The sequence below is a fragment of the Thamnophis sirtalis genome, unplaced genomic scaffold (assembly GCF_051295495.1).
Source record: "Thamnophis sirtalis isolate CommonGarterSnake01/CBP01778 unplaced genomic scaffold, rThaSir2_p1.2 scaffold_3, whole genome shotgun sequence".
Classification (NCBI taxonomy): Eukaryota; Metazoa; Chordata; class Lepidosauria; order Squamata; family Natricidae; genus Thamnophis; species Thamnophis sirtalis.
Genome location: NW_028261383.1, coordinates 170,730,966 through 170,789,202, shown reverse-complemented (window position 1 = coordinate 170,789,202; position 58,237 = coordinate 170,730,966). Strand labels below are relative to the sequence as shown.

General features: G+C 44.6%; 2 protein-coding genes across 2 annotated transcripts; one reads left to right on the top strand and one right to left on the bottom strand.

Moving 5' to 3' along the window:
- Nucleotides 1-5,895: 5,895 nt before the first annotated feature.
- On the top strand, nt 5,896-18,264 carry FOXP3 (forkhead box P3). The gene is made up of 8 exons (XM_087708286.1): nt 5,896-6,015; nt 7,995-8,103; nt 8,736-8,862; nt 13,186-13,264; nt 14,031-14,205; nt 14,966-15,042; nt 15,838-15,936; nt 18,025-18,264. The coding sequence occupies exons 1-8, from the start codon at nt 5,896-5,898 to the stop codon at nt 18,262-18,264; spliced, it is 1,026 nt and encodes a 341-aa protein (XP_087564412.1).
- A 641-nt stretch (nt 18,265-18,905) lies between these two features.
- On the bottom strand, nt 18,906-53,692 carry CCDC22 (CCC complex scaffolding subunit CCDC22). Its single transcript, XM_087710919.1, has 18 exons — nt 53,632-53,692; nt 47,248-47,327; nt 43,907-44,084; nt 42,828-42,960; nt 42,625-42,731; nt 41,231-41,315; nt 38,565-38,734; nt 35,275-35,481; nt 34,990-35,046; nt 33,948-34,067; nt 32,837-32,956; nt 30,973-31,089; nt 30,761-30,862; nt 29,434-29,541; nt 23,285-23,380; nt 23,140-23,199; nt 20,953-21,027; nt 18,906-19,317 (listed from the first exon to the last, which is right to left on the bottom strand). The coding sequence occupies exons 2-18, from the start codon at nt 47,295-47,297 to the stop codon at nt 19,204-19,206; spliced, it is 1,899 nt and encodes a 632-aa protein (XP_087567045.1). The 5' UTR covers nt 47,298-47,327; nt 53,632-53,692; the 3' UTR covers nt 18,906-19,203.
- Nucleotides 53,693-58,237: the final 4,545 nt, after the last annotated feature.

Below are 58,237 nucleotides of genomic sequence, written 5' to 3'. Positions count from 1 at the left end.
TGGCTTAATCTATAAATTTAATGGTCAGTGAGTTGTAATTTCTGGATCATGCTTTGATTATAAGGTAAACAGCATTGCATATGATACAACAATGCAGAATTAGTTGTTCAATTTCCCATGAACAGAACTTCCTCAAAATTTAAAAAAAAATTAGTGGTTTTATTGAAATCTCATGTACAAAATGGTTGTACCACAGAATTTCAACGTATTATTTAATGTCAGCTTGGAAGGATTGTCTAATTCTATTATATAATAATTAACATGGACATCATGCATATAAGTATATTTTTAATGGGGACATTTTTACAGCTTTGGAATTAAAAGAGTTTGAAAAACAGATGGTTAAAATGGATTTTCATGGACCTTCCAAGGCTTTCTGCTGCCATTTATCCAAGAAAATCAGAAGGGAAAGTTCATTTAAGGATTGTCATTCTCACAAAATCCAGGTCTCTCTTTGTCTCTTTTTGTAACAACATTCAACCTTTAGCAGATAACTTCCAGCCTATTAATTTTAGGGCAGCCATTCAAACATGTCTTTCAAAAAGAGAAGCCAAGAAGTGGGACTCTTATAAATAACAGTTTTTTTTGTTTTATTCTTCAGGTATCCACATTTTTGTAATTGCAATTATAACGGATTTGTTGTTTATTGTGGTGTTATAGCCTTTTTACTGTAAGAGGGAAATGTAAATTGCTTAGAATCCCTTTGACTGAGTGTCATACACAATCTAGTAAATAAATTTAACAATGTTTATAGATAATCCTGATCTGTAAAAACTGCAGACCCTGTTCCATGAGGTGAATTTGAGAACACATGGTGTAAAATTAGGCATTTCTGGCTCATCCATTTGCCCAGAGGGGAATTTTTAACCCCATAGAAGGTGTTCAATACTTGGTTTGACGTACAGGAAAGTTTTTATGTATGGTATCAACCGCTTGTGACATACATTTTCGGGGAATGTGGACCAGCGGTTTGCAACTCATTGTGTGAAACGATTTTCTTCTCATTTCTTCAAAATAAGCGTAGGGTTTGGGTTTGCAAAGCATGCTGATGATGAGTTCAAAATTTCAGGAGGCAAATGAGTATTACTTAGGATGAAATAGGATGAGGCCAGGAACAGAAATACTATATTACAAGTTTGGGATTATAGGAGGGGATAGATTTTTACATTTTGATGACTCCTTTTCGCTTCCGCTGTGCAATACTTTCCACTGATAACAAATGCGCTACATGTTTTTTCATGTAGTCCTTAGAAAGTATGAAAGTCACAACTAAGTAAATTCCAAATCGTCACCTGCCAAGCAAATATTCAAAAGAGACACTTCTTGAAACAAACTAATTTAATAGACTTTTTTTAATCATTGCATTTGTTTCTGAACCAGTTCTAGGATCTACTATAGTTCCCTACTATAGTTTACTACTGAGATACTAACAAAGGCTTTTTGGTAATTTCAGTAATTTTTTTTTTTTTAGATTGAGAAGCAAAACATAATTCATAAAATAATAGTAAACCTAGAAAGATGAATATACATGTTATGGCCTATTTCTGCTTGAGGCATATGGAACTACATATAGGAGAGGATTATAGTATAATGTATTTAGTATGACCTGATTCTTCTACATTTGATTGATTATGTGCATTAAGTCAGTGATGACTCTTAAGTGATGTATTGATAGATTTTATCCATGAATACTTTATTACTTTGAAGTTATTTTTTCCTCCTTCCCTATTTACCTTTGTGTAAACCCACTGTGGTAGATCTGATTATTGAGGGAGAGCTGTCTTTCCCATGATAATTTCTTTTTCAAGAACATTATATATTCATTTTTCTAAAGGATTTGTTTCCTACCAATAAACGTCACATATTTTTGGAAACTGTATGTATTTAAGCATGGCACGACAAAACCGCGCTGGTCAAAAGCACGGCGATAAAATCGCGGCGCTAAAGCCGCGACGTCATCACCGCGCATCATCACCGGCGCTTTAAAACGGCGCCGCGGCAGAAAGCCAACTTCAATTAAGGTAAGCGTTAGGATTAGGTTTAGGGGTTTGTTTTAGGGTTTGTTTTAGGGTTAGGTTTAGGGTTAGGTTTAGGGTTAGGGTTAGGGTTAGGGTTAGTTTAGGGTTAGGTTTAGGGTTAGGTTTAGGGTTAGGTTTAGGTTTACGGTTAGGTTTAGGGTTAGGTTTAGGGTTAGGTTTAGGGTACTGAGTGCTTGGGAATGCGCGATTTTGCCCTCCGTGATTATGTCATCGCGGTAGGGTCGCGTTTTTTCCTAGCGCTTAGAACGGCGCGAATTAGTCTTCACGCTTATGTCTCCGCGCAGAAGGGCTTCACGGATTTGTGGTGGAACCGTATTTAGGTGCAATAATTTTTTTTAGAAAGTTTATTTCATTCAGAAATTCTGCAGGTATACATTCAGGAGATATGCCTGTGAACAATTTGTATTTTCAAATATCTATATTGTATGCATAGAAGGGGTTTATTTTAATGATTGATGTTTATTATTTCAAAAGAGGTTTTATGATATGTTAAAAATGAATGCTGCACCTTTTTAGCTCTATTTTATCACCTGGCAAAACACTTTCATATGCCAATGACCATCAATTCCCTGAGGTTAACATATATTTGGATTACTGAGAAAAAAAATATTTTTTTTGTAGCAAATTTGCGAGATTGGGGAAAATGTGCAAACATAAGTTATAAGCAAATATGCACACTCATTTATAAAATCCAAGTAGAGCAAGCTTCTCAATGAATACACATGGATGTTTAAAGCACATGTCATATATACAAGCCATCTTTTCTTTTTGGACTTCACACTTTCCTGCCACACTTTCTACTGTGGAAAAATGGGAGGGGGATTATATGGAGTTGGGTGATATGTAGCCATAATAACATTCTTCTTAGAAAGTCAAGGTCATCTTTCTCTCTGCACCTGGCCGGAACTGGATGGGTGGAATCTGTCTTCATGGCAGTGGAAGATTGGATCATGATGTGATGAACATATGGGTGTTGGGGCAGGATCTTCAACTTCCAACTGGGTGGGAAAACCAGGAAGCTCTCAGATTCGGGTTTTCCCAGATGTGCCAACATGACATTTCTAATAACGTGGAACTTTGAGGAAACAAAAGCCTCAGAGTTTTATTTCGTTGGGTTTTTTTTCCTTGTAATAAATTAGGATTTCATCTATTTCGGGGTTTTTTGAGGTTTGATAATAGCAAAAACAAGTAGCACGGTTTCCTAAGAAATTGCAAATTTGGCTGAAATTTATATTGCACAGCTGGTTTAAAATAGGGAAAGTAATGATTCTACAGTTAAATTATTTTCGAAAGATTGAGACTGTTTAACAAAACAGTGCACATACAAACTAGAATAAAACTACAACTTTTAGGATGCCTCGCAGTCTCCTATATTAAGCTAAGCTGCCATTTCCTTCGTGGAAAAGGAGACACAGCAAACAGGATAAACTGCCTACAACTCCCAGAAGGCTATGCAGAAAAGAGCCACAGCTTCTTTGACGCGACCCCTTTCTGGAAAAATAAAATTATACTATACTTTTATATGCCTCCCTCTCACTATCAAGTGACTCTGAGCAGCTTGCACAATTAAGTTGTACAGTATAGTGTTGTGGCCCGGCAGGAGCCATTGGAGCTGCCACCAGACTCTGACAGCAAGGGGTCTTATGAGTCAGCCCTGGAGGAGGTGGAGGACCCTGGACAGAGTTCCGACTCCGAGAAGGGCGTGGAGAGACTGGTTGGCCACCAGGTGGCCCCTGAGCCTTGGATCAGTGGGGAGGAGACAGGAATGAGTGATCCAGAAAATACCTGTGAGTTGTTCCAGGATGCACGCCGTCAAAGGGTTACACGGCATCAAGAACAACTGCGTAATCACCAGAGGTGATTACGCTCAGCTGATGCTCATTAAGATCCTCTCCTGATTATAAAAGAGACTGCTTGGGCCACGCCCTTTTGCAGAAGTCAACGTTCACGATTCAGAGAAGCCAACTTGGAGAATTGGTTTGCTGTGAGAGTTTGTTTGCATTGCTGCCTAGGTTTGTAGGACTTGCTGCCAGGATGCTTATCTCTTTGTTTATTTTGGGCTTGCAGCCAACGAGAGTCTGGACTGATTAAAAGTATTTAGGAAAAGAAAGGAAGGAGGGAAGGAAGAAAGGAAGGAGGGAAGGTATGTGAGAAGGAGGGAGGGATGGAGAGAGGAAAGGGAGGGGGAAGGAAAGGAGAAAAGGAGAAAAGAAAGGAGGGAAGGAAGGAGGGAAGGAGGCAAGGGGGGAGGGAAGAAAGGGGAGTGGAAAAGAAGAAACGAGGGAAGGAAAGAGGGAGGGAGGGAAGAAGATTCCTAACCTTTGATGTCTATAACGATTTTGATATTATGGGAATATCTCGAAACGTAGTCAAATGTAAAGCAAAACAGTGGTGGATGTTGTATTGTCTTTTACAAGTTATTGATTGTTGTATTTTTCTTTTACTAATAAAAATAAATACATTATTTTTTTTTTAAAAAGTATTCTTCTTTACGTTTGTGTTTTGGCTTTCGTTCCTGGACGGAGAAGGGGGGGCGGCGGTCAAAACAGTAATCCTTTTAAGGCAATAGGAAACTCTGCTTTCTAGTTTGAGGAGAGTTTTAGAATGTATGTAGATTCTCACTCACTCACTCACTCGACGCCTCTTCACCCAACGTGGGTATAGGCGACTTCCATGGAAAGTTATGGCGATCCATGGAAGCTGTTTCGGCTGCATATACCCAAGGGGACGCCAGTCCCAAGGGTCGACAGAGCCCGATTGGTGGGAACAGGGGGCACCACGTGAAGGCCGGGTTGTCGTTTGATAGTTGAGAGGCTATATTTGGCGCATCAACTATCCTTGCCCCCCTATGTAGATTCTAGATTGTATGTAGAAAGTAGACTATAATGGAATTACCCTCTGTTTTTGCAAATATTTCAGGTAATACCGTAAGACTTTCTTGGGAATAACAATACTGGAATTGAGAGGTTGTGAAGCCATCACACATGTTGAAAGTATATGTATATTATTTTTAGAAAAATGGAAATAACATTTGCCCTTCTCTTTGTTTCTCTGCTAGAATAGCAAAAAGTGTGTTTTTCAAATTTTTATGTCAGAAAGAGAGAGAGGAAGAGTCCAACGCAGTTACTGACATTGCTTTTCTCCCCCAGCACTTTTAAGACTTGGGTCTTGACCATATAGGGGCTGCCCTTGAAGAGCATTCGGCGACTTCAGCTAGTCCAGAATGCGGCCGCGCGAGCGATTGTGGGTGCACCTCGCTTCACCCACGTTACACCTATCCTCCGCGAGCTGCACTGGCTGCCTGTCGATCTCCGGGTGCGCTTCAAGGTGCTACTTATCACCTATAAAGCCCTTCATGGTAGTGGGCCTGGGTATTTGAGAGACCGCCTACTGCCAATTACCTCCACTAGACCGATACGATCGCATCGATTAGGCCTCCTCCGAATTCCATCTACTAGCCAGTGCAAACTGGCAACTACCCGGAGGAGAGCCTTCTTGGTGGCTGCTCCGACCCTCTGGAACGAACTCCCCGTGGAGATTCGGACCCTCACCACCCTCCAATCCTTCCGCGCCGCTTTGAAGATCTGGCTGTCCCGGCTGGCCTGGGGTTAAGATTCCAACCCCACCCGAATTGTGTGAGTGTTGTGCTCTCTTCTAATATGTTGTATTGTTTCCATATTGGAATACTGTTTGTCTTCCCCCCCCCTCCCTTTTTGAATTGTGAGCCGCCCTGAGTCCCCCCAGGGAAAAGGGCGGCATACAAATAAAGGAAATTTAAAAATATATATATAGAAAAAAGATGGTTGAAGCGTACGTTAATTTAATTAAATTTTATTCCAGATATCACCAATTCTCAATGCCTGGTCCCAAAGCACCCTGTTCGCAAAGTTCCAAGATAGTATTTCAACCTAGCCTGAGAATAACTAACCAGAATCGACCATCTGTGGTGATACGGGCTGCATCATATAAGCAACCAGTAAGTCATTGTATGTGACAGTGAAGGTGGGCCTGTCATGTAGCTGGTGCATCCATTTCTGTTGTTTTGCTATTTTGCTTTCATACAAGGTTTTTGTGGAAGTGGTTTGGCCATGCCTGCTTCCTAGAGCTGAGGGAGACCGTCCAGTGGTGGGATTCAGCCGATTTGAACCGGTTCACTAGAATCGGTTGTTAACTGTTTGGTCAGTTCGCCGAACCGGCTGAAGCTTCACCCCATTTGGGCCTGGAGGCCTCCCTGGCTTGTTACAGGCTGAAATGGAGCCTCTGTGAGCCTGATCCAGGTCTCCTAGGCCCCAATCAGGCCTCTGGAGCCCTTTTCTGGCCTTTTACAGGCCAAAATGGAGTCTCCATGGGCTCACTTATTCCTCCCCAGCCCAACGGGGCCGGGCGTCCATCACATGCATGCACGCAGCATGCACGCAGCACGAGCGTGCTTACTTACTACCTGCGACACTCCAACTGCTCAGTGGAGTGTCGTGCAGGTAGCGTACACTCTGTGCGCGTAAGACCCAATCAGCTCAAATACAGATAAGGAAGGTGGGTGGGCCCTCCAGAGCAGAGTACCAGCAGGCACTGGTACACCTGTACCGGAGTGTACCGGTCGTATCCCACCACTGATAGGCAGGCTCTATTATTTTTGTAACTGGAGGATTCCCTGCATAATGAGAGTGAGGAAGTCCTGCCTTAGCACCACACAAGTCCCATGTCATACCCATCCCGCCTACTCCCACCCAGTCACATGACCACCCAGCCGGTCATTAAGGCATAGAACCAGTTGTTAAATTATTTGAATTTAATTCACTGATTAAATTCCACTGAAATCCACATTCTCCAGAGATAGTAGCTTGATCTTGGGTATGCATGTAATTTATCAAAAATGTTTTTAATACTACCTTTCTTGGCAGTATTCATTTTCTAATAAAGGAGATATGATTATAAAAGCACCAGTTGTTTACACACTGGACATAAATATATGTACAACGTTAGCTTACCAGATAATAGAAGATCAAGAGATAACTTTGTGTTTCTACTTCTTTGCAGTTCTAGCTCATTAGCAAGTCACAAAATTTTCCGCACAATCCACTGAACTGCTGTACAAACTAATGGGTTACCTATATGCTCATTAGCCTTTAGAGTGACATGTGAACTAATTCTATACTTTTGGGGCCATCAAGTGGCAGATATTTGCCTTGTAAAATGTTGAGAATCATAGAGCTGTCTGGACCCAGCAGTAAAGGGCATAGTTTAAAAATGTGTGCTGAACATGTGTCCTGGATATAAGGAGAAAGGTTAAGAACGGTTCTGCTTTATCCTCATTGGACATCCTTCACAAATCGGTTCCACCACAAAACCGTGTTCGACTAATCCGCGCTCGACGAAACCGCGTAGCTGACGTCATCAAAAGCGCGACAATGCTAAACCTAAAATTAACCCCTAAACCTAAACCTAACCCCCCTAAACCTAATCCTAAATCTAACCCTAAACCTAACCCTTAACCTAACCCTAAACCTAACCCTTAACCTAACCCTAAACCTAATCCTAACCCTTAACCTAACCCTAAACCTAACCCTAACCCTTAACCTAACCCTAAACCTAACCCTAACCCTTAACCTAACCCTAAACCTAACCCTAAACCTAAACCTAACCCTAAACCTAAACCTAACCCTAAACCTAACCCTAAACCTAACCCTTACCTTAAGTTGAATCGGCTTGCTTTCAAAACGCTATTTAAAGCGCCCTTCTTTCTCCATGCTCACTCTTGTCGCCCTGTTGATGACATCAGCGACGCGGTTTAATCAGGCGCGGCTTAGTCGAGCGCGGTTTTGTCGTGCCACATCACAAATCCAGATGTGTTGGGGCTCGGACTATGAGTTAGGTAGGCTTAGAAACGCTTCAAGATTTGGGGCTTGGCGTTCCAGTATTCAGTTTTTACTCCACACATTTTTTTACTCTCCGCAGAACACCCATGTGGATAGGAGTCAGCAGCTGCAATTCCCCCTGCCACTTTCTGGCTCAGTCTTGCCACCAAATCTTCAGCCGGCAAGCTCAAACCATGACTTAACATCTCGTAAGTAGAAGCTGGGAAAACGGCACCTGTAGCAGGGGTGGGTTTCTCGCCCCGTTCCAACCAGTTCGGTTGGAATGGGGCCGGCGGCGTCCTCGTGCACGCGCGCAGTGCACGCATGCGTACTAGCATCTGTGCGATGCTCCAGCTGCTCCTGGAGGATCGCGCAGGCGCTGTATGCGTCCTGCACATGCGTGGAAGCGCAGAACTCGTCAAAACCGGGTAAGAAACGCGGGAGGGCGGGTGGAGCCTTCGGCATTCCCGGAAGTTACTTACTTCCGGGTTCGCCGACCAACCGGTTCGCAGGGACCGCCGCGAACTGCCTGAAACCCACCCCTGACCTGTAGCCTGGAGCTTCTTCCCTGCCAAGGTGGCGCAGTGGTTAAATGCAGCACTGCAGGCTACTGCTAGATCAGCAGGTCAGCGGTTCAAATCTCACCGGCTCAGGGTTGACTCAGCCTTCCATCCTTCCGAGGTGGGTAAAATGAGGACCCAGATTGTTGGGGGCAATATGCTGACTCTCTGTAAACCGCTTAGAGAGGCCTGAAAGGCCTATGAAGCGGTATATAAGTCTACTGCTATTGCTATTGCTATTGCTATTGCCTTCCTCCTCTTCCTAACCAGTTTTGTTTTAGGGATTAACACTGGGAAAAAGGACTGGGCTCACCAGTCTGCTCTTACTACATCTGCCATCAGAGAAAACGCCCAAGGAAAGCAGCTTCGCACAGATGCCACCTCTTGCCTGCACCAGTACCAGGAAAGGTGAGGCAGTCCATCTTCATTACCTCTGCCTACTTCTTCCACCAAAAGCATCCCTCCCAGATATCTCTGCAAATATTAAAGCGGAAGCTTTGCTGTTTCCCATTGCAATTTGTTCCTCTGCTGCGCTTCTCGGTGTTCAGAAAGTTTTGCTAATCCTTTGAATAGCAGAAGATGAATGCTACAGATGGAATTATAGGCTGACTCGTCCAACAAGGTGAGATGATTCCTGGGGAATCAAGCTGGCTGGATGCACCATTTGAGTTGCTCCATATGTTCTGGGAAAAAAGGGGTAGCGGTTAGGGCATCAAGTCAGAAACTGGGAGACCATGAGTTCCGGTCTTGCCTTACACACAAAACCAGTTGGGAGACTTCAGGCAAGTCACACTTTCTCAGTTCTAGGGCATAGACAATGGCAAACCACTTCCAAAAAACCTTGCTAAGAAAGCTGCATGGATTAGTACAGGCAATGGCCAGGAGTCAAAACTGAAAGGCTCATTGTCACTACTCGATATTCAGTTGTTGGTCTACTTGCTTCTGTACAGGGAAATTGATCTCTCTGTGGTGATTTTATCTTGTCCTCTGGCAGGGAAAAAAAAGTGTTTGACCATGTCTGCATTCAGCTTACTTACGGTAATAGGGGTTCACCGACAAAAGGGCGAACGACTAAACCACTGTGACAAAACCGCGTGTTCTAAAGCGCTCTGACGAATGAGTGCTGAATCGTGCCGACAACAGCGCGGTGACAGAAGCGCGCTGTAAAACTGAACCTAACCCTAATCCTAACCCTAACCCTAACCCTAACCCTAAACCTAACCTAAACCTAACCCTAACCCTAACCCTAACCTTGGCAGAATCTGATGGGAGAAGAATGGAATAGCAATAGCAATAGCAGTTAGACTTATATACCGCTTCCTAGGGCTTTCAGCCCTCTCTAAGCGGTTTACAGAGTCAGCATATTGCCCCCAACAACAATCCGGGTCCTCATTTTACCCACCTTGGAAGGATGAAAGGCTGAGTCAACCTTGAGCCGGTGAGATTTGAACAGCCGAACTGCAGAACTGCAGTCAGCTGAAGTAGCCTGCAGTGCTACATTTAACCACTGCGCCACCTCGGCTCTTGAAAATGTTGCACATATAGGCTAGACAGCTGCATGAAAAAGTTTTCCAATTATACACAAATTTTTCCCTGTATAGATAACCTGATTTGGAGAGCTGAGTTTACGGCTTCATGTATGCTCATTCATTAGTAACGTGGCAATACGTGGGCCCCATACCACAAATACAACGAAGGCATGCTTGTTTTAAAAAGTTGCTGGGGATGAATTCTAAAACATTTTTAGTACGCTAACCAGCCAGTATGGTTGAACAAATGAATTTATGTTGAGACAACCTGAGATAAGAGATACTGATGTCTGAGAACTAACTGGGCGGTATAGGGCTGTTATTTGCTAGCTTCTGCCCTAGTTAAGAGCCGAGGTGGCGCAGTGGTTAGAGTGCAGTACTGCAGGCCACTTCAGCTGACTGTTATCTGCAGTTCAGCGGTTCAAATCTCACCGGCTCAAGGTTGACTCAGCCTTCCATCCTTCCAAGGTGGGTGAAATGAGGACCCAGACTTTGGGGGCGATATGCTGACTCTGTAAACCGCTTAGAGAGGGCTGAAAGCCCTATGAAGCGGTATATAAGTCTAACTGCTATTGCTATTGCTATTCCATTCTTCTCCCATCAGATTCTGCCAACCTGGTGTGGCCCCTCTCCTCTGCTCATGGACAAAGACAGTCTTTTAAATATAAGAGTTGCCCTTAGGATGCACATTATGGGCTGTTTAGAGATTGACCAAAATAATAACTCAAATTGTGCTGTGAAGGGACATTCTCCTTGGCTTGGGTGGCTTTTCACTTTGCTCTGTGTCCAGATAGGCTCAATTCCTCAACTGACACATTCAGCCAGGTCCCTCTTTCAGCCAAGGAAATATTGCTACCATGGTGCCCCACCACCACCAAAGCTCCACTACCAGAACCTCCAAGTATTAACCTCTAATTTGACGGTCAAGGACAGAACATTAGGAACTAGCAACATTGATTACTCTACAGATAGTTCTCGATGTACAACACTTCATTTAGAGTCTATTCAAAGTTACAATGGTACTGAAGAGAGACATGACAGTTTTTCATAGTTAACGACTATTGCAGCATCTCCATAGTCGTGATCAGTGGTGGGTTTCAAAAATTGTTCAAACCTACTCTGTGGGTGTGGCCTCCTTTGTGGGAGTGGCTTGCCACCCATGTGACTGGATGGGAGTGGCTTGTTGCCCATGTGACCAGATATGAAGATGCTGACGACACTTGTCAGAACCACCTTAAATTACCCACACACAGCACTGGCATGCATAAGAATAGGATGTAAACTTGTTTTTTAAAAGGCATCTTTGGTTTGCGTTAAAACAACTTCAACCCACGCAATGTTCTGATTGCACCACAAACGCAGTAGTCATCCTTACCTTTCACAGAGGCACTGAGGTTTATAAATATGAGCATGATAGTGTAGAATAATCATATCCCAGGACCAGTGGTGGGTTTCAAAAAAGTTTGGAACCTCTTCTGTAGGTGTGGCCTGCTTTCCGGGTCCACTGGTGGAACCTCTTCTAACCGGTTCGGTAGATTTGATGAACCGGTTTTACCGAATAGGTGCGAACTGGTAGGAACCCACCTTTGGTCGTGATCCAAATTCAGATGCTTGGCAATTGACGTATTTATGATGCGTCCCAGTGTCATGTGATCACCTTTTGCGACCTTCTGACAAGCAAAGGTAATGGGGAAGCCAGATTCCCTTAACAATCATGTTACTAACTTAACAACCATAATGATTCTTTTAACCACTGTGGCAAGAAAGGCCATAAATATAGAGCAAAATTCACTCAACAGTTGTCTCACTTAGCAACAAAAATTCTGGGCTCAATTGTGGTCATAAGTTGAGGACTACCTGTAGTATCAATTTTAAGTGCACAGAGTGGCTATTTTTATAATGCATTTTCTTTCTGCAATCTAATCTGAACAGTACCAAAAGCAATTCTTAACAGCTGCTGACAATCTTACTGTTCTATTAGAATTTCACACCTCTGCATTTCTGCTCTACGATTTTAATAGCTACACAGATTTGCAGCACATAAATTTAATTGGGAAAGACAAAAGAAAGCTTCTGTTTCCAACCTCAAATTATGTTCTTTTAGTTAAGATTCCACCTCTAAATCATAATTGCAACCTGTAGTGAAGGTTAAGACCCAGAGCTCTAATCCAAGTTCCGATGAACCATCCCCACAAAATGAGAATGCAACTCTTTCAGACTTGTTTCTGGATTTCTCAGCTTTTTCTTGAAATGTCTTGCACTATCAACTTTGAAAGGAAGGCCTATGATTGGTGATGACTCTGGCAATTCCTGTTTCTGTATTCAGTGGATGGAAGGAGGATTCTAGGCTGAATGCAATCATTTACACCAGTGGTGGGTTTCAAAAATTTTTCGAATCTACTCTGTGGGTGTGGCCTCTTTTGTGGGAGTGGCTTGTTGACCATGTGACCGGATGGGAGTGGCTTGCCGCCCATGTGACCGGATATGAAGATGCCGACGACACTTGTCAGAACCACCTCAAATTACCTCACACACAGCACTGGCATGCATAAGAATAGGATGTAAACTTGTTTTTTAAAAGGCATCTTTGGTTTGCGTTAAAACAACTTCAACACGCGCAATGTTCTGATTGCACCACAAACGCAGTAGTCATCCTTACCTTTCACAGAGGCCCTGAGTTTTATAAATAGGAGCATGATAGTGTAGAATAATCATATCCAAGGACCAGTGGTGGGTTTCAAAAAAGTTTGGAACCTCTTCTGTAGGTGTGGCCTGCTTTCCGGGTCCACTGGTGGAACCTCTTCTAACCGGTCCGGTAGATTTGACGAATCGGTTCTACCAAATAGGTGCGAACTGGTAGGAACCCACCTCTGATTTACACCCACCAAGCAAAACAAAATGTTGCCCTACTGCTTCTTCAGGATTCTGTCTTGAAGTTGGCCCTGATTAGAAGCAACCATAGAAGTTTCAGTTTCACATGCCTGGATGAACGCAATCAAGCTGTCTATATTCTGCACAAAGTAGTTATTACGCTGCTCCATCTTGCCCAATGTGCACGGGTAACTCAACAGTGAAATACCACCAGAGAATGACCATTAAAAAAAACCCAAACCCTTGAGGGTCAGTGATCAATATGGTCTGAAAAAAGTGGTAGTTGGGTGATATGACTAAAATGGTCTGTGGTGGTTGTTGTTGTTTGCAGAGTCACATACAGGGGATGCAGAGCAGATAATACTGAGTGGCAAATTCAAGAGGAGTTGGTGCGCAAATTAGAAGATCAGGTGAGTGCGATCTTGAAAGAAAGGGACATGCTTAAAGGAAATCACATTCCTCTGACTAATCTAACTGCACCTAGCCTACACCATCTTCCATAATTCTTAGTTATGGCGATAGCAATAGCAATAGCAGTTAGACTTATATACCGCTTCATAGGGCTTTCAGCCCTCTCTAAGCGGTTTACAGAGTCAGCATATTGCCCCCAACAACAATCCAGGTCCTTATTTTACCCACCTCGGAAGGATGGAAGATTGAGTCAACCCTGAGCCGGTGAGATTTGAACAGCCGAACTGCTGAACTGCAGTCAGCTGAAGTAGCCTGCAGTGCTGCATTTAACCACTGCGCCACCTCGGCTTTGCTAGTTGGGGGATTCTGGGAGATAAAGCCCATAAAACTGAAGTACCCAAGATGATCTAAATCAAATTGAATTCTCCAAGTTATGTCACTTCCATAACCAAACACAAATAACAATTAATTTTAATTCAAATTCTTTTAAAAAATGTGTCATTGTTAATTTTAATTGGGTTTGGGGATATCCTATTTAATTTCTTTTTAACTTTTGTAGTATGTTTTTCTTTTAATGTTGTACGCCGCCCTGAGTCCTTGGGAGAAGGGCGGCATATAAATCGAATAAACCTCAAACCTCTTCCAACAACCGGTTCTCTGAACTGCTTAGAAAGTTAACCATCGGTTCTCACGAATAGGTGCGAACTGGCTGAATCCCACCACTGAAACTGACCTTAGTTTCCCCGTCTTTGTTCTGTGATGCAGCTGGCACAAGAAAAGCAGAAACTGGCTGTTATGAGGGCAGAGCTAGCATTGACCTCCCATTCACAGCTTCCATATGGGTCAGGGCTGATCTTCTCACCGCAGACCAAAGGGCCAAGGAGTGAACTTGTGAATGGGATCTGTGTTTCCAATCACCATGGGTTCTACAGCAATTCAGGTGAGAAGTGCGTTGTGGGAGACTGGAGGCAGGATTCCATTTTCTAAATTTCAAATGTTAAGATTACAGATGTTTGCTATTTGTCCAGAACAGGGTGGACAGTTGCAAAAACCCACCTGGGATGCATAAGGCTGAAGAGACAGCATTAAAAAAAAAGCAGAATGGTGTAGGTAGATCCATTTTGATTGGAACAGCTGGACCTACATTCTAAGTTCTGCTTCAGAATTCTAGTTTCAAACCGGAATGTAATCTAGGTTTTTACTTTAAACAAATCAGAACAATTTAATTGCTTAATATAGAGCAGTGGTTCCCAAACTTGGCAACTTTAAGACTTGTGGACTTCAACTCCCAGAATTCTCCAGCCAGCAGAGCTCTGCTGGCTGGAGAATTCTGGGAGTTGAAGTCCACAAGTCTTAAAGTTGCCAAGTTTGGGAACCACTGATATAGAGGAAGTGCCACTTAAAAGCTTCAGTCCATTGATAAACAAGTTTCTGTGCTTTATGAGACTGCTCAGCACAATGGTTAGAGCCAATAGGAAGCTAACCAGCTTCTGGATGTACCTATACAGTAGTGAATTTTTATTTGCTGTACTTGAAGACTTGCTACAAATTGTTGGTCAGCTTTTACATCTATAGAAGCAGTATCAGGTTTCTAATATTTAGAAAGAAAATGCCTTCACGAAAGCAGAAAGGAAATAGGACCGGAAGACTCCAGAAAGCAGAAGATTGATTGCCTGACTAACTACTTTTTGTCACCACAGTGAAAAACCCCAGCATGGACTATTACCGGCATACCACAACCCGCCCACCCTTCACATATGCTGCCCTGATTTGTTGGGTAAGTTATTGCAAAATATGCTAACTTCACACAAATAGCAAGAGATTATTTTAAAACGGGATGCATACTTTTGCAAACTCATTCTCCTCCAATCCTACTTTCTTAGAGTACTGAACGCACTTGCAAATGATGCTATGTTTCCTATGCTCTTGCCATACACATTTTCTCTTCTTAGCTACAGCAGTATCCCACATCCACAAATACCTATTCTCTGTATTTAAAAAGTCACATTTTACCAATAGCTATTTTTGTAAGCAGCAACTTCCAATGTCCTACAGAACGGTTCCACCACAATACCGCGAAGCCCTTATCCGCGGAGACATAAGCGTGAAGGGCTAATCCGCGCTGTTCGAAGCGCTAAGGAAAAACGCGACCCTACCGCAATGAAATAATCGCGGAGGGCAAATCCACGCCTTCCGAAGCACTCAGTACCCTAAACCTAACCCTAACCCTAACCCTAAAGCAAACCCCTAAACCTAATCCTAACCCTTACCTTAATTTAAATCGGCTTTCTGCCGCGGCGCCATTTTAAAGCGCCCTTCTGTTGCCGCGCTGTTGTTGCAGCGGTGATGACGTCGCGGCTTTATCGACGCGATTTTATCACCGCTATTTTGACGAGCGCGGTTTTGTCGTGCCACGCTACAGAACTGCAAAACTCTCTTTAAATAGGTTGTTTGGGGATGGTAAAAATAACATTGGGGCAAAGAAGCTGCTGGTTTCCCTTTGCACACAGACACACCAATATCCCTTTCAATAAACAGACACACTATGAAGTACTGATGCTATGATTTGCAGGCCATCCTAGAATCTCCCAAGAAACAACTCAACCTGAGTGAAATTTACCGTTGGTTCAACAATTTTGGCTACTTCAGACACAACACTCCTACCTGGAAGGTGAGTTGAACTCAGGTTTGAACTCAAAAGAGGAAAGATAAAACTGAAGTTTGTGGGAAAAGAGGTGCTTCCATATGAAATTGGCAAGAAAAACCAAAGGAACAGAAAAGAGAAAGAAATAGGTGCATTACAGCTAAGAAGATCCGTGTGAATTTACACATTACAGTGAATTTACACATTACAGCTAAGAAGATGTGTGTGAACTTCAGAATTTGGAAATAAGTCCCTCCTAAAGTATTTCAGTTTAAAATGTAAATGAATCACAGAAACACATCTGGTTACGATCAGAGTAAGTCACCTAGGCAAGATGGGCAGCATACAAGTGTAATAAATAAGTAAATAAATAATAGAGTTGGAAAATGAATATAAAAACATGAAAGAATAATACCCCCAAATTGGGCAAGACTATACAGAAAAAACTTCAGAAATACTGAAGGTAATTGAGTCCACTCTGTGTAAGAGTGAAAGATCTCATTTGCATGTAGATGGTGCTAGAAACCAAAGTCTTAAGACATCCCTGGAAAGCAAACCTATGTTTTGCTTAGCAATCCAAATGGAACATACTGGGATCGGGAGACCAGTGATCTGATTTGATAAGAGCAGCTGCTGTTATAGAATGTTACCTAGCTCTGTAATAGCAGTGATGTGCGGTGAGGTTTATGGCTGGTGAGGCAGTCCTCTCCCCCGACACCCCACTGACTAAAGCACTTTCTTTTTCCCCGCCTGAGCTCGCGCCAGCCCGCCTGAGCTCTGCCGCGAGCTCAGGCGGGCGAAAGAAAGTGCTTTAGTGAGTGGGGTGTCGCGGGAGAGGAGAGAATGCCTGAGCATTGCATTTATTAAAGAAAAAAAGGAAATTTGAAGGAAAAGAGGGAGCATGAGGTGGGGGGGCATCAGAAACGGAGAAAGAGGAGGAAGAGTGAGCGCGACGCTGCAGCTTTAAATAGAACGACAGAAATGAAGCCTCTAAAAAATGCGCCCTCTACTATGAGGCGGGAGAACTGCGTGCCTCAACTACCTCGGGATTTTTCAGGCTTTTAACCCTCGCTTAACTCTGCTCGAGCGCCTAAAGTCAGACTAGATGAGGCATGCAGTTCTCCTGCCTCATGGTAGAGGGCGCTTTTTTAGAGGCTTTTTTAAACAGGCAGTCATTCACCGCGTGGCAGCAGCTAGCTAGCCTAACCTCAGCACTCGCCTTTTCCCGTTTACATTTTTTTTCCTTTTCATGATTGACAGTGGTGAGGCTGTGCCTCCCCTGACTGCACGTCACTGTGTAATAGTCCCTAAACATATTCTTGCTAACAATTTATAGAAGATTTGCTTTAAAAAATAACTTCAGAACAGGCCAAATTTAAGAGGTTGAAAAACAAATAAAGGAGCATTAAGACCAGACTGTAAAAATAGCCTTGGCATATCTGCCCGTTGAAAGCATGAGAAAGGTGAGAGATTTTGGAAGGCAACCTGAATGAAGACGGGCTACCAAGAATGCAAATTTACACCGTGTACGGGCTCTGGGAAGTCGGGGGGGGGGGGAGGAAGGGAGATGGGGTCTTAGGGGGGAGGGGGGAGGGGGGAAATATAGTATGTGCTAGATTTTAAAGTAACACGATTGCACTTGTATACTGTTGCTCTTTAATTCTAGTGTAAAAATAGGACAAGCTGAATATATTGATAGATAGTAGAAATACACCGAAGGGAGGAGTAGAGGGACAGAAGAAAGAGGGGGAGAGAGGGTGGGAGAGAGGATTGGAGGCAGGGTGAGAAGGAAGGGAGGGAGTGTATCGGGAGAGAGGAGTGGTAGAGGGGGAGGGGAAGTAGGGTAGAGGGGAATGATGGAGGGAAGAAGGGAAGTTGGAGGGGGGCGAAAGAAAGGGTGTATGGAGGGTCTAAGAGGTACATTGGGTTTTTATTTTGGGGGGTACTTCTGATAAGAGGAATGGCTGTGTTTATTGTTTAATGTTATATGGCCCCGGTTATGCACAGTATATATGTGACTGTATGAAATGAAAATGGAAAATAAAACACATTTACACAGGTAAAAAAAAAAAAAGAATGCAAATTTAACTATTGCTGCCTTTTTTCAATCCGCAGAATGCTATTCGACACAACCTGAGCTTGCACAAATGCTTTGTGCGAGTGGAGAACGTCAAGGGAGCTGTTTGGACAGTGGATGAACTTGAGTACCAGAAGAAAAGAAGCCAGCGTTGTGCTACTTATCCATACCCGGTTCTGTTCAACCAAGGAGTAGGGGGTTCTGTTGCACCATTGGAATCCACTGCCCAGCCAAGAACACGTCTCTCCACCTTTCTGGTTTCCCAGGAGCCCCTGTGAGATGAGCTGACTCTCTCCCATCAGACACAAAGTCAGCAGTGTTCAAGATCCTGTTTCCAAGCTATGGATGGAGAAGCATCGAATTTGGAGGCAGAACATCTGGAAGCAGAGGCAGCCCGTGGCACGACAAAACCGCGGTCCACTAAAGCGCGGCCGATTAAAGCGCGTACCTGACGTCATCAGCAGCGCGACAAATAAAATTAAAAATAAATTAAATTAAAATTAAAATAAAATTAAAGCAAGCCGATTCACATAAAGGTAAGGGTTAGGTTTAGGGTTAGGTTAAGGGTTAGGGTTAGGTTTAGGGTTACATTAAGCGTTAGGGTTAGGTTTAGGGTTAGGTTAAGGGTTAGCGTTAGGTTTAGCGTTAGGTTAAGGGTTAGGTTTAGGGTTAGGTTTAGGGTTAGGCTTAGGGGTAGGTTTAGGGTTAGGTTTGGGGGGGGTTAGTTTAGATTTACACGTTAATTTTAAGTTTACTGCTCACAGCGTGCTGTTTTCGTCACGCTGTGATGACGTCACGTACGCGCTTTCGTCGAGTGCGCTTTAGTCTACCGCGGTTTTGTGGTGGAACCGAGGCAGCCTACACTGGCCACGCGCTGCAGTGTTCTGTTAATTCATAGCAGCATTCCTAGTATTCTGAATAAAGAAAACAGAAAAAGGGGAATTTTATTGGGTTTTTAGAAGAAAAGGAACAAGGGCCTTGTTTGAAATAATAAATGGAGGAAAGAATGTCCCCACTGCATATCTGTTTCTCCAGGGTTCACGTTGTGCCCGAAATGTGCTGCACTTGGACTGGTTTTTGCAATCTAGGCAGAGCCTGGAAGAATGAAACCCGCTCACTCTCCCCACTTTTTTTGGCTAGAGGCACAGGAGAGTCTTCATGAAACGAGCTTGGTTGGGCCCTTGAACCATCTAGAACTGTGTATCAAGATGGGATCTTCATGTCTCTCGGGAACGGCTGAGCAGTGATATATTTTCCTGCTTTATGGCCCGATAATCTCCAAGGATCCTCTCCAAATTGCTCAGGGTTTTCTTGCTGGTTTCACTCTCAATCTGGAAAGGGGAAACAAACAAATGGGGGGGGGGCATTATTTTAGACGGGAGGCACCCCTGCACACTCTGCAATCCATCATGCTGAATTAATCCGTCAAAAAATGGGGAAAAAAAGAAATGGAGAATAATGGCATTCGCTTCCCAAATTATCACTTTCACACCAGCACACCCCTTTTCTAAAATTAAACTTTTATCCTTAATTATTACAGCTTTTAACTGTAAAAGGGATATCTGGAAAAGATTTCAAACCATTTTCCCAATAGGAGGTGGGAAACCTTTTAGTTGATGGGGGAACTTCATTTAAACTTTATTTTTATGGCGTGATTATCTTCAGCTATCAAGCGCTGCCATAACAGAGTGGTTAAATATCCAGTGATAACACCAGCATTTCCAAACTATTGAGAGGGCTGTTTTTGTAGGTTTTGGTCATCTTATAGCCCAAAGGTGATTTCCATAACTTTTCAATATAACTTTGATATCAGCATCAAAAACCTTTTGGTAGTTTGCCATCAAAATTCAGTGGTCAGAATTTGTGTGTGTGTGTGTGTGTGTGTGTGTGTGTGTGTGTGTGTTAAAGGATACTGTGATTTGCTCACACATGTCTTGGAAGGTCTGTTTGATACTGCCAGGCTAATCACGTATCTAAAATTGCAAATGCTTATCAGGAAAAAAAAAATTTCTACTTCTGCTTTTCTAATCAAGAGTTAACAAAATTATTTTAAAAAACTGATTTTGATTTTATTCCTAGGATTGCGGGTTTTTTGTTTTGTTTTTTGTTTTGCTAGATCAGGTTATGTTAAGAACCCACACCAAAACCTTACATTTGAGGTTCCCAAACTGTGCCCCGTGGCATCCCCAGGCCACAAAGCAAACTCACAGGGCACTGTGTGAGATGTTTTACTACTTAATACATGGACCTATTCATGAATTTGCTGTGATGCCCCGGGGCACTGCAGCCCCCAATTCGGAACTGCTAAGGATGCCATGAACCAAAAAATGTCTGAGACTGCCTATTCTAGACAAACATCAAAAGAATTAATAGGGATTGTTGTATAACACTGCACAAGAAACTTTATTACTCAAGAAGCAGACAATATACACCACAAGATATATGACCCGATTCCTAGGGTCATAATCTTATTCCTGCTTAATGGAGAGAAAAGAGAAACTGAGCAGGCATTCATGGTCGTACTTCAGGTCTAGAGGGATTCTGGCTTTTTAATAGCTGTCTCTATAACAAGAGACTGGGCTTTTCATTAAAAATAAACAAAGGATACTTAACGTTATTCCCAATTTCAGCTGAATATATTAGGGGATTGCAGAATCAGAAAGCAACACAAATTATTACCAACCTCCATCATATTTTATACAGAGTTTAGAAAGACTTTCACACATATTCTCTCACAAAGCAACGAGGAAGGAGGGAGAGAGCATCACGAGAAAGCTATCAGAAAGACAGAGGGGCAGGTATCTCTATGCAGAAATGCAACTGTTCAAGAGCTATTTTATTTCAAGGAATGAAATGAACAGCTGGCAATGGGCTGAAACTAACAAATTTCAAATGCATACAAATAGTGATAGCTGTGAAAGCCATAATTGTTCCCATCTGCCACCTGTATTTCAAGTCAGACTCACCTGCTCCTCAAGATCTCGGATTTCTCGCAAGATGGTACCCGTGTCCTCAATCGTCTGGATCAGTTGACTGCAATTCTAAGGGAGAGGCAGAAATGGCAGCTTCAGTGGGGAAGGGTCCCAAGGAGGTACACTGCAGTGTGGGCCATCTTGGGTATATAACAAAGGTAGGATTACATTTACAAGGGCACTTATGTGAAGTACCCTAATAAGATTATATACCCACATCACATACCTGCACTCATACCATGATTTTGTTGTGTCTCGTAGGCCTATCTTTCAAGTTGTCCAGAAATATGACTGATGCAAAGCATCCCCGCTGGGATGCTAAGCCATGTAAAAATTCCAATATATCAGTCCTGAAATATCCAGTTGTGAAGTATTTACTGGGCTCAAATCAAGATCCTGGTTTTAAGCCTTAATACTTGTAGCTAGACTACGCTGGAGACTGCTTGCCTCATTGTTCAACCCTCCCAGGTGGGCAGTTCAGGCTCACTTGTATGGTCCATCGTGGCACGACAAAACCGCGCTCCACTAAAGCGCGCCCGATTAAACCGCGTCACTGACGTCATCAGCAGGGCGACAACAGCAACCACGGAGAAAAAAGGGCGCTTTAAATAGCGCTTTGAAAGCAAGCCGATTCAAGTTAAGGTAAGGGTTAGGTTTAGGGTTAGGTTAAGGGTTAGGTTAAGGGTTAGGATTAGGTTTAGGGTTAGGTTTAGGTTTAGGTTAGGTTAAGGGTTAGGGTTAGGGTTAGGTTAAGGGTTAGGGTTAGGTTAAGGGTTAGGGTTAGGTTAAGGGTTAGGGTTAGGTTTAGGGTTAGGTTAAGTGTTAGGGTTAGGTTTAGCGTTAGGTTTAGGGTTAGGTTTAGGGGGGTTAGGTTTAGGTTTAGGGGTTAATTTTAGCTTTAGCTTTCACAGCGTGCTTTTTTCGTCGCGCTGTGATGACGTCAGCTACGCGGTTTCGTCAAGCGCGCTTTAGTTGAACACGATTTTGTGGTGGAACCATGGTCCATAGCCAAGACCCCTCTTCTGCATTAACTTTAAATAGTGGCAGGGCTTTCCTGGAGGAATGGCATGGGCATGGCTACCTGTGATCCTTGGCTTATTTTCAAGTGCCTTTTACAAGCAAGCCATCTCTAAAAGATATCAGACCCTTCCCTAGCAGCAGGGGTGGGTTCCTGCCAGTTCTATGAGCCGAGGTGGCGGAGTGGTTAGGGTGCAGTACTGCAGGCCACTTCAGCTGACTGCTATCTGCAGTTCAGCGGTTCTAATCTCACCGGCTCAAGGTTAACTCAGCCTTCCATCCTTCCGAGGTGGGTGAAATGAGGACCCAGACTGTGGGGGCGATATGCTGACTCTGTAAACCGCTTAGAGAGGGCTGAAAGCCCTATGAAGCGGTATATAAGTCTAACTGCTATTGCTATTGCTATTCTAACCTCTTCTATAGAAGAGGTTCCACAAATCTATAGTGCTTAGAACTGGTTCCATCTACCCCCACCCCCCGTCCGCACATCAAGATGAAGAGTGAGAGGAGGAATTCTGGGAGTTGAAGTCCACAAGTCTTAAAGCTGTCAAGTTTGAACTCCCCTGGGATTTTTTTTTCTAAAGGTTTAGGGGTGCAAGGGTCTCGTAACTTGACAGCTTTAAGACTTGCATGCTTCAAATGCCAGAGTTTCTGAGCCAACATTTTTGATTGCTAAGCAAGAGCGCTGTTAAGTGAATTTCAGCACATTTTACAAGTTGGCCACGTCTACCCAATCACATGGCTGGCAAGCCACTCCCACCCGGTCACATGGCCAGCAAGCCACTCCCACCCAGTCACATGGCTGGCAAGCCACTCCCACAAAGCAGGCCACACCTACAGAAGAGGTTCTAAAAAAATTTTAAACCCACCACTGCCTCGCAGCCTCCTAGAGGAAAACTGAAGAGGGAGATTGAAAGATAACAGGGAAGGGAAAAGAAAAAGAAGGGTATCAGAGTAGAAAGGTACCTCTACTCATTATGCACATTGTTCCCACTTTGTGTCCCGCAACAGATTATGCCATATCTTTGGGAAACAGCCCTTAAAAAGCCGCTGCTGTTCTCTTGCAGGAATTTCTCTTCTCTAAGTTCTAAAAATCCATCTATTTCTCTCTTGCGCACATCCATAAACATCTGCTGTGTGTTATTGCGATAGGAAACCTCTCACCTCATGCAAAGCTGCCAAATACTTATAGGCCTTCCTCACAGCCTCATCCCGCTTGGCATCCTGTGGAAAGAGACAAGGGGAAGACGTTAGCTTCTTCAATCTGCCCCTTCAGTGTTTTTCCCCTCTTCTGATCCCCAGCCATTACCTTAAAAACCAACTCATCAGTGACAGCGAAAGTCCGGTCCAGCTTCCCAGCAAGGCTATTAATTTCCTTTTGGAGCTCCTTGGTGTCATGTAAGATCTTGGGAAAGAAAAACAAATAGCCGCACACATAAAACAACAGCAAAGCCTTTGCAAATGAGAATTTAGCAGAGTTCATAATTGCCAATAAGAAATCATTGAACAACGCTAAAATAATAGCAGCAATTATTGTTGTAAATGTGTTTTTATTTTCCATTTCATTTTCGTACAGTCACATATATACTGTGCATAACCGGGGCCATATAACATTAAACAATAAACACAGCCATTCCTCTTGTCAACAATACCCCCCAAAATAGAAACCCAATGTACCTCTTCGACCCTCCATACACCCTTTCTTTCACCCCCCTCCAACTTTCCATCTTCCCTCCATCATTCCCCATTACCCTACTTCCCCTCCCCCTCTACCACTCCTCTCTCCCGATACACTCCCTCCCTTCCTTCTCACCCTCCCTCCAGTCCTCTCTCCCACCCTCGCTACCCCTCTTTCTTCTATCCCTCTACTCCTCCCTTCGGTGTATTTCTACAATCTATTAATATATTCAGCTTGTCCTATTTTTACAGTGGAATTAAAGAGCAACAGTATACAAGTGCCGTCATGGCCGTCACGTTACTTTAAAATCTAGCACATACTATATATCCCCCCTCCCCCCTAACACCCCACCTCCCTTTCCCCCCCCCGACTTCCCAGAGCCCGTAAACGGTATAGATTTTTAACAAACACAGTCTAAAATATATTGAGACAAAGGAAATAAAAAAAAAAGAAGTTAATAACATCTCTGCATTGAACTCAGCTTCTTCCTGTTACACTAACTTTGAGCAGTTTAGATTATTCCTAATCTTAAGCATAGGCTATCTGTAATTTCTTAGACCCATATTTGTTTTGTATACAGTCAATCCATTTTTTCCAGTCTCATTTACAATTATTGTAAACACCGTTAAGTGAAGAACCTCCCTAATAATCAAAACTCAGTGACGAGACAAATAGCCTTTGTCCAATATAGACAGGCACAAGTTGAGGGCCCTGTTGAGAAGAGAGGGACCATTACTGAAAGAGACTGATGAAGCTTGCTCAGTGCCACCATTTTTGATTGATGCTATGTGTTTGGTTAGGCAGAAATGGTAACAAGAGTTCAAAGATACTGGCACAATAGCAATAGCAGTTAGACTTATATACCGCTTCATAGGGCTTTCAGCCCTCTCTAAGCGGTTTACAGAGTCAGCATATCGCCCCCACAATCTGGGTCCTCATTTGACCCACCTCGGAAGGATGGAAGGCTGAGTCAACCCTGAGCCGGTGAGATTTGAACCGCTGAACTACCGAACTAGCAGTCAGCTGAAGTGGCCTGCAGTACTGCACTCTACCCACTGCGCCACCTCGGCTCAAGAAGAGTCCAGACTTCCAGGAAGATAGGCGATTTATTTATTGCACTTAAAATTCTATTTTTGCTCTGAGAATGCATCAGTGGGGAATCTCCCCTCATTTTACATAGTGGGCAGATGGCCTTGAGGGACAGGAAGAAGAGCTGGGACCAAGATAACGGTTAGATAAAATACTGAGACCAGGGCAGGAATGTAACCTTAGTAAACAAACGAGACTCTAGTTTTCACAAAGCCAGAGAGGGAGGTGGAAGTGCATTTAGATTTGCACAATTCTATTGCTTGTGATGGAATATAATCTCGATTCTCCAGGAGGAAGGGAGGGCATTGCAGAGGAGCAAAAGACAGTGAAGTTTAGATAGTTTGGCTGGAAGGAAGAGAGTTAATTCCCTAGAAGTTCTCAGGTTATATCTTTAATGATGCAAGTAGTTTGCTTGAGTTTGGCAAGATTTTTATCTATAGGTGAGGGGCAGGAAATGGTTAGAAGAAGCTCAGTGTGGTTTTTCAAGCGGGGGGAGGTGTTGGAGTCTGATATTACTACAGTTTTACAATTAAAAAATAGCATGGCGCTGCATGGCATTAGATTCCTCGCCTGATTTATCCTAACGTTTTACCATTCACCTGGGCTCTTTTGGGACGTGAGAATGTGATCAGACCCAAATCACCAAAAGAGAGGATACTTACACCTGGCACTCTAAAAGGTTCTATACTTTTTTGCCAATGGTAGTGACTGAGTAATTGTAAAATCGACAAAGGGATTTTCATACATTCCTCTTGGAACCCAGCCAGGTGAAATGACAGATAATCAGAAAACTATCACACTCACTGGACTCAACCAAAGTGAAGGAGAGTCAGACCACAATGAGCTTTTGCACAGAAGGAATTGGAAACCACCTGTGCATTATAGCTGGGCGTTATCCTTGTATGCATACGCCTGCTTCTTTATCTGTTACCTTTGAGGGAGGCAGATATGCTTTATACAACACTGTTACTCACTTTAGTGGTGGGTTTAAAATTTTTTTAGAACCTCTTCTGTAGGTGTGGCCTGCTTTGTGGGAGTGTCTTGCCAGCCATGTGACCGGGTGGGAGTGGCTTGCTGGCCATGTGATTGGGTGGACGTGGCCAACTTGTAAAATGTGCTGAAATTCACTTAACAACGCTCTTGCTTAGCAATAAAAAAATGTTGGCTCAGGAACTCTGGCATTTGAAGCATGCAAGTCTTAAAGCTGTCAAGTTACAAGAGACTTGCACCCCAACCCTTTAGGAAAAAAAACCCAGGGGAGTTCAAACTTGACAGCTTTAAGACTTGTGGACTTCAACTCCCAGAATTCCTCCTCTCGCTCTTCATCTTGATGATGTGCGGACGGGGGAGTGGGGTGTACATGGAACCAGTTCTAAACAGCACTATAGATTTGTGGAACCTCTTCTATAGAAGAGGTGAGAATAGCAATAGCAATAGCAGTTAGACTTATATACCGCTTCATAGGGCTTTCAGCCCTCTCTAAGCGGTTTACAGAGTCAGCATATCGCCCCCACAGTCTGGGTCCTCATTTCACCCACCTCGGAAGGATGGAAGGCTGAGTCAACCTTGAGCCGGTGAGATTTGAACCGCCGAACTGCAGATAGCAGTCAGCTGAAGTGGCCTGCAGTACTGCACCCTAACCACTGCGCCACCTTGGCTCTTTTTAATGCCAAAGTGAATATAGTAAACCGAGCAAATAAAATGATATCCAATGGAAGAAGTCATAACTGTTGAAACGGCTTAATACAAATGACAGCAACACACACGAAATGACAATGCAGGAGGGGGGGAGGAAACCCCTCTGGGTGAATAAGTACGTCTTCAGTAATGCTGACATTGAAGAAAATTGGTGCCAAGCCAAACCTGGCAGAGAAAGAATTTGACATTGTTGTCAAGTGTATCTATAGATTTGACATGATTAAGATTTGGGGGTGGTGCGTATGGAGAGGATAAAGATCGCCTTTCAAAAATCGCCCCAGTGTTAAAATGCAGAGCGATGGTATGGCAGGAAGTCTGAACAGATTCTGTACCTTCCCTGGCATGGCCCTTTCACTGTGTCAAATATGCTGTTCTCGTGACAGCTCAGCCCTTCAGCATCTGGCTGAAGTCATATGTTGAATAAAAGACATGCTAGAGGATTAAAAAAACAACAACAACAGCAATCCATGTCTGCAATTCATCAGCACATCCTCTGAAGACCCAAAGCCCCCAATAGTAAGTTTTCCAATAATACGTTTTGTTTTAAAACTGGGGTAATTTTAAAGGGCAATTTTCATCCCCTCCCCCAAACCCCCAAAAAATAATAAAGTATACTTTGTGTTCTAGTCATTACTTTTAAAGCCCTACACGGTATCGGACCTGGGTACTTGAGAGACCGCCTTCTGCCAATTACCTCCTCACGACCGATTAGATCCCACAGATTAGGTCTCCTCCGGATTCCATCAACTAGCCAGTGTCGATTGTCGACCCCCCGGGGGAAGGGCCTTCTCTGTGGCTGCTCCGGCCCTCTGGAATGATCTCCTCGTGGAGGTTCGGACCCTCGCCACCCTTCAGGCTTTCCGCAAAGCCGTTAAAACCTGGCTGTTCCGGCAGGCCTGGGGCTGACGAGTTCCCCGCCCCCGCTCGAATTGTTGCGGCTGTTGATGAGTTTTTAAGCTGTTTGTATTTGTCTGTCTTTTCGTTTTTTGTATTTCCCCTTTCCCCTATTTAGTTTGTTAGCCGGTCTTAGTCCCCCAGGGAATAGGGCGGCATACAAGTTCAATAAAACTAAACTAAACTAAACTATTGTCACCACTGTTAAGAGCAGACCTTAGCATGGCTCTTAAATCTACGAAAATAGTGTACCCCTATAAAAACCTTTTTAAGATCCAGTATTTCCCTCTCTGTTGGTATAACACAATTTCCACTTGCATCCAAATGCTATTATTCCTGAAAGACTTCTGTATAGCATTCCTAAAAAGTTCGTTAGTTTAGGCAGTAAAATTTATAGCAGTGTACAGGAAGCAGGAAGTTACCAAGGACTCATTTTACCATTACATCATCCTTGTTTCTAGATTGGGCTGGCCAACAGGTGACCAACCAGACAGTGAGTGGCTAACCAGAAGAAGATAGCTATTGGCATAGTAAATGCAGAATAAAACATGCTGCAAGGTTGGCCTTTTAATTGTTTTATGCTTAGATTATTGTAATAATCTCTTGGCAGGAATTTCTGATTCCTCTCTGGGTCTCCTGATCTTAGTCCACAACAGTACTGCTTAGATCAGTGTTTCTCAAGCGTGGCAATTTTTAAGACGAGTGGACCTCCTCAACTCCTAGAATTCCCCAGGCAGCATGGGAGATGGATGTGGGATTTACAGTACAGTGCTTGAGGATCCAAGTGACAGGAAGATCACTTAGGTGCCAACATGTCCTCCCAATTGCTACCAACCCTGAACATATTATAGTTAGTCGTCCGTGACCCGACAAATGCACGCACGACAAAAGCGCGGCGAGAAAACCGCGACATCATACACGCGCCCACAACGCGCCGACAAAACTGCGCCCACAAAAGCGCGATTTCAGTTAAGGTAAGGGTTAGGTTCAGGGTTAGGTTCAGGGTTAGGTTTAGGTTAGGTTTAGGGTTAGTTTTAGGGTTAGTTTTAGGGTTAGTTTTAGGTTAGGTTTAGGGTTAGGTTTAGGTTAGGTTTAGGTTAGGTTTAGGGTTAGGTTTAGGTTAGGTTTAGGGTTAGTTTTAGGGTTAGTTTTAGGTTAGGTTTAGGGTTAGGTTTAGGTTAGGTTTAGGGTTAGTTTTAGGGTTAGGTTTAGGTTAGGTTCAGGGTTAGGTTCAGGGTTAGTTTTAGGGTTAGGTTCAGGGTTAGGTTCAGGGTTAGGTTTAGGGTCAGGTTTAGGGTTAGGGTTAGGGTTAGGTTTAGGGTTAGGTTCAGGGTTAGGTTTAGGGTTAGGTTTAGGTTTAGGGTTAGGTTCAGGGTTAGGTTTAGGGTTAGATTTAGGGTTAGGTTTAGGGTTAGGTTCAGTGTTAGGTTCAGGGTTAGGTTTAGGGTTAGGTTTAGGGTTAGGTTTAGAGTTAGGTTTAGGGTTAGGTTTAGAACTTGCAGTTATTGCTTGTTTTTGAAGGCACACTTTTGTCAGCGCGCTGTTGTCGTTGGGCTTCTGTGCTCATTCGTCGGCGCGATTTAGAACTTGTGGTTTTCTCGCCGCGGTTTCGGCGGCGCGCTTTTGTCAAGCACGCATTTGTCGGTGAACCTTAGTCGTCAACTTACAACTATTGATTTAGCAACTGTCTGAAGTTACAACAGCACTGAAGGAAATTACAAGGACTTACAAATGATCTTCCCACTTGTGAGTGTCACAACATTCCCATGGTCACGTGGTCAAAATACAGGCACTTGGCAATCAGCATATATTTACAATGGTTGCAGCATCCTGGGGTTACATGATTGTCATTTACAACCTTCCCAGCTGGCTTCCAACAAGCAAAGTCAATGAGGTTCACTTAACAGCTGCAGTGATTTACGGAACAACATGGCAAAAAAAAAGATTGTAAAATCAGGCACAACTCACTTAACAACCCCTTTGGTTAGCAATGGAAATCCTGATCCTAATTCTGGTTGTTAAGTCAAGAACTACCTGTCCAGCGGATTTACAGCACACACATTTGACGCTTCCCAGATACAGCCGTTTGAGTGCTTTACCTTTGTGATCTCTTCCTTCTGCTTACAGATGTTTCCAACAATCTCCAGGATGCGCTGGGTATAGGCAGAGCGAGAGATATCTTTGGGAAGAGATTCCACCTCTACAAGCTGCACATGGAGAGAAAACGGGGAGAGGAGCACAAGGGTATGTTTGTTGTTCTGAAGGAATTAAGTATTCCTGGCACAGTACAGTATCACAATTTTACGAGCAGGATTTGAACCTTGGAATATTTAAAATTTAGCTATATTGGCAAGCAGAGATATCAGATAGGAATAGTACTGTATCCTAGGAAATCATTTTTTTTATAGTTAGTAACATTTATAGGACCTACAACATTTCTAGAAAAGCTCTATGTAATATATTTTCACCCCATGCAAAATATTTTGTAATTTCCCAATTAGAAAAATTAGAGCAATCATTATGTAAAGGTAAAGGTTCCCCTAGCATATATGTGCTAGTTGTTCCCAGAGCCGAGGTGGCGCAGTGGTTAAATGCAGCACTGCAGGCTACTTCAGCTGACTGCAGTTCTGCAGTTTGGCTGTTCAAATCTCACCGGCTCAGGGTTGACTCAGCCTTCCATCCTTCCGAGGTGGGTAAAATGAGGACCCGGATTGTTGTTGGGGGCAATATGCTGACTCTGTAAAACCGCTTAGAGAGGGCCGAAAGCCCTATGAAGCGGTATATAAGTCTAACGGCTATTGCTATTGCTAACTCTAGGGGGCAGTGCTCATCTCTGTTTCAAAGAACCAGCGCTGTCCGAAGACGTCTACGTGGTCATGTGGCCGGCATGACTAAATGCTGAAGGCGCACGGAACGCTGTTACCCACCAAAGGTGGTTCCTATTTTTCAACTTGCTTTCACACTACCTCCACAGAAATTGTGAATGTTGGTTTTGTTTTTAATATGTTGTCTTTGTCTCATTCCCCCCTTTCCCTTGTCTTCTGTGAGCCACCCGGAGTCCTCTGGGAGTGTGCGGCATACAAGACAAATAAATAAATAAATAAACACTGCTAGGTTGGAAGAAGCTGGGACAAGTAATGAGAGCTCACTCCGTTACGCCGTGCTAGGGATTTGAACCGCAGAACTGCTGACCTGCTGATCAACAATCTCAGCGTCTTAGCCACTGAACCACCACATCCCTATCATTAGCTAACATGCCCTAATTAGAAAAGACATGAAAGCAGAAAGCTAGGTGGAAGGACTCTAGCTATCATCTGACTATCATCAGTCATGGAAGGAACCATTGTCCCAATCACTCTCCTATGTATGGCAAACTATGTTTTTGCAAGGATCCAACTGCAGAAACCAGCCAGACACATCACCAACCAGTTGTTTGTAGAGGTCATCCTTGCGCTTAGTCTCATCAGCGGCCAATCGGATCCTCTCGTGCAGCTCCCTGATCTCCAACAAGCGCTGTGATGATTCCATCTGAAAGGGGAGGAGAGGGTCAGTATCATCAGAAGGTCAGCATCATCACCACCACCACCAAGTCTCTCTTCTGAAGAAGGGTTTCCCTCACATCCCTTTGCTTGCATCACCTCCTTGGAATCGTGGAGAGCCTTCAGTTCTCGGAACTCCTGGATGAGTGGCACCCGATGTTTCTCCCATTGGGCCGCCAGCTGGATGACTCTTTGCGCACTGCTCTCAACCAGCACCTGAAGGATGAAACAAGATGTTGGGACCCATAGCAGAATTCCCAGCTCTCCTCCCATCCAGATATTTGCTGCACAATGTTCTCTTCCGTTCATAGAAGAGCAGGAAAAGAAAGAGAGATAGGCTGCTTGTCTGCATGCACTAAACCCCTTTTTCCTCCACAATTACAGGTTAGATGTTCTATTCTCTTTGAGTAGACAACTCCACCCTTTGGAATGGCCAGTTAGCAATACTGAGAATAACAAACTGGGAAGGTTGTAGCAAATTCATCTTAATAAAAGTTTGTTCCAAACACGGGTCAAGTGTTCTCTTTCCCCATTCCATCTACAAGGACCAGCTTTTCTTCCGTGGCACGACAAAACCATGCTTGTCAAAATAGCGGTGATAAAATCGCGTCGCTAAAGCCGCGACGTCATCACCGCGTGTCATCACCGCCGCGACAACAGCGCGCCGACAGAAGGGCGCTTTAAAACAGCGCGGCGGCAGAAAGCGGATTTAAATTAAGGTAAGGGTTAGGATTAGGTTTAGGGGTTTGTTTTAGGGTTAGGTTTAGGGTTAGGTTTAGGGTTAGGTTAGGGTTAGGTTTAGGGTTAGGTTTAGGGTTAGGTTTAGGGTTAGGTTTAGGGTTAGGTTTAGGGTTAGGTTTAGGGTTAGGTTTAGGTTTAGGATGCTAAGTGCTTGGGAATGCGCGGATTTGCCCTCCGCGATTATGTCATCGCGGTAGGGTCGCGTTTTTCCTTAGCGCTTCGAACGGCGCGAATTAGTCTTCGCGCTTATGTCTCCGCGGATAAGGGCTTCGCGGATTTGTGGTGGAACCCTTTTCTTCCACATTCTCTGCAATCCATATCCACCTGTTGTGACTCAGCAGAAACCTGTGAGTTGTTTAGGGATGCAGGATAATGAGCAGCTGTTGCTCGTTAGGGTCTTCTCCTGCAGATAAAAGACTGATGGTGCCACGCCTTAGTTGCAGAAGCCTTGGTTGCAGAAGTCAACGTTCCTTCGTTGTTCTCCGTTCGTGTGTAACCATTGAGAGAAGCCTGTAGCCAAGTGTCTGGATTCACGTAACTTTGCTGTTTGGTATTTAGTTTGAGTGAAGACTTTTTGTAAGAGCCGTTTATCTATGTTTATTTTGGGCTTGCAGCCAGCTTGAGCCAGGACTGATAAAGACATTCCTTTACAAGCTTTGTGTGGCTGTAGTTTCTGAACGAGCAAAGAGGGGGGTCAGAACATCCACCAATGGTCTGCCCTTTGCTGCAACCATTGTGAGCAAGCCATAGAAAAGACTGTGATCTCCCCTTCCAATGGCTCCAGTTACAATTATTTTAGAACCATTTCAGGGATGGGTTTCAACCGGTTTGCGGCGGTCCCCGCGAACCGGTTGGTCGGCGAACCCGGAAGTAAGTAACTTCCGGGAACGCCGAAGGGTCCACCCACCCGCCCGCGCTCCTTACCCGGTTTTGACGAGTTCTGCGCTTCCACGCATGCGCAGGACGCATACAGCGCCTGCGCGATCCTCCAGGAGCAGCTGGAGCATCGCACAGACGCTAGTACGCATGCGTGCACTGCGCGTGTGCACGAGGACGCCGCCGGCCCCGTTCCAACCGAACCGGTTGGAACGGGGCGAGAAACCCACCCCTGAACCATTTCCACTTTTCATTGTATTTTCCGTTCCTGGTTATTTGTACTCCCAAGTGCTGTTTTCCCTTTTCAGTCTGGCTCCTCTATCACTTCCCCACTTCCTGTTGTTACCTGTAGCTTAGCCATGTTGTTCTCAGCGTCGGGCAATAGTTCCACGGTGCGTCCTTTCACACGCAGGATCTGTTCCTGCTCTGTCACCCCCATTTGCTGCTGCCGCACTTCACCTTCCACCTGAGGAAGCAAGGGATTCCTCTCAAAACAAACTCTGAAGGGGGCCCGGATAGCATTCTCACAGTAACATGACTACAAACTCCCGCTACGTCCCATTTATTTCAGAGGGATTTTCCATAGGAATTTATTTAGCGATGTGGATCATTGCTGACTCCCAAATCTCTCCACAAAGTCTCCCTAAATCATTCCATTGCCATCCCGCATCACAGGTTTTACTAAAAATCCAGCTTTCATCCACCAGCCTTTTCCCTGTTGCAGGGCCATGGGGTACAAAGGACACTTGACAATTCTTGATTGTCTTGTGTCAGACTTGATTACTGTAACGCGCTCTACATGGGGCTGCCCCTGAAAAGTGTTCGGAGACTACAACTGGTCCAGAATGCAGCCGCGCGAGCGATATCGGGTGTACCGAGATACACCCATGTTACACCTATTCTCCGCGAGCTGCACTGGCTCCCTATCGGTCTCCGAACGCGCTTCAAGGTGCTGGTTATCACCTTTAAAGCCCTACATGGCCTAGGACCTGGATATCTGCGAGACCGTCTCCTGCCACATACCTCCCAACGGCCGATAAGATCTCACAGGGTGGGCCTTCTCCGAGTGCTGGCGACTGGACAATGCCGGCTGGCGACTCCCCGGGGGAGGGCCTTTTCTGTAGCTGCTCCGACCCTATGGAATGATCTACCCACAGAGATCCGGACCCTTCCCACTGTCTCGGCCTTCCGAAAGGCTACTAAAACCTGGCTATTCCGGCAGGCCTGGGGCTGTTGACCTCATGAATGAGGTCCAGCCCCGTCTACATTGTGTGCATGATGTGTTTCTTTTAAATCTGTTTCTTCTTCTCTATGTTTAATTTTTTTAAAAAATTGTATTCTGTAAACCGCCCAGAGTCCTTCGGGATTGGGCAGCATATAAATTCATTAAATTTCAAATTTCTTTCTTTGGATTAGTACGGTCCATCCAGATGACAATAACATTGCTGAGTTCTCACCTGTGTGAGGGTCAGCCCCAGTGTGGACATCTGGCCCTCCAGTTCCTCAATCTGTGCTATGAGATGGCTCAGTTCACTTTCCAAATTTTCCAGTTCTGCTGCCTGGTTTTCCCGGAACTCCTGAGAACAAAAAAGGGGAAAAAAAGAGGAGAGAAATCAAAAGGATATTCATTGAAAACAGTGGATTTCTAAGTGCTGGAATTTTCTGTTCAGACATTCTATTCTTATTCTTGCTTGCGTTCTGTAAAACAGACAACGTATACAGTGGGCTTTAAACAGCTTTATGTAAGAAACTGATTTTTGTGTAACTGGGCTCCCTATTTTTCCTTTGGACATAAACTACCCAAAAGGAAACCAGGTTTCATACGACAGCAAGCAATTAGAGGCTCATGAAATAAGTCAGCTTGGACTCAATAAGCTTTGGAGATTACAACCAATGTCTTCCGACACATTTCTTACTTCTCCCTTCCAGGGGTGGGTTCCTGCCAGTTCTAACCTATTCTATAGAAAAAGTTCCACAAATCTACCAGGCCGTTTAGAACTGGTTCCAGCTCCCTCCCCCCGCCTATCCGCATCACGCTTGCCCCGCCCACCGCTCACTGATTGGCTGGCTCACCTATCACCCCGCCCACGTCCAAGAGTCCTATCTAAACCTTAAAGTCTTAACGCTGTCAAGTTTGAACACCCCAGCTTGCTCTTCTGAAACATCCTACAATACGTAAGCAATCCTTTCCCAAAGAATGAGCTAAAGAAAATGGGTTGAACCCACATCTCCTACATCTTCAAGAGCCGAGGTGGCGCAGTGGTTAAATGCAGCACTGCAGGCTACTTCAGCTGACTGCAGTTCAGCAGTTTGGCTGTTCAAATCCCACCAGGCTCATGGTTGACTCAGCCTTCCATCCTTCCGAGGTGGGTAAAATGAGGACCCAGATTGTTGTTGGGGGCAATATGCTGACTCTGTAAACCGCTTAGAGAGGGCTGAAAGCCCTAGGAAGCGGTATATAAGCCTAACTATTGCTATTGCTATCTTAAAACTGCTTACCTGTTCCGAGGTCCGAGAGTTTGGCAAAGTCTCCACCTGTGTTGGGATTTCTGCATCCTGTTGGGGGGGAACGATGGAAATGGAAGGTCGGCTCCGGGTATTTTACTTCTTCTGCCCTTCCCACCAACATGACTTTGACCAATAGACTTCTCCAACTGATGCCCACTGGAGGATTCAAGTCACCCTGATCGACCCAGAGCAAAGCAGCAGCTCTGCCACGCGCACCCCTCGTTTAAAATCCTAATTCCCCCATCTCAAATTAAAGTCGAATATTTCCCCTCGTACCTGCTTGTAGGCCAAATGCTGAGTGTGGGTGAAGCGAGAGCCCTTGGCTAATGCACCAGCCTGCTCGTGGCCAGCACCGAACGTCTCCAGTAGCTGCAGCAGCTCTCGGTTGGTTGTTCCTTGTTGAGATGGGCCAGCACGAGAAGCTTGTCGTAGCTGGTCCAGGAGTCGATGGTGCAGTCGTTGATGCTTCCATTGGCGGTATTCCTGAGAATGGGGCAATATGGGGCGAGGGGGGGGGGCAGGTGTGTGTGTCAAGTTAAAAGAATTAAGAGTGGGAAGTTATGAGCAACATCCCTGGAAATAGCAACCACCCACACTCTTTTTGCTGCAAGTTAATTTTATTCCTTTATTGCAGTAGCCGAGTAGCTACGTCCTTCAAATATCGCTGAACTGAAACACCCGGCGGTCTTTGCCAGCGCAGTCAATTAAGGAAGCTGCCGAAATGTTCACTTCAATAATATTTGATGGGGGGTGGTCCCCAGCCCATAGGTGCAAACTTCGGTTAGATTCAGAGTTTTGGAAATCGAATAACACAAAACATTTTAAGGTTTATCTGCACAGAAAACCCCACATCTAGCGAGGCATCCTGCATACTCTGAAAAAAAGCATTATGAAGGACTTGTGGAAAGGTGCAATCTGAGGAAAGGAAGAGATTGAATTGAATTGAATTTATTATATTTCTATTATATTTCTTTTCCCAGAAGGGACTCAGGGCGGCTCACAACCCAAGTCAAGGGGTGGTGGTAGGGGATACAAATAGGAAAAAAAGACATGGACAAAACAATACCACAATTTAAAAACAATCAACAGCCACACCACTCGAGCGGGGACAGGAACTCATCAGCCCCAGGCCTGTCGGAACAGCCAGGTTTTAAGGGCTTTGCGGAAGGCCTGGAGGGTGGTGAGGGTCCGAATCTCCACGGGGAGTTCGTTCCAAAGGGTCGGAGCAGCCACAGAGAAGGCCCTCCTCCGGGTGGTTGCCAGTCGGCATTGGCCAGTGGATGGAATTCGGAGGAGGCCTAATCTGTGGGATCTAATCGGTCTGTTGGAGGTAATTGGCAGCAGGCGGTCTCTCAAGTACAAGATGGCTTAGGACCAGCCTATCTGCGAGACCGCCTACTGCCATACACCTCCCAATGGCCGATAAGATCCCACAGGGTGGGCCTCCTTCGGATACCGTCAGCCGGACAGTGTCGGCTGGCGGGCCCCCGGAGGAGAGCCTTCCCTGTGGCTGCTCCGACTCTCTGGAATCAGCTACCCCAGAGGTCCGGACCTTACCCACTCTCATGGCCTTCAGGAAAGCCGTTAAAACCTGGCTGTTCCGGCAGGCCTGGGGCTGTTGACCTTAGTGTTAAGGTCCAGCCCCGATTAGAACGTATGCGTGTTGTGAATTTTAAACTATTTTTTTACTTATTTTGCTTTTCTTCTTTTTTCTTCTTTCGTTGTAAGCCGCCCAGAGTCCTCCGGGATTGGGCAGCCTATAAATTTAATAAATGAAATGAAGAGAGGAGATTGGCCCTTCTTCTGCTTGGACAATCTCTGAAAGCAGGTAGGAAAAAGGGAATTTGGACATCAGAAAGGCAATAAACCAAGGTTATATTAAGTATGTCCAAGGTAAACTCTGCAAGCTGCACTGCTTGTCAATTTGGTTCTGGGTGCAATCCCAGGTACTGGTCATTACCTTTAAAGCCCTACATAGCACAGAGCCTGATTACTTGAGGGACCACTTGTCTCCCATAGTATCTGCCTAGTCAATTCAACCTTGCACGGTTGGCATGCTCCTAGTACATTTGATTGAACAATGTTATCTATTGGGACCTTGGAAGGGTACCATCTCTCTACAAGCACCTACAGTATACTCTGGAATGAAGTACTCCCTGAGAGCAGGATGGTCCTCACTCTGCTACTGTTCAGAAGACCTGGTTCTTTACCCAGGCCTTTGGCAAGTTTCAAGTTTATTAGAATTTGTATGCCGCCCACTCCCATAGGGACTCTGGGCGGATCACAACAGACAAGAAACATTTAATTTTAAAAAAATAGAGATAAAAAATAAAAATACAATATTAAAATTCATGTCACCCATTCTATCTAAACGGGGCTGGATATCAATCAACAGCCCCAGGCCTGCCGGAACAGCCAGGTCTTGACGGCTTTACAGAAGGCCGGGAGAGTAGTAAGGGTCCGGACCTCTGCAGGCAGATCATTCCACAGAGCTGGCGCAGCAACAGAGAAGGCCCTCCCCCGGGGAGTCACCAGCCGGCATTGTCCGGCTGACGGCACCCGGAGGAGGCCCAACCTGTGCGATCTTGTTGGTCGTTGGGAGGTAAGTGGCAGGAGGCGGTCTCTCAGGTAGCCAGGTCCTAAACCATGAAGGGCTTTAAAAGTAACAACTAGCACCTTGAAGCGCGTCCGGAGACCAATAGGAGGCCAGTGCAGCTCGTGGAGGATCGGTGTAACATGGGTGTATCTAGATACACCCCATATCGCTCGCGCGGCTGCATTCTGGACCAACTGTAGTCTTCGAACACTCTTCAGGGGCAGCCCCATGTAGAGCCTGTTACACTAATCCAGTCTTGAGGTGACGACGGCATGAGTGACTATTCGAAGTGCAAGGGAGAGAAACAGCCCTTGCTTCACTCCATCTGGGCCTGCTCCTCTTGTCATATTTTATTATCGATTCTCTCTTGTGTTTCATTATTGTTAACCGCCCAAAGATATTGAAAGTTAGGCAGCACACAAGTTTACTAAATAAGTGTAATACATTAAGCTGAATTAGGTAAATCCTTCTTCCAGCCTCAGTTCCTCCTTCCATATAAGGCTCTCCATAAGGGGGCTGAGGTTTTGTGAGACAAGAATGAGAATCATTAATGGTTGCTGTTAATCCTACCACCAGTGGCCATGAATCGGTGGGTAGGTAGGTAGCTTCCATTCACTTCTCGTTACCCGACAAATGCGCGCATGACAAAAGCCAGCCGACAAAACCGCGGCAAGAAAATGGGGTGTCATAAACGCGCCCACAACGCACCGACAAAACCGCGCCCACAAAAGCGCGATTTAAGTTAAGGTAAGGATTAGGGTTAGGTTCAGGGTTAGGATTAGGATTAGGGTTATTAGGTTGTTATTAGTTGTTTGTTGAAGGCGCACTTTTGTCGGCACGCTGTTGTCGGCGCGCTTCTGCGCCCATTCATCGGCGCGATTTCGACCTTGCGGTTTTCTCGCCGCGGTTTCGTCGCCGCGCTTTTGTCGACCCCGCATTTATCAGTGAACCTTCACTTCTTACTGCCCACCTCTGGGGTCATGCGGGAACCAAGCCCCTGGCTCTTCCACTCGCTGTCCCACTCTTGTGCTGCACTCAGTTCAGTCATATTAAGCTCCAACAGGGATGGCACCAAGGATGCAGGCTGAGGAAGCTGGGCTGACACAGGAGGCAGGAATTTGACAAAGAATTCTCTCCTCTCTAGGGAGAAGAAAACAACTCTGGTCACATCGAATCAAAGGGTTAGTATTTTCTTTCAAAATCCCAAGCGGACAGATGGCTATTTTTTTTTTATTGAGAATTTTGAAAAAAAAAACTTTTACAAATATTTACTTCCCTCCCTTCACCCTCCCCCCCAACTCCCCCCCTAACCTTCCTCTCCCCCCCAGACCTCCCAGAACCAATACAGGGTATAAATCTTTAACAAAAACATTCTAAAATAAACTTTAAAAAAAGTTAATATCATCTTTCATTTGAGCTTCAACTCCCCTTTGCTAGGCTAGCTCTAAACAGATTATATCATTCCTTGTTTCTTCAGTCATAAACTATCTGGAATTTCTTAGTCCCATATTTATTTTGAGTATACTCAATCCATCTTCTCCACTCCAGTTTATATCTCTCATCTGAGTGGTCCTTGAGATATGCTAATATTTTAGCCATCTCTACTAGGTTTGTTACTTTCAATGTCCATTCTTGAATAGTAGGCAAGTCTTCCTTCTTCCAGTATTGCACCACCAACAATCTAGCTGTGGTTATTAAGTGCAAAATCAGGTTAATCTCTACAACTGTACAATACCTAACAAAAATAACTGAGGGGTAAACTTTATCCTTTTTTTAAGAACATTTTGCATAATCCACCATATTTTTATCCAAAATGCTTTAACCTTTTTACAAGTCCACCATATATGGTAGTATGTGGCATCAGCACAATCACATCTCCAGCATTTAGGTTGTAAATTCGGATACATAGAGGCCAGTTTTTTAGGATCTAAATGCCATCTATAAAACATCCCATAAAAGTTTTCTCTCAAATTTTGGGCTTGTGTAAACTTTACATTTCTTACCCAGATCTTTTCCCATGTATCCAACATTATTGGTTCTTCAAAGTTTTGGGCCCACTTTATCATACAGTCGACAGATGGCTATTAAGTACACAAATGAGACGTTTCCACAATATTGTGAAAATCCTGCAGTTTTTACATACACGACCATCTCCTGGGAGATGAGGTGGTTTTTTTTTTTAAAAAAAGAAAACACCTTTGTCATATTTCAGTGTGAGAGGCTCAAGAGTAATGTGCATACACTGCCTGTGTGAGTATTCTGGAAATTTCACTCTATCTCTTTTTTAATAACAGAAAAGCAAGACAAAAAAAAATCTCCTACATTTGGATTTGGATTTTATTCAATTTGTAGGCCGCCCTATTCCCCGAAGGGACTCAGGGCGGCTGAACAAAGCCAAGGGAGGGGAAATTATAAAAAGTGAGACAAAGACAAACAAACAATACAAACAGCTTAAAAGCACAACAGACACAGCAAATTCGAGTAGGGGGGGAACTCAACCCCAGGCTTGCTGGGACAGCCAGGTCTTCACGGCCGTCCGGAAGGCCTGAAGGGTGGAGAGGGTCCGAATCTCCACGGGGAGTTTGTTCCAAAGGGCCGGGTTAGCCACAGAGAAGGCCCTCCTCCGAGTAGTCGCCAGCCGACATTGGCTGGCAGATGGAATACAGAGGAGGCCTAATCTGTGGGATCGAATGGGTCTGTGGGAGGTAATCGGCAGAAGGCGGTCTCTCAAGTACCCAGGTCCAATACCATGTAGGGCTTTATAAGTAATAACTAGCACCCTGAAGCATATCCGGAGACCAATAGGTAGCCAGTGCAGCTCGCGGAGGATAGGTAATAGCAATAGCAATAGCAGTAGACTTATATACCGCTTCATAGGGCTTTCAGCCCTCTCTAAGCGGTTTACAGAGAGTCAGCATATTGCCCCCAACAATCTGGGTCCTCATTTTACCCACCTCGGAAGGATGGAAGGCTGAGTCAACCCTGAGCCGGTGAGATTTGAACCACTGAACTGCTGATCTAGCAGTAGCCTGCAGTGCTGCATTTAACCACTGCGCCACCTTGGCTCTTGGTGTAACGTGGGTGTACCGAGGTGCACCCACAATCACTCGCGCGGCTGCATTCTGGACCAGCTGGAGTCTCCGAACACTCTTCAAGGGCTGCCCCATGTAGACATACATGTAAGACGCATCCAATGCCTGTTAAGCGAAGAACCCCGGAAAGCTGGAAATCTCAGATAAAACTATAAGTTGTCTGAGCAGGAACACAATGTCCAGGTTATGTTCTGGGTTTATTTTTAAACATGTTGGATTTCCACAATTCTCAGTTACACAATCCAGCACTTGCTGCACACTAAATCCATGTTTGTGTGACTGTAGAGAATGCATAATATTTCACTTTTTAACCAACTTCCTGCTCTTCTTCTGTTGTCTCCTATGCCTGAAAATTGTAAATGCCTTGAGGTGCAATTCTTTCCCTCTCATTTGTACAGCATCATGTAGGGAACTTTGCAAAGAGCCCCACTCCCGGGCTACCCATTGTTTTCAAGGAGATGAAATCTGCAGGCTACGCCGAAGAGAACAAATTCAATCTCAAGAACAGTATTACTTTTTCCTGAGTCAAGAAGCAGAAACCCACCTGGTGATACTTTCCCAATAAACGGGTCTGACTCTTGTGGCAGGATCAATTGTTGCGCCTGGAACGGTTTCATTAAGCGTGAACCCTGGCAAGAATGAAAGGAGAAAAAAAGGCCTGAAGAACAAATTATTGTCTTTAAAAAGAGAAAAAAAAACCAAGAAACATTACAGAGCGAAAAGGGTTGTATAAGGATAAATGCAAGAATTAATGCTGGAAACAAAAAATGCATAAACAAAGCATCAAAGCAGAGGGAGAGAGGAAAACGGTTCCACCACAAAACCGCGGACGACAAAATCGCGCTCGACGAAAGCGCGCACATGACGTCATCACAGTGCGACGAAAACATCGCGCTGTGATCGATAAATGTAAAAATAAAGCGAAAACCTTACCCTAACCCCCCCAAACCTAACCCTAAACCTAACCCTAAACCTAACCCTTAACCTAACCCTTAACCTAACCCTAAATCTAACCCTAAACCTAATCCTTAACCTAACTCTAAACCTAACGCTAACGCTAAACGTAACCCTAACGCTCTAAACCTAACCCTAACCCTTAACCTAACCCTAACCCTAACCCTAACCCTTACCTTTATGTGAATCGGCTTGGTTTAATTTAATTTTTATTTCAATTTTTAATTTTTTTCGTCGCGCTGTGATGACGTCAAATGCGCGCTTTCGTCGAGCGCGCTTTTGTGGACCGCGGTTTTGACGGGTCACGAGGAAAACAGGTTGCCCAGTGGAGTGTGCACACCGGAAGAGAATATCCCTGCCTTTTTTGCTTGCATTTGCAAATCAGTGAATATATGTTTGCTTAATTTAATATCTCTCAGTATGTTTTGTTCAGAATGCTATAGCTGGGGTGGCTGTAGACTTTGAGGAACTATTATCAAACAGGAAGAGAAATATTGTTGTGAAGCAGAAACGAATGAAAAAAAAATACTGGGAAAAGAAGATGGCTGACCTGGGAGTTAAGGAAAAGACTCAAGAGTCACCCTGGGCTTCTGCAAAATCTTTCTGCATTTCTCCAAAGGAGCTTTATAAATTCATGAGGATTAGAAAACTTCTTTCAAAAGTTTTGGTTTTCCAAGGAGCAAAAGTGCTGTGCCAGATTTTAGCAATAGCAATAGCAGTTAGACTTATATACCGCTTCATAGGGCTTTCAGCCCTCTCTAAGCAGTTTACAGAGTCAGCATATCGCCCCCACAGTCCGGGTCCTCATTTTCCCCACCTCGGAAGGATGGAAGGCTGAGTCAACCTTGAGCCGGTGAGATTTGAACCGCTGAACTGCAGATGGCAGTCAGCTGAAGTGGCCTGCAGTACTGCACCCTAACCACTGCGCCACCTCGGCTCTTGCTTATCAAGCCATTGGCTTAAGCTGAGGAGTGGGAAACAAACCTGCAAAAGCTGTAAGCCAGGAGTGCGGCAGGCAGGGGGTACCCATGGGATGGCCAGTTGCCTCTTGATGGCATCAGCAATGGCTCTGTGAAGAGTGGCAGACTTGCCTGCAAGGAACAGCAGTTTAAAACACACAATTACAATTTGTAGATTCGGCCTTGACGCGTCCTGACTTTTCTTTCAAACCCCAGAGTCCTCCATACCCACAGGCTGGTTGGCATCTTCTGAGGCATCTCGTGGGAACTTCTCCACCAGGAAGAGGAGAAGGCGTCGGATTTCAGGCTCATTGCTGTACAAGAATGTCTGGTAGCCCACTTCCCCTTGATATCCCAAGTCCTAGATGGCAAAAAAAGTGAAGCAGGATGAGCTAGGATGAGAAATAAGGTTCTCTGTGTATCAGCTTTGAAGTACCAGGCCACTGAAAATACATGGATTTGAAGAACAAGAGTGCTAATTATTGTTGGTTCCAGATCTGAAGGTCTGATCTTAGGATATATATGTGTGTGTGTGTGTGTGTGTGTGTGTGTGTGTGTGTATTTAGCGTCACAACCCCTGGTATGCCCAAATATGGGAGGAAGCTAACTGCTTCCTTTCTCTGTCTATCGGCTCGTCACAAGAGACCATCCAGACAGAAAGCCCAATATTTTTACTGTTGCCTTTGTTACATTTGTGTTGTATTTGTGCTGATAAATAAATAAAGGGAGACTAGTATAGATCTATTTCAAGCTATTTAGCTCTCATCAGCTAGCCATACCCTTACTGGGATTTGAACCTGGGCTGTATTACATATTAGGCAGATGCATTAGGATCAGTGGTGGGTTTCAAAAAATTTTGGAACCTACTCTGTGGGTGTGGCCTCCTTTGTGGGAGTGGCTTGCTGGCCATGTCACCTGGTGGGAGTGGCTTGCCAGCCATGTGTTTTCTTTCTTTCTATCTCTCTCTCTCTCTCTCCTTTTGTCTCTCTGTCCCTTTTTTCTTTTTTTCTTTCATCTCTCTCTCACTCTTTTCCTTTCTTTTTTCTTTTTTGTATTTATTTATTTCTTCATTTCTTTCTCTTTCTCTCTCTCTCTCTGTATCAGTCTGTCTGTCTGTCTCTCTCTCTCTCTCTCTCTCTGTGGCAGTGGTGGGTTTCAAAATTTTTTGGAACCTCTTCTGTAGGTGTGGCCTGCTTTCCGGGTCCACTGGTGGAACCTCTTCTAACCGGTTCGGTAGATTTGACGCACCGGTTCTACCGAATAGGTGCGAACTGGTAGGAACCCACCTCTCATTAGGATCCACTTACCTGACATGCCTGGGCCAGGCTCATGCCGATCCGAAAACGGGCAGACATGCCTGGAGGGAGAACATGGCTCAGATTTGCTCCCACAGAAGGATTGATGACCCGCAGGCAGCGTACCACAGATTCAACAATCAATTCGGTAGTGAACTCACGGATGCTCTGAACCTCCTCTGGAATATCCCTAGGTGGGAAGATGAAGGGGGGGAATGGTAGAGCAAATATTATATTCAGCATCAACTCACCCTATACTTCTCCTTTGCTGGGAGAGGAAAGCCTACGCTTATTATTAAACTGCAACAGAAACTACACTAGCGTCCAATAAGATCGCACAGGGCGGGCCTTCTCCGGGTACCGTCAGCCACACAATGCCATCTGGCGGCTCTCCTGGGGAGAGCCTTCTCTGTTGCTGCCCCGGCCCCTTGGAACGAGCTACCTCCTGAGATACGGACCCTCCCCACTCTTCTGGCCTTCCGTAAGTCTGTTAAAACCTGGCTGTTTCGGCAGGCCTGGGGCTGTTGAGCCTGACTGAACTTCAGCCCCATTATAACTGAGTGCATGTTGTGTTTTTCTGTTTTAAACTGTATTGTTTTGGTGCTTTTAATCTTTTTAATCTTTTAATTGCTTTTATGTAAGCCGCCCAGAGTCCTTCGGGATTGGGGGGCATACAAATCTATTAAAATTACAAAATTACAAATTACTAGAGAGCACATGTCTGTCCAGCATCACAGTCAAAGGTGGCCTCTGAGCTAAAAAATGAAACGTGTATAAGTTAATGGACTCTTATGTTTTACTACTGTTGAATCTTAATAGGATTTCACTCAGTCAGTTATCTGTCCAAGCTGCCCAGTTGTGGGGGGTGTCGAATAAAGGTATAACAGGAAGAAAACCAAGAGAAGAAAAACTGGAAAATAAGGAATAATTGCTCTTCCTTGTATGTTTAAGAGCTGAGGTGGCGCAGTGGTTAAATGCAGCACTGCAGGCTACTTCAACTGACTGCAGTTCTGCAGTTTGGCTGTTCAAATCTCACCGGCTCAGGGTTGACTCAGCCTTCCATCCTTCCGAGGTGGGTAAAATGAGGACCCGGATTGTTGTTGGGGGCAATATGCTGACTCTGTAAACCGCTTAGAGAGGGCTGAAAGCCCTATGAAGCGGTATATAAGTCTAACTGCTATTGCTATTGCTATGTTTAAGCATTTTCCTAGCTCCAGAGCTCCACTACAACTGAACAGGACTAATCTTCTATAGCAGTGTTTCTCAACCTTGGCAACTTGAAGATGTCTGGACTTCAACTCCCAGAATTCCCCAGCCAGCATTCGCTGGCTGGGGAATTCTGGGAGTTGAAGTCCGGACATCTTCAAGTTGCCAAGGTTGAGAAACACTGTTCTATAGCTAACAATTTCTTCAGAGTGCCATTGCTCATTCAGTGTAGTGAATCAGGTTACAATCCCAGACATGCCTTTACCAATTAAGCATTGGGGTCCATAGCTGTGAGCCAAGCTGCTACTTATCTCAGGCCCCTGCACCCTCATTTATGCTCCAGAAATACCGAGTGCTTAATGAAAGATCAGCACGAATTCTCGTTTGAAAGAGAGTACAGTGACGGTACTGGGATTCTGCAAAAAAAAAAAAATGCTGGTTGTTTTCAGGACTACTGTGGTTCCGCATCTTTTAAATATCTGCATGCCCATTTCATATTTTGCTGGATTTATTGCTTTCTAGCAAGCTTGCACAATTCATGACTCACCAGCCAAATGTTGCACGTAGCCACGTAAGGGCAGTCTAGGAAGAACTGAACACGAATCTTGGAACTGCAGAGATAAGATGGTCTCCAAACTTTTAGTGGATCACTATAACTGACTGGCGTTTACCTTCAATCAGAGGGGTTATTAATCTTATGGATCTGCTCTTTAATGCTAATTATTATGGCTATTCAAAGGGAATCAGGGGATTGCCGGTAAGGGTTTGCACTCCAATGATTAAGCTATTCATACGTAGTTGCTAAGCAACTGTCAGTTGCTTCCTCCCACACAGCATTCAGAAGCAGTGAAATACCTACAATAGCCAGGATATCTGCAAGATAGCCAAGTTCTCTAATAGCAATAGCAGTTAGACTTATATACCGCTTCATAGGGCTTTCAGCCCCTCTCTAAGCGGTTTACAGAGTCAGCATATCGCCCCCAACAATCCGGGTCCTCATTTCACCCACCTCGGAAGGATGGAAGGCTGAGTCAACCTTGAGCCGGTGAGATTAGAACCGCCGAACTGCAGATAACAGTCAGCTGAAGTGGCCTGCAGTACTGCACCCTAACCACTGCGCCACCTCGGCTCCTCTCTAAGCTAAGGGTAGAAACCAGAGCGACCGACTAAACATTTTGGAGATGCCACCTTGATTTCTTGTATTTTCCAGAGCTCAGAGGAAACTTTTCCATAAAGGCAGTGGTGAATCTGATCTCTTGGATAATTTCGATCAGTTCTTTGTTCCACGGATTTGATTTTTATTACAGCCCATTATATTGGAGCTCCAGTTCGATTTTCTAGGCACCTGCAGATTTTTCTGTGTTCTGTAACAGAACGCAAAACTGAAATAGGGAGCAACATGTCATCTCGTTGCATAAAAGTTGAGAAGATGGAGTTTGTCTTTAGAAGGGCAACACCAGGACTGTAGATTAGCAATAGCAATAGCAGTTATATACCGCTTCATAGGGCTTTCAGCCCCTCTCTAAGCTGTTTACAGAGTCAGCATATCGCCCCCACAGTCTGGGTCCTCATTTCACCCACCTCGGAAGGATGGAAGGCTGAGTTAACCTTGAGCCGGTGAGATTAGAACCGCTGAACTGCAGATAACAGTCAGCTGAAGTGGCCTTCAGTACTGCACCCTAACCACTGCGCCACCTCGGCTCCCTTAGATTAGATTAGAAAGAGTCAATGGCAAACCATTTCTTCACTACGGTCAAGAAAATACTTTGTGCGTCCATGAAGTCATCATCCAAGGTGGCGCAGTGGTTAGAGTGCAGTACTGCAGGCCACTTCAGCTGACTGTTATCTGCAGTTCGGCGGTTCTAATCTCACCGGCTCAAGGTTGACTCAGCCTTCCATCCTTCCGAGGTGGGTAAAATGAGGACTCGGATTGTTGGGGGCGATATGCTGACTCTCTGTAAACCGCTTAGAGAGGGCTGAAAGCCCTATGAAGCGGTATATAAGTCTAACTGCTATTGCTATTGCTATCCCTCAAGCAAAACTTAAAGGCATCTTTGCAAATACAAAGCTCCCATATCAAATCACTTCCTTGCTATTCCCATCCAACAAACGTACACGACACGGCACAGGTAAAGATGAAGCCTTACGTTCCAGAGAGGCGGAGGGAATGTATCAGGATCTTGTCCACTTCTTCCATGATGCCGTGACATCTAGGACAAAGGAATGCCTGGTAGAAAAGGATGATCCAGTGTTACAAGGCGGCCAAAATTTATAGCAACAAAACTCAAACAAGGAGTTTTCTTTTTAATTTAATTTTATTTTATTTTAAACACATAAGCACATCAACAGAAATAAACACATGACTTAAAAACAACATAGGAACAATAAGTCCCATCGTATATCATATCTGGGTACTTGAGAGACCGCCTGCTGCCAATTACCTCCCACAGACCCATTAGATCTCACAGGGTCGGCCTCCTCCGGGTGCCATCTACCAGCCAATGCCACCTGGCTATTACCCGGGGGAGGGCCTTCTCTGTGGCAGCTCTGGCCCTCTGGAATGAACTCCCCGCAGGGATTCGGACCCTCACCTCTCTCCAGGCCTTCTGAAAAGCCGTCAAAACCTGGCTTTGCCGGCAGGCCTGGGGGTGATGAGTTCCCTCCCCTCTCGACATGTATGGTTGTGCGACTGTTGCTTATTTTTATTATTTGTATTTCGTTTTGATGTTCCCCTTTCCCTTTTTGGATTGTTCGCCGCCCTGAGTCCTCCCGGAGAAGGGCGGCATATAAATAATAAATTCCATTCCATTCCATACAGCAGTTCCGTATCGGTTTCTTTGCAGTTAGTGTTTTCCCTTCTATACATTTCTATCTTGCGTTCATAATCTCCTTATTCGTTATCCATTTTTATGTACAATTCTTTCTCTATTTATACTTAGCTACTTATGACCAAATATTATTTACCTATATTGTGCTTTATATTTTTACCGTCATTTATTCTCTTACATACAGTTATAGGTATACATTCACATAGTTATTCTTTTTCTTTGCCATTCTTATACTATTGTTATTCCATTTAAAAGGTTATAAGGTATAGCTTGGATTGCTTTGTTTACCATCCTTCGCACCTGCTGTGACACCACCTTATTTTCTCTTTCTTTTCTTTCAAACAAGCAAGAGCGTTGTTAAGTGAGTTTCAACACATTTTACAAGTTGGCCATGCCCACCCGGTCACATGGCTGGCAAGCCACTCCCACCTGGTCACATGGCTGGCAAGCCACTCCCACAAAACAGGCCACACCTACAGAAGAGGTTCTAAAAAAAATTTGAAACCCACCACTGGCCTGTAAATACCGTAATCCTCAACTATCATGATCGACTGTGCTCAGGAGATGGAAGTTCTGGTCAACCCAAAGGGTCAGAAGAATGCACTGCCAAAATGGGAGAAACGCAGAAAAAGGTGGTCATGACAGGCAGCCACTTGGTTCTCCTTTTTCATGTGATGTTCAAAATCTAGAAAATCTGAGACAGGAGACAGGAGTCCTCTTCTAAGTTAAGGCTCGGCTCAAGAAACATGACACTCCTATTCCGAGTGCATCTATTGCTGCCTTCAGAGAAACAATGGCAGGCTATGTAAAAAAGGGGCCTTTTCAGACCATACGGAGTTCTCTACTCTAGGCCCATGGCCATCTTTGGTTTTATCTATGATCCACCAGGAAGTAAAGCAACTTCCTTTTAGACCTTTGAGTTTTGCCTAACTTACGGTATTCACAAATATTGAGAGGTATTGGGGAAAGGTTGCTGCTTTTGGCTGGTCTTTGTGTTACACTTTTGGTAAGAGTTTTGAGTAAGTCATTTTTTTAAAAAGGGAAGAAATATTTTGTAATTTTTTTAAAAACTGCAATTTCAAATTGCACAATTGCACTACAAGATATATAGATGGAAAGAGAACTCCCTCAATTTAGCATATTCTTGATGGCCAAGCTGGCTGAAAATGTTGAGAGCTGCAAGTCCAACATAGCTTAGAAGCTACCAGAAAGGAACGGCTGAATAAGAGCTGGTTATCAGTACACCTTACAATCAGCTCGGTTCACCGACAAATGCGCGCCCGACAAATGCGTGCCGACAAAACCGCGACGTCAAAATCACGCCATCAGCAAACAACATAGTGGGACGCAAAAACAACGATATAACCCTAACCCTATAAAACAAGCAATGGGACCCAGAAACAACATAATGTAGTTCACGCAGTCCGTACACCAGTGGTGGGTTTCCAATTTTTTGTAGTACCGGTTCGCTCGCACGACGCTTCTGCACATGCTCAGAAGCATCCAGCCGGGTGGGCGGAACCTCCCACCACCGCTACTACCAGTTCGCCCAATCCAGGCCGAACCAGAAGCAACCCACCTCTGCTGTACACCTAGAAAGTACTTGTTTAGTTTTGGCTATCCACAATGCAGGAACCCAGCCACTTTGATGTCACATGATGATGGTTTTGCAATCAGGTCAGTAGCAGTCAAACTTGGAGTCCTACTCTGCTGCTTGGTAAAAAAAATTGCTCTGTGACAACACCACACTATTCCCACTCCCCAAAATATATAGCAATTCTTTTTAGAGATGGAAAAAATACAAAGACAGGGTTTTTTTGTCCTTGCAAACCAATACCATGGTACTGTAAGTCAACATCTGTATCCTTCCCATTGGAGCGTAGGGATGAGGTATGGGACTGAAATAACATTGCTCACATTTGTGATTATCTCTGGAGAGAGTGGGATAGAAGTAGTTCATCCATCCTTGCAGGGCTGGGTTTCAACCGGTCCGCGGCAGTCCGCGCGGACCGGTTGGTCGGTGAACCCGGAAGTAAGTAACTTCTGGGAACGCCGAAGGGCCCACCCGCCCGCCCGCGCTCCTTACCGGTCTTTGAAGGCTTCTGCGCTTCCACGCAGACGCATGGCACATACAGCCCCTGTGTGATTCTCCGCGAGCAGCTGGAGCATCGCGCAGGCGCTAAGACGCATGCGTGAACTGCGCGCGTGCACACGGACGCCGCCGCCCCCGTTCCAACCGTACCGGTTGGAACGGGATGAGCAACCCACCACTGCATCCTTGCTGTCCTTGATCTCTCAATAGCTTTGGATACCATCAACCTTGGTATCCTTCTGGACTGGCTCCAGGAGTTAGGAGTTGGGGCAATAGTGTTATGTTGGTTATCCATCCAAAATCTGTTGTAGTCACTGTTGGGGAGAGAACTCTGTTTAATGGCCTCTCTTGTATAGACTACCATACATCTCTCTCCATTCTTGTTTAACATCTACATGAAGCTACTGGGTGATGTCATTTGAAGGCATTGAGTAAGATATCATCAATACGAGTGATTGTGGGTGCACCAAGGTACACCCACGTTACACCTATCCTCCGTGAGCTGCACTGGCTACCTATTAGTCTCCGAATCCGCTTCAAGGTGCTGGTCGCTACCTATAAAGCCCTACATGGCATCGGACCTGGGTACCTGAGACCGCCTCCTGCCGATTACCTCTCTCAGACCAATTAGATCGCACAGGTTGGGTCTCCTCCGGATTCCATCTGCCAGCCAATGTCGGCTGGCGACTCCCCGGGGGAAGGGCCTTCTCTGTTGCAGCTCCGGCCCTCTGGAACGAGCTCCCTGTTGAGATCCGGATCCTTACTACCCTCCCGGCCTTCCGCAAAGCCACCAAGTCCTGGCTGTTCCAGCAGGCTGGGGGAAGCTGAGAAGCATCTACCTCCATAGAAATTGTGAATGTTGGTTTTGTTTTTAATGTTGTCTTTGTCTTGTTCCCCCCTTTCCCTTGTCTTTTGTGAGGCGCCCGGAGTCCTCCGGGAGTGGGCGGCATACAAGACAAACAAACAAACAAACAAACAAACAAATAAATAAATAAATAATACACTGACAATACTCAGCGGCATATCTCCATCCCTGGCTGGCCAATTGATGCTTTGGAGCTTCTGTCTCAATGCCTGGAGGCAATGAGGCAACGGATGGGAAAGAACAGGCCCTAACCAGATGGAGCCATGTTTGGTTTTATGCTTTCTGGATCTGGTGGTTTTTCATTTTTAGTTCTGGATGGGTTTTCATTGCTACAGATAGAACAACGTGTACAATTTAGGAGTTCTCTTGGAATCCTAGCTCCTGTGCAACAAACAGGTGGCAGTCATGACCAGGGATTGGGAAGTAATTGCACAGTTTTGTGTTGTGCCACAATTGTGGATCAGGAGGTACTGCACCGTCACTCATGTTTTGATCAAGTCCCAAGTGGATTACTGCAATATACTCCACATCACGGGTATCAAACTTGATTACATCACATGACATATTTCAACACATCAAAATGTTTTTTGCCTTTGCAGAGCCCGGGGTGGGCGTGGTCCGTGCGTGATGCATCCAGCTCTCGGGCCATCAGTTTGTCACCCCTGCCTACATGGAACCGCCCTTGAAGAACATCCAGAGATTTCAGTTGGTCAAAAGCGCAGTGGCCTGGTCAATTATAAGTGTGCCTTATACTCAGTTTCTACTCATCCCATTCGGTTGGGCAGAAGGAGCATGTTCTCAGCCCTGTTGATCAAGGACTGTCATCTAAGAAGACCCGGGAAATGTGCATTCTCTATGACTAAGCCTGCCCTCTAGAACACCATATAACCGAGGTCACGTTGGGCCTTGGTCTGCTCACCATTCAGAAAGCTCTGAAGACCAGGTTATTTTCCAAGGCATGGGGATTGGGAGAGTAACTGGACCAAGGGTGGGTCCCTGCCAGTTCTAACCTCTTCTATAGAAGAGGTTCCACAAATCTACCATTCCATTTAGAACCGGTTCCAGCTTCCTCCCCCTGCCCGTCCGCACATCATCAAGATGAAGAGTGAGAGGAGGAATTCTGGGAGTTGAAGTCCACAAGTCTTAAAGCTGTCAAGTTTGAACACCCGTGGGTTTTTTTTTTCTAAAGGGTTAGGGGTGCAAGGGTCTTGTAACTTGACGACTTTAAGACTTGCACACTTCAATGCCAGAGTTCCTGAGCCAACATGACTGGAGGAGGAATTCTGGGAGTTGAAGTCGACAAGTCTTAAAGCTCTCAAGTTTGAACACCCCTGGGGATTTTTTTTTCTAAAGGGTTAGGGGTGCAAGGGTCATGTAACTTGACGGCTTTAAGACTTGCACACTTCAATGCCAGAGTTCCTGAGCCAACATGACTGGAGGAGGAATTCTGGGAGTTGAAGTCCACAAGTCTTAAAGCTCTCAAGTTTGAACACCCCTGGGGATTTTTTTTTCTAAAGGGTTAGGGGTGCAAGGGTCATGTAACTTGACGGCTTTAAGACTTGCACACTTCAATGCCAGAGTTCCTGAGCCAACATGACTGGAGGAGGAATTCTGGGAGTTGAAGTCCACAAGTCTTAAAGCTCTCAAGTTTGAACACCCCTGGGGTTTTTTTTTTTCTAAAGGGTTAGGGGTGCAAGGGTCTTGTAACTTGACAGCTTTAAGACTTGCGTGCTTCAAATGCCAGAGTTCCTGAGCCAACATTTTTGATTGCTAAGCAAGAGCGTTGTCAAGTGAGTTTCACCATATTTTACAAGTTGCCACGCCCACCCAGTCACATGGCTGGCAAGCCACTCCCACCCAGTCACATGGCTGGCAAGCCACTCCCACCCAGTCACATGGCCAGCAAGCCACTCCCACACAGTCACATGGCCGGCAAGCCATTCCCACCCAGTCACATGGCCGGCAAGCCACTGCCACCTAGTCACATGGCCGGCAAGCCACTCCCACCCAGTCACATGGCCGGCAAGCCACTCCCACCCAGTCACATGGCCGGCAAGCCACTCCCACCCAGTCACATGGCCGGCAAGCCACTCCCACCCAGTCACATGGCCGGCAAGCCACTCCCACCCAGTCACATGGCTGGCAAGCCACGCCCACCCAGTCACATGGCTGGCAAGCCACGCCCACCCAGCCACATGGCTGGCAAGCCACTCCCACAAAGCAGGCCACACCTACAGAAGAGGTTCTAAAAAATTTTTGAAACCCACCACTGAACTGAATTCACACTCTTAGTGTGTATAGGCACCACGATAGCTATATTTTGTGTTTTCAGTTGGTTGTGATTATTTTCTACAATGTATTTATATTGTATCTTTTAGTCTTTGTCAGCATCTTCGAGTGCGGTGGGCGGTCTCAGAAATCGATTAAAATAAAGATATCGGATAGCAGCCTACGACGCTTTCCCAACCTGCGTGTGCAACCCCAAAGGTTTTGGGCTCAGCTGTTCCCTTGCCAGACAGTAAATGCATTCGCCTCCTGCTGTCCAAAGACCCCCCAATAAGCCACCTAGAAGCCCCAAGTCCACTCCTCTCAAAGGCGAAGTCCGAAGTCTTTGCAAAGGAGCCATTCAGCCCCAAGAGGTTGCTCCAATTTTTGGAAGGGCTGCAATGAAACCTAGCAGGCATTTCAGAAGGTTCTTTGCAAGGAAACGAAAGAAGCCGCGGGGGGAAACAGACCGAATACTCACCGCTCCGAGGTGGGCCAGGCACTCAGTCACAGGACCCACCGCAGAGCACGATGGGAACTGTAGTGCGAATCTCCCTCCTGGCCTCCCCGCCCCGCCCCCCCCACTGCGCCTTGCACGTTGGGACTTGTAGTGCGGGCCCGGCGGGCAAAAAAAAAAAGCGCTGCAATCCCGGCCGTTGGAGCAGAGATATTATAGATAAACCAAACACGGTCGGAGAGGGAATTTCCGCTCTCGCTGCGAATGTCTTTGTTCCGACATTGAAGCCCGCGGAGAAATACAAGCTCTTTAGTGCAGTGGCCTCCAACTTTGGCAACTTTAAGACCTGTGGACTTCAACTCCCAGAGTTCCTCAGCCAGCAAAGACTCTGGGAGTTGAAGTCCACAGGTCTTAAAGTTGTCAAGGTTGGAGGCCACTTTAGAGAGCCTATGGTGGGCTCTTTCCTAAAGGGGTAGGGGTGCGAGGGTCTTGTAACTTGACGGCTTTAAGACTTGTGTGCTTCAATGCCAGAGTTCCTGAGCCAACATGACTGGAGGAGGAATTCTGGGAGTTGAAGTCCACAAGTCTTAAAGCTCTCAAGTTTGAACACCCCTGGGGTTTTTTTTTTCTAAAGGGTTAGGGGTGCAAGGGTCATGTAACTTGACAGCTTTAAGACTTGCACACTTCAGTGCCAGAGTTCCTGAGCCAACATGACTGGAGGAAGAATTCTGGGAGTTGAAGTCCACAAGTCTTAAAGCTCTCAAGTTTGAACACCCCTGGGTTTTTTTTTTTCCTAAAGGGTTAGGGGTGCAAGGAAAGAAAAGTAACTTTCTTTTCAAAGCAGTTTTGCCTGCATTTTTTCCCCCCACGCCTATTTTATTTCATGTGAAAAGTGATTTGCGAGTAATGCTGCTGCTGCTGCTGCTTTTAAGAATTATCCTACAAATACCGATTGATTTCTCTCCGATTGAGAGCTGTTGTGTTGAAGACGTTAATTTACGTGCAATGCAATCCCTTATCGGGGATTGAACGAATGAACAAATGTTCTTTATAGCTTTCCGCACCAAACGTTCCCAACTGATAAAACACTCTCGGGTAGCCGCAATGAATCCCTGCGCGTTTCCTGTTAAATTCACTTCCTAAGGAGAAGACAGAGGGTAGGAGTAGGGGAGAAGTAAGGGAAGGAAGAAGGGGAAGGAGAAGAGGAAGGAAGGAAGTAGAGAAGGAAGGGAGGGAGAAAATAAAACAAAGGGAAAATAAGGTGAGATGTGGAGGAGAGGTAGGGGAAGAAGAAAGAGGTAAGGAGAGGTGGGTGGGAGGGAGAGAAAGAGAAGGAGAGGAGGGAGGAAGAGAGAAAAAGAGAAGGAGAGAGGGTAGGAAGGAGAAGACAGAGGGTAGGAGTAGGGGAGAAGTAAGGGAAGGAAGAAGGGGAAGGAGAAGAGGAAGGAAGGAAGTAGAGAAGGGAGGGAGGGAGAAAAGAAAAAGAGAAAATAAGGTGAGATGTGGAGGAGAGGTAGGGGAAGAAGAAAGGTAAGGAGAGGTGGGTGGGAGGGAGAGAAAGAGAAGGAGAGGAGGGAGGAAGAGAGAAAAAGAGAAGGAGAGAGGGCAGGAAGGAGAAGACAGAGAGTAGGAGTAGGGGAGAAGTAAGGGAAGGAAGAAGGGGAAGGAGAAGAGGAAGGAAGGAAGTAGAGAAGGAAGGGAGGGAGAAAAGAAAAAAAAAAGAAAATAAGGTGGTGTCATAGCAGGTGCGAAGGATGGTAAACAATACATTCCAAATTATACCTTATAACCTTTTAAATGGAATAATAACAATATTAGAATGGCAAAGAAAAAGAATAACTGTGTGAATGTATACCTATAACTGTATGTAAGAGAATGAATGACAGCAAAAATATAAAGCACAATATAGGTAAATAATACTTGATCATAAGTAGCTAAGTATGAATAAATAAAGAAATGTACATAAAAATGGATAACGAATAAGGAGATTATGAATGAAAGATAGAAATGTATAGTAGGGAAAATACTAACTGCAAAGAAACCGATTCGGAACTGCTGTATGATATACGATGGAATTTACTGTTCCTATGTCGTTTTTAAGTCATGTATTTGTTTCTGTTGATGTGCTTATGTGTTTAAAATAAAAATTTATATATAAAAAAAGAATATATCGATTCATATAGAATATATATGAAACACACAGAACTACAAATAACTATGTGGTTATTTTTATTAATGTGTTTATGTGTTCTGTTGATGTGCTTATGTGTATAAATTCACTTCCTAATTCAGATGCATTTCATTCATATCCTGGCTTTCTTCTAGGAGCAAAACGTGAGCGGAATCCTCAACGTATCCTCACGGCAACCTCATAAAGTAGCTTGGATTAAGAGAAAGCAGCTCTTTTAAACTCACCACCTGAGCTTTTATGGTCAAATTATAGTGACTTGCATCTGGGTGCTATTGTCCCAGCAATAAAATCAAGGTTAAAAACGTGCGCGCTCTTTCCAAGTTATAATCCCACGAAACAGTGGAAGCATCCGCATTTGCATCATCTCTTCAATGGTTCTTATTCATATCTTACTTTCATTTGTGTGTGGGGGGGAAACAAAGGAAAACGTCAATGGACGCAGAAGTTAGACGCATTGGTCTCTCTAGATGATATTTATGCTTCGGCTATTTATGGTTCTGCTATGCCCTTTGTAAAGCAAGCGGGGACGCAGAGCATGCCGGGGGCTGTAGTCTTTCTTAAGCAAGCAAGGGGAGGAGGGCAGCTAGAAAGCGGGCAATTAGGAGCAGCTGTCTCCTAGCAACTGAAACCTCGTAATGTCAGCCAAATCTGCCTTAGGCTGAAAACATTTTCCCTCAACTGCATCAGGTTATAACCTTCCACCACTTATGAGAAGTAAATTAAACGCGGCCTAAAGTGACTGCTAAAAAGGCCACGATCGCTTCCTGTTAAAATATGTGATTGGACAGCATTGCAGTTTAATTAAAAATGCAAATATTGGCCAGCTATCAAACCTGGCGGCCACACACACTGTGTATGACACGCATACATAACAGGCTGGGATGGAGAGTGAACGCCAAGGTAGTTTAAAACAACCCTCATGAAATTCCTCAAAGCTGGAAAATAAACTGATTGATTAACACGGAGTTTCTCTTGCTCATTTAATGGAACCATTAAGCCAGTGTTTTTCAACCTTGGCAACTTGAAGATGTCCGGACTTCAACTCCCAGAATTCCCCAGCCAGCGAATGCTGGCTGGGGAATTCTGGGAGTTGAAGTCCGGACATCTTCAAGTTGCCAAGGTTGAAAAACACTGCATTAAGCCAACCAACCAATCTTTTCTTGTTAGAGAAAAGTTCCTGGAGGAATCTCATTCTTCACTTGCAAAGAAGTATTGCACATTCCTCTCCTTTATTTTTTTTAAATCATGCAATATTTATAAGAATATTTCAAGGTGAAGTTTATTTTTTTCATACAAAGGTACCTTTGCAGCATTTTATTGGCTGGGAGCACACAGAAACCCTGTGATTATTTCCTTGCCTGAGTAGGTGCATATTTCTGGCTGCTGCAACTTTACCTGGAAGAATCCTAAGAAGAAAAAACTAATGTATTAACTATAAATTAACTATATTTTTATGGCAGGTTGATAAAAGTATTTTGTTTATTTGTTTCCCTTACTGGGAATAATAAGTTTGTTATATTTATTATTTCTTAACCAACTATCTTTTTGAGATATCCTCTTTTATAAAAACAGTTACACTATAATTGTTACAGTAAGCAGAACCAATTGCAACTACCAGTAATTAAAATTTACAATTTTAAAGGCTTTGAGGAACAAAAGGGTTGTAGCTTGAATTTGCAAATGCTAGGTACTGTAGATGCATTTAGAATTTTATAATTGCTTAGTGTTACTTTTATTGGGACTGCAAATGTGTGATTGATGTTATGTAATTTTAACTTCTAGTTAATTTTTATTTTATTGTGTCTTAAGATTGTTGTAGATATTAGAGTAAAGGTGAAATTGATTAAATCTTTGTAAGTATATTTGTAACAGTTTTCTCTATAAAATGCCCTCTTCCTGGCCAGCATTCATCTACCTTCGGTTTTTTTTTCAGGAGCACTTAGAGAAGGCCTCCAATTGCAGGATTTAGATATGGGCAAGATGGTCTTCCAGGTAAATGAACCCTGAAGTAGATAAACAAGGTTTGGATGGTGTTTGTACCACATATGGAGCTGTAAACTAACTAAATGTCCTTTAACCTAACATAGAAACCCAGCCCATGTAATTAGTTTATGGTTTAGCAAATCCATTCAGTAAGCTATGGGTAAGCAGGTCATACAGATGCAACCCTGGAGTTAGAATTCCAGAATGCACTGTTCTAGAAAATCAGCGAGCAGATAAATTCAGGCAAAGCTACTTGGAAAAGGAAGGGTAGGTGCACCGGACTAATATAGCAATAGCAGTTAGACTTATATACCGCTTCATAGGGCTTTCAGCCCTCTCTAAGCGGTTTACAGAGTCAGCATATTGCCCCCAACAACAATCCGGGTCCTCATTTTACTCACCTCGGAAGGATGGAAGGCTGAGTCAACCTTGCGCCGGTGAGATTTGAACAGCCGA

Bases quoted from the DNA above. Each gene is read 5' to 3' on its own strand.
- FOXP3 (XM_087708286.1), top strand. From the start codon at position 5,896: ATGCCTGGTCCCAAAGCACCCTGTTCGCAAAGTTCCAAGATAGTATTT. The intron at 15,043-15,837 runs GTAAGTTATTGC...TATGATTTGCAG, and splicing joins ATGCTGCCCTGATTTGTTGG to GCCATCCTAGAATCTCCCAA. The intron at 15,937-18,024 runs GTGAGTTGAACT...TTCAATCCGCAG, and splicing joins ACAACACTCCTACCTGGAAG to AATGCTATTCGACACAACCT.
- CCDC22 (XM_087710919.1), bottom strand. From the start codon at position 47,297: ATGGAAGAAGTGGACAAGATCCTGATACATTCCCTCCGCCTCTCTGGA. The intron at 30,863-30,972 runs GTGATGCAAGCA...CTCCCCTTTCAG, and splicing joins CTCTCCACGATTCCAAGGAG to ATGGAATCATCACAGCGCTT. The intron at 21,028-23,139 runs GTGAGAGGTTTC...CCTCTCCCTTAG, and splicing joins ATTTGGCAGCTTTGCATGAG to AATTGCAGTCAACTGATCCA.